We start from the raw sequence: 72,089 nt of genomic DNA, 5'->3' as shown, positions 1-72,089 counted from the left end.
TTAGGTTGCAGAGGCGGGGATGGGGGAGAGGTTCACTGCCACTATAAGGCCTGGGCCTGGACTGTGGGCGGCCTTGGCGAGGGCTCTGGAACCCTGAAGTACACAGCCCCCAGCCTGTTCCCCAGGCCCCCCCAGCACACCTGCTGGCCTGAGGCTGGAAGGCCTGGAGGGCCCCAGGGAGAAGGCTGCGATGTGCCTCTCACCTAACTGTCCGCTGCTGGAGGACAGCTACCCACCCGACCTTTGGCCTAACCTGGGCCTTCCACCTAAAGCGCTAGTGGTCTCATAGTAACGGTTGCCTGGTAATGGTAGTGGCAGCGGGCCTGCTAACGGCTCTGCACGGCACCTCTTCTATCACACTGTCGTGGTTGCCCAGTAACAGTCACGCGGTAAAGGCTGCCTGCCAATAGCTGCACGCCCACCCCGTCCCTATTGCATATAGAGATAGCAATCATCATTAACTATAAATAGATTCATCAATACTTATTGAACACAACCCATGTGCCAGGGATTCCTCTGATGATGGTATCAAGAATGGAAGACGTAGCTCTCCCACCATGGGAGAGCTATTTTTATGTTATGTTACATTATGCATATGTTATGCTTTTTTTTTTTTAATTGGGGTATAGTTGTCTTACAATGTTGTGTTAGTTTCTACTGTACGGCAAAGTGGAGTTCCCTACAATATACAGCAGGTTCTCATTAGTTATCTATTTTATGCATATTAGTGTATATATGTCAATCCCAAGCTCGCAGTTCATCCCACCCCCTCCCCTTTGTGTTATGCTTTTTACAAGATGCCTTGAAAACTGGTAGTTTGTGTGAGGAGTAACTGCAAAAGTGAGGAAAGCACCGAGGAAGGGTGGTGAATATAGAACTTGTCAGCCTCAAAAATAAAATAGCCAGTTATTTTACCAGCAAAATGGGTTTACTTGGGAATAGCAGAGAATTGCAATTCGTGACAGGCAAGCTATGATGAATTATAGGCAAATCCAAATAGACAAAGGGAAGGTCAGCTTTTATGAGGGTTTAGGAGGAACTTGGGGGGCGTTGTTTCAGATAAAAGTTCATTGGAGAGGAACAAGAATTTGAGGTTGTGGCAGTTTCTTTTTGGCTGCAAGTGGTGGCTAAAGCATTGTTGCTGAGGCAGGGAGGTGCTTAAAAGCCACAGATGAAATTTCCATGTGAAAAATGTCCTCCTTTGTACTAGAAGAAAAGTAGTATTCTTATCATCATGGATAAGAAGTTGAGACTGAGAGAATTTTACACAAAGAATTAATTGTATCCAAACAGACCTTGTTAAAATGATTTTTATTGTTGTTCTTCCTGCTGGTTATGCAGGCAGCCACGAGTGGTACATGCATGAGAGCTTTCCCTTCAGGGCTTCCTGACTCCATTTTAAATGAAGTTTTCTTTTATTTATTTTCACATTTCCCTATTTTGGTCAAGATCTTTCCTCGAAAGCATTGCTGATCAAGAGTCAGGTTGTCCATATTTAGTGTTTTTTGTCGCTTTGGTACCAGGAAGGACCCTTAGTGGTTGTCATGTTTCATGTCAGAGGGAAAGCGCATAGCAATTGGAAACCATTAAAGCCACATTTGAGTAACAAGGAGGGGCATGAGGAAGAACTCTCAGGGATTTCCCATCTAAAGTCTATATCCCATCTAGGCTGTAAGCATTAGAGATCATCTTGAAGCACTGAGCTAGCGTCACCCTGTTGGGTATGTCGTTTCTAAAGGTTTGACAGGCAACAGGTACAGAGCTTAAAAATAACTATGCAAAAACAGTAATTATGCAAAGCAGAGTTAAAAGTAATGTAAGTCCAGTTTGTACGATGTTAGCCAGATAAACAGATCAAAAGACCATAGAGTATCAGGGGAAATTTGTTGTGATCAGTGCGCTTGTTCCCTGATCATGTGTAATTGAATTTCTGCCTCTCCAGAGGTATTTATTCATGTGCAACAGGTGGTATTTTCTATCATACAAATACCTCCTTGTTTAGCAAGTAGATAATTAAGGGCCATGCCATTGTCTAAAACTACTATATCCAAAGAGTCACGTGGTCATTTTTGGCCTGCTACTGCTTTGGCCGTGGAATTGTCTTGCTCTCCTAGTGTTAGGGAGAAATTTCTGATCATGTGTTCATTGGCACTTATTCTGATCCTAAGGAGAAAGGCTCTTCCTGTGGAGGCAAACTTATAGTCATGTATGCCCCTGGGTAGTTCCTGTTTAAGGTGGCCATGGAGGCTTAATGGGGTAGACCGTGGGAGGCTTCAAAAGTCTTACTTTGTAGCTGATGTCAAGGAGACACTGGGTGAAATTAGCAGTAACACTTGTGACAAGTGAAAAAATTTGTTATAGGATGGACTAAATGGTCACCATTGTCAAGAATTGATTGAAATTTCTGGTGGCAAGCCCAACAATTAGGTAGTTTCACCCTTTTGTAATAGATGGAAAAATGCAGATTAGGGTGTTTCTTTCCAAGAAAAAAAGGGAGAGGATAAGATAAGAAGTAACTATGGGAAAAAGGTATACAGGTCTGGTCCTGACATCTTGAGAAAGCTGTCTCCTTCAGCTGTCTTCTGCTTCAATTCCTGCAGGTGAATTTGATTCAGAAATCTCCAGCGCTTGTATAGGACTAGATGTCGGGTGGAGCCTTCTTTACCTATAAGATGTGCACCTAAGGCTTGAGTCTCTAAAGTTTGGCTGCCATCTGGGTAAAGTGAGGAGGACCTGGTCTAGTCCCTTCTAAGGAAATTTAAGGGCAGTCTTTGTTCTTACTGATTCCAAATCAAAAGGGTGGGAGAAAATTGGAAACAGTTTAGAGATTTCTAGTCTGATATTTGAGGAAACCAGAAGAGTTTAGTATCCAGTCCAGTTTACAGGTGTATAACAGAGCCTTAAAGACAATTAATAGGATAAGAACCTAATATCTACAAAGATGCAAAACTAATTTCTCCCTCCATAATTATCCTCCTTTTTATCAAAGATGATCATAGTAAAACTAATTTGTTTACATTGAAATGGCCTGATTATTTACATTAATGCGGCAAGAATAATGATTGACCATATAAGCCCTTTTTAAGGTTACTTTGCTGGAAGTTTACAAGCAAGGTACTAGGCTGATTTTTCCCAGCACTTCCTTAAACTTGTTTGGTCATATCTGAGTCTTTGTATATCTCTCTCCAATATGACATTCTAGTCAAATTCTTGGTATTGTAGCCTGTATTTCCGATTGTGTCCTGTTACAAGGAGAACAGGTTCTTATTGAACTTATGCAAATGACTATACTGCCATAAAAATAATACTCAAATGAGAGTTTCCAAATTCTGGAGAGATAAGGCAGGGAGAAAAAGTAAATGCTTCACTTTTGTTTACAAGGTACATTTTATCAAATTGCTGTGAATCATAGATAGCCTAAGAGAAAAAGTTTCCTTAAATATGGAAAACTAAAATGTTAAAAAATTCAGCAATGTTTCAAATAAAAAAGTCATATTATAATTATTCTCCTCAGTTCATTTAGTCCCATACAATTACTTCTTGTTGGTCTCGATCTTTTTTTTTTTTAAGATTTATTTTTATTTATTTATTTACTTTGGTTGCAACACGCAGGATCTTCATTGTGGCATGTGGGATCTTTTAGTTGCGGCATGTGGGATCTAGTTCCCCAATCAGGGATCGAAATCGGGCCCCCTGCATTGGGAGCGCTGAGTCTTATCCACTGGACCACCAGGGAAGTCCCGGTCTTCATCTTTTGTTAGAAGTTTTGCAAAGACATCAGTTTCTTCATTAGAGTTCTGTAAATTCTTACGTAGTTCAGTGGTATGATCTGAAAAGTTATCAGAAACCTGTATTTTTCAGTACTTGTCAGAGTCCTTTCCATGAATCTCTTGCAGTTTCGCAGGAACACTTTTGTAATGTTGTTTTAATATAATTTTGAGGGTGAAACTAACCAGCATGGATTCCTACTGCTTATCAGGAAAATTCTGGCTGGTTTTCCTGTTTTTAAATTTAACATTGTATCATAAGCGTACTCTGCAATGTTACAAATAAGTTGGTCATTTCAAAACAAACCTGCAATGGATATATTTGTGTCTATTACTTGTTTATTCCTTGCATTATTTTTTTATGTGAAAATTACAAGAAATATGCACACTGGGTCAAAGAGTGTGAATTCTGTATGTCATTGTGCTTTCCTGAAAAGTAGTAACAATTTATACTGCTGTGCACAGTGTATGAAAGTGCTAATCTTATTACATCTTTATTTACGTGGTTGATATTATCAGTGACAAATATTTCTACTATCATCCTGGGTGGAAAACAGTACTTTCATGTTTTAATTTTCACTTCTCTGATTACTAGTGAGAATAACATTGTTCCCTTATTTTGTTTAAGGGAAATCCCCTATTTAGTTGGGATTTCCAACTGATTTTTCTGTTCACAAGGCAGGAAGGTAAAATAGGCATATATAAACTGTAGAATGTGCTTCTTAACAGGGTTACAAATACAAAATTGCTACATCTATTTGAGCAGAGTGGGAAAATTGATGAAGTTGTGATGCGGGGCAGGGGATTCAAGAGGTATAGATGCAATAAAGTTCTTCAGTCCTGAGTTTTTTTTTTTTTTTTTTTTTTATTCTTGGGGGGAAGGAAATGCAGAAGCATGCTGTACCTGCAAGTGCTCAATTCAGAGTAGCAGAATTACCAAGGAAAAATTCTTTCTCTTATAGGTTCTGCCTCAATGTTCCCACTTCTTTTCTTACATATTTTCTTTTGCCCATCCTAGGAAACTAATTCTTGGCAACATTCTAATGGTCACTTTCTGATTAGTACCTTTTAGAACTGACACGTTTTAGCCTGACATTTTCTTTCCTTCATTTCAAGGGTCTTAAGATCCAACCTTGTTTCTCCAAGATGATTTCTTGCCAGGGGGTGGCAGCCTGTTGCTTTCAAGAGAAGCAGGAAGAAGCTTTTGCGTGTAGAGGGCGGGGTGGAAGGGATATGGTGGGTAAGAGATAACTGGAATTTGGGGGCAGATAAAAGCTGTTGAATCTACTTGATAGTAGGATCGATTTGGCAGTTTGCTTGAACAGTTTTTAATGATGGCTGATTTATACAAACATATTGCATAAGCTTTAGGATTACTCTTGGGAAGTTTTGGGGGGCACCCTACAGAGAAAAATGTTTATTTGATTTTTTTTTTCTGCTTCCAAACTCTCACAAAGAGATTTGATTTCATCAGAAGATACAAGCACTTGGCCCTCCCTGCTACCACCCCAGGAGTCCACCACCCTGAGAGGATAAGTAGCAATGGGGTAATCTCAAACTCCTCTTGCTAAGGTTAAGGTTTGCATTATGCTTGTGACCATTTCATCCATGTGTTAAATAGTGGGTCTGAGAGAAAAAGGAGGATTTTTCCTTAATTCCTGGAGGAGAAGTAATTATGATCATTTTATTAAAAGTTTGGGTGAATTGGGGAAGCAGAACCCCCAGAGCTATAATGGTCCATACACTGGTTAGTGAGGTCTCTCAGTTTGTCTTTGCACCTCCAAGTAGCTTTGCCTAAGCCATTCTGCAGGGAGGTAAGGAGCCGGAGGGCACGGAAAGAGCAGCAAATGATGACTAACAAAACTGGGGTTCTCTCTCTCTTTTTTTTAAAGATTTATTTGATGTGGACAATTTTAAAAGTCTTTATTGAATTTGTTACAATATTGCTTCTTTTTTTTTAATGTTTTGGTTTTTTGGCTGAGAGGCATGTGGGATCTTAGCTCTCCGACCAGGGATCGAACCCATACCACCTGCACCGGAAGGTGAAGTCTTAACTACTGGACCACCGGGGAAGCCCCCAAACTGGGGTTCTTGATCACAATCCACCACCAGTTGGTTGAGGGACTAGATGGACACTTTCATGTCTCTGGGCACCAGACTTTCAACTACAACAAGGGAGGACTGTGCTGGACAGTCTCCAGGGCCAACTCCTGCTCTAACATTCTGTGAGGCTTCCATCTTTCCTGTCTTAAACTTCTTAGGCAATCCAATCCCATCTTTTAAAATTAATATTTCCTTAAAATGGGCTCTGGATACATAACGGGTTGTATATTTTCTTCACATTTCCCTCACTGGGGACAGTAGCATATGTCTTACTTCTCTGTGAGTATTTTGCTCCACAGGAAGGTTCTCCTGGTGAGAAAGTTAGTGAGCTCAGAAAGTATTCTTGTCAACTTTTTGTGCTTCCTTTAGTTGGCTGAGAGAGCCCTCTGAATTGCCTGTTCAGCTCCATTAGATCGCTAAAGAGCAGTTCATTCATTCATTCAATCATTCATTATTCATATTCTCACAGATATTCAGTGAGATCTACTGAGTTGCAGGTACTCTGCCAGCTTCAGTAGTGCTTCCCAAGGACTGTTTGAGAGTCTACTACCTTTCTCTTGCCTAAAAACAAATCTGTCTACATGGGTGGAAGATCCTCAGAGTCTCAGAACTTCTCTAGAGGCAGGAGTTGCAAGTGAGGGAATAGGCAGTCCCTCAATAGAACCTTCCCTACAGGCTCCCACCCTTATGATTTAAATCATAAGGCACGCTGCTCTGAAGGTGAGTGGGACAATCCTGGGCAAAGGGAGCCTTTTTCTAATTTGTACAAAAGCATCTTATGGAATGTGGTGGCTCTGCTTCCAGGGTCTAAACATCTGAGATTTTATTCCTTCCCTCCCCCTTCTTGGATTCTTTCTCATATTCAACTTTAGATCTCCACTCCCACAAATGAGAGATTTTGACCCATGATGGACCCTTCCTTTTTTTTTTTAATAAATAAATTTACTTATTTATTTTTGGCTGTGTTGGGTCTTCGTTGTTGCATGTGGGCTTTCTCTAGTTGCGGTGAGTGGGGGCTACTCTTCGTTGTGGTGGCTTCTCTTGTTGCGGAGCACTGGCTCTAGGTGCGCGAACTCAGTAGTTGTGGCGCATGGGCTCAGTAGTTGTGGCTCATGGGCTCTAGGTGCATGGACTCAGTAGTTGTGGTGCACGGGCTTAGTTGCTCTGCGGCATGTGGGATCTTCCCGGACCAGGGCTCAAACCCGTGTCCCCTGCATTGGCAGGCGGATTCTTAACCACTGCACCACGAGGGAAGCCCCGTGGACCCTTCCTCTTTTAACACTTTTCTTTGGTAAAAAATGCTCAAAAATGCATTTAAATTTTTATGAAGCACTTGGTTTATTATAATAATAAATCCTCTTTTGGTTTGTGAAAGATTTTTAGTAAACACAATGAGTTTATATAGAAATTAAGGTAGTTCTACATCTTTTAATTAGACAGACATATATGTAAAACGAAACAAATGTCTACTGGAATGGAAGAAGGATTGGGCTTGAAGGAGAGTTTCTCCTCAGTTATTTTCATAGGTTAATTTGCAGACTGTTGACTCACAGGGTCCTTTGTGGTAGCACCTCCTCCTTAGAAAGAGGGAAGGTCTGTTTTTTTTGCCTCCTTCTCCCCCTGATATTAGTGATGTCACAGGCAAGGAAAGCAGTGTGCATCTTTCTAGGGAGAATGGAAGAGCCCTGTCCATTTCCCTGATACAGGCTTTCTCAACCATGGCTGCACATTAGAATTGCCCGGGTGCTTCACAAAGATCTCATATTTGGACTCCACTGCAGAATAATAAATGGCAATTATAATCTCTGCGAGTGGAGTTTGGGCATCAGTGTTTCTTTAAAAGCTCCCCAGAACCCGTGCAGATAGATTGAAAACCAGTGGCCTGTGTTTTCCAAGAGTTTGACAATAGTACAGAGTAATTAAGGAGCACTGATGGGCCAAATTGAAGTTGTTCCGTTCTGTCTTTTGTCACAGAAACACATGCTTGTGGCCCTTTTGGTAAGGGACATAAACAAGGAGTTTCACTGACAGACACAGCACAGAGAGAACATAGATACATATACAACCCTAATGGGAGACTCACACATCACAGACAGAGGCATATGCACACACACACCCATGGTCCATGGTTAGAGACTATGGCTCCTGACACACATATACACATGTATCCTGGTACAGAAGGACAATCCTAGAACTTCATAAAAAAGAACACAGGTGCAGACACATACCCACACACATTCATAACATAGACTCTGGATACATATCCAGAGAAACATGCACACGAGAAGAGGTAGACATATAGTTTCATGGAGAGACAAACAGTTATACACAGAAAGAGACACACACACAAGAGTTCACGTGTATAGACGTAGCCAAGGATACACACAGAGACACAAAGAGACCTACATTCACAGAGATATGGAAGGCAACATAGAGGCCCATTTAGGCACCCTGAAGTGAAGACACACATGCTCATAAAAGCACTCTCAGGCAATGTTAGGACATTTTGTGTGTAAGATCTTGAAGCATAGAAGTGCCTTTGCCTAGATCTGTTTCCAAGTGGGCATGAAGCATGCAAATTGTGTAGCCTCAGAGGAGTGAACACACTAGCTTTCGATGGAAATAGATTCTGCTGAGAAGTTCTCCTTCGCAGGACCCTGCAATCTTGGGGAAGGAACAACAACAGCACAACAACAACGAGATGACCCCTGTGGGGTGCTGGCAGCTCTAGAGACTAGAACAAAAGATCCTGTAATAGCAATTCCTTACAGTGCACCAATTTCCCTCCCACCTTTGAACTCAAACTTATCACTTGCAGCAAACTTTACAGGTATAATGTCATTTGATCTTTAGAACAATTTAGTGGGCTAAGTTCTATTTTTTGCCTTCATTTTGTAGGTATGGAAACTCAGGCACAAAGAGGTTAGTTAAGTAACTTTCCCTGGGTCACTCAGCTGACAGGTTCAAGTTCATGTCTGACTTGAGGCTGTGCTCCTCCCCACTCCTGACACTGCTACCTATTCCACTGAGAGGTATTTGCAAGCTGACTGTTCTTACTCTTCAGCTGAGAAGACAGAGGGTCAGAGAGGCTAGGCACCTTAGCCAGGGCTCTTGAGGGATAAACTAAAGCTTTGAATCTGAGTGTCTGGTTCCTTGGTTTGAACCTGCCTTTACTACAGAGATGGACCTTTGGTTCATTCCTTAGGCTTTTTGTGAACTTGATGGTATGGAGTTGGTGATTCTGAGGGTAAGGACCCAGAACTATGAATGAACAACAATGGCCATGCCGCAACTTTACTAAGAGTCAGGATATTATTCTCCTAAAAGACAGAGGGGTTGGAAGCCTTTTCTGTTTCTCTCTACAACTCTGCCTCTCTGAGAACTGGGCATCTTCTCTTTGTACTACACGGACCACTGGAATTTAAAAGCTCTTGAATTTGAATTTGTCCTGGCAGAGTGTCCAGAATGTGACCTGGCATCCCATCCTTTGGGGACAGATGACGTTGACTTTGGGAGGATCTATTTTCTGTGCACGTGTGTCTCACTGGAATGACACTCACTGGATAGGCAGCACCTTGGTCATAGTGTCCCATTGTGGGATCCCCTCCAGACCTCTCCCTAGCACTCTGTCATGGAGAGGACTGTGCCTCGGGGTATGCATATGATGTCACCTGTCCACCAACAGTCAATCAATGGTTTATCAAGCATTTATCATATGCTTTTCTGTCATGGTTACAAAGTGGGTGTTCCTGTACTCAAGGGGTTTATGATTTAATTGAAGAGAAAATTAAACTGATCAACTGATTAGTTGATCAGTTAACAATTAAACCAGAGGATAGAGATTGGAAGTGGGATGATTGAATCTGACCAGGAGCTAACTCCCCTCACCCCCCCCCCCCCGCTGAACACACACATGTAATGATTTAAAAATGTATTTAAATGAGTTGGCAATATTTAAAGGTCAAAATATTTCACATAAAAAATTTGGATTCCTAAAAAACAAAAAACAACACTGTTGATAACTAAATGACCTAAAAACACAATTAAAAGTGAAGACTGTAAAACTGGATTTAAAAAGAAGATCCAGTTATAGTGACTTTATTGTAAGAAACACATAAATAAAAAGACACAGAGAGGTTTAATGAAAAGGACTAAAAGTGCATTTAAAGTATATATATATATATATATATATATATATATATTTTTTTTTTTTTTTTTTTTTTTTTTTTTTTTGCGGTACGCAGGCCTCTCACTGTTGTGGCCTCTCCCGTTGCGGAGCACAGGCTCCGGACACGCAGGCTCAGCGGCCGTGGCTCACGGGCCTAGTCGCTCCGCGGCATGTGGGATCTTCCCAGACCGGGGCACGAACCCGTGTTCCCTGCATCGGCAGGCGGACTCTCAACCACTGCGCCACCAGGGGAGCCCTAAAGTATATTTAATACAATGAATAATCATGAGAGAGCTAGAGTAGCTGTGCAATATCAGAAAAAAATAGTCTTCATAACAAGGAAGATTTGCACGTGTAAAGATGAAAATTTCATGATGAAAGGGTTAATTCATCAACAAAACATAGCAATCCTAAATGTGTAAGCACAACAACATAGTTTCAAAATGCATAAAGCAAAATCTGGCATTACTGAAAGGAGAAATAGATAAACCTATAATTATGATTGGATATTTCAAAACATTACTCTAAAATTTGATTTAATAATTGCCACAGAAAAACAGTAATGATGTAGAAGACTTGAATAGCACCATTAACCAGCTCGAGCTAATTGATGTTTATAGAACACAGCACTCAGTAAGAGCAGAAAACAATCCTTTCACATGGGATATTCAAGATGGACCACATACTGAGCCGTAAAACAATTTTCAGTAAATTATGAAGATTTAACTCACACAGAGTATGTCCTGTGACCACAACAGAAGTAAATTAGAAACCAATAACAGGAAGATATCTTGGAAATCCATGAAACTTGGAATTAAATAACATACTTCTAAATAATTAACAGATCCAAGAGGAAATCACAAGGGAAAATAGTTTTAACTGAAGCAGTGATTGTGGGAAATATATATATATATAATTTATAAGAATTATGTCACAGTGTTAACCTTCTGGCCCAGGGGATTAGATTACAGGGAAATTACAATGTATGCCTTGAAACTTCCCATAGTTTTCAGTTTTCCACAAAGACCTTTCATTATCTTAACATTCAGAGAAAATGATATTAATTAAAAAAACTGAGATTCAAAGATATTTTGTAACTTTCCCAGTCTCAAACAGCTGATCAAGGAGTTGGTCATTTCAGATTTGAATCCAACGGTGTCTTAGTTACAAAACGCACGTCCTTATCACTAGGTTGTGCTGTTTCCCTGTAATAATCTCTGGGCAAACCCTTGTCTTAGTTAAGCACACCCATAGTACACAGTTCTTTTTGTCTTGGAGCACTCCAATATGTTATCTCTTGTCCATCCACAATGAGCGGGGCAAGTGAAAGGAAACTGAGAGTAAAACTCTTCTGTCTTAGGACTAGTATTCATGTTCCATGTCTTCTGGACATTTGTGAACGTTTTAGTACTTCTGAATGTGTGAGCCTCAACTGATACTTATCAATAAAACCCATCCAAGTTAACATGCCTGTATTAGAAGAGTTCAGAGTGTGGATATATGAACTTCACTGAACCTTTCAGTAGAAACCACATTGCTGTGATGGCAGAGACCAAGAGGAAAGTTCTACCAAGTTTATTTGAGGAGGTCCTTGGAGTTGTCCTCGTTCTCACTCTTCGTATAACCTGGTTATTCACATATTTACTGGATTTAGTAAGATACTCTGGTATCTTCTGCTATTTGCTTAAGTTGGTTTTTGTTATTCCAGATCAAAAGAACCCAATATTCCTAATTAAGCTCACCCAGATATTAAATAGCTCTTGGGGATTTAAATACAGACTGGTTGAACTCCAGGACAAGCAACTGTTTATATTCATGTTCAAATGGAGTAGATGATAACTGCTGTCCAACAGTAAATTGTAATCTATGCACACTTGTTTTGAAGAATAAAATCGACATTTGTGTAACTTTTCCCTTATTCATGTTTGATTGATTTAAATGCTTTCTTTTTCCTAGATCACATTTAGCTTATTTTTAATGAAAAAAAAAAAGAAACATGTTACTTATGCAGGAATGTTTCCTTCTCCACTCCCCAAATGCACATTTCCTGGTTCAAAAATCTTTCTGGAGTTTTCTTGACAAGATTTCCAGTTTTCAGAAGTTTTCTAGTAAGATCAAAGTACAGATAACAGGACAAGAAGGCAATCTGCTGGTTCCTCACTCCTCCCTCATAAGGAACGGAGTTGGTTCTCAACACCCAAATAGTTCTGTGGTGTGGTGTTCAGAGGTGACTGACAAGAGTGGGCTTTTTTATACATTCCGGAATCTCATGTTACTCTGGAAATTCAAACAGCAGATCCCAGCTCGCCTGCAAACATCTGCTGTTCATTGATAGCACTGCCAGTCTCTTATTTCAGCTCTTCACTTGGTTATGAAAGCACCTGTGTAGCTGCCTTCCTGAAGTTGTTTGTTCTGAAATGGCATGCTAGAAGCATAGGCCAAATAGAGTAAGTTTGCTGAAAGCTACAAGTTAATTTGATGGTTTTCCTTTTCTTGAATGAACTTTCTGATGCCTTCACTTTCTCGCAGTCTGAAGCATGTCAGTTCATTACATTTGGGAAAATACATATTAATGTGTTCAGTAAGTAACTTGGGAAGAAATGTGTTTATCTCATTCCCCCAAAAGCTGATGGGCATGCATTTCCTAATCTGAATAATTTATGATCATACAGCTTGGATTGCTGGATTGCATTTGTCACAGGTACTTTTGCAGTGCTTCCTGGAGAAGTGATTCGTTTCAGTACATCCATACCTTTTGCCTTATTCAATTAGTAGCTCCTTGAATTATTTATTTCATAGTTTAATTTGCAATGGTGTCATCAGGGCGAGCTTCACGGGCATGCCACCTGTGCAGTTACTTAGAAGGGTCCCATGCTGCTTTAATACCCTGCAGTTGCTGTTTTGAAATTCCTAATATGTTTTGAAATTCTTAATACACTTTGAACCCTGATGCATCGGGCCCCACAGATAGGTATCCTGTCCTGGGTGTCATCAAGCTGCAGGGACATGGGGGTGGGCTAGTCAGAGTCGAGTAATGAAGTGAGCACAGAGCTTGGTAACTGGGTAGCTGTATGACCTGCAGCAACTTTGATCCTTGGTTTTCTCAATAGGAAACAAATAAATAAAATAACTACCCCTACTTGCTCCCAAATTCTTGTGATACTTAAAATGAAATGATACAGTGTAAGCTTTTGTGAATAATATGTATATATTAGTATTATCCATTCATTTACTTTTTCTGAAGTCAAGCTATGACTACGGAACAAGTTGATTAACATTTAAGGCCCAGGTGGCTGGGAAACACCTGTTATAGGGCGCATTATTTCTTCCCAGCATACCTGCCAGAAATTTTCCCTTATTAAAAGCTTTTAATATGTATATTCTTTAGTACTTGGGCCATGCAATGAATTATCGTTTTAGTTCAATTCTACTCCTTGGCCGTATAGTACATCACGTGACATCCTAAAAAATTATTAAATGCCAGACCGCAACTGAATAAGAATCTTAAGAGGAACGCAGGATCTTGCATTTGTTTTGTGTTGCTTGGTTTTGTTTTAGGTGGAAAGAACATCAACTTTGGTATCAGAAAGACTTGGCTCTGCCCATTTTGCTGTGAAAATAAGTGAGAACTTTCAGAATTGTTGTGAGGCTGCAAAATCACTCTTTAAAGTGACTAGTTCCATAGATCCTCAAAATGTGGCAACTATTATTATTTATTTTTATCTTTTATTGTGTACTCTTGTTTCATGAATGGTGTGTGTGTGTGTGTGTGTGTGTGTGTGTATCCACAACTGGATTGTAAAGTCTTTGAAGTCATAAACTGTGGTTTACTCTTCTTTTTAATCCCCTACAGCTTCTAGTATAGTGCTGAGCATTTAACAAATAAGTTCATAAAAGCTATTTTTGATTGATTCTTTTTGACAGAACTGAAATTAAAAATCAGCTCAGCTTTGTCAAATGCATTTATAAACACCAAAATTGCATTCTGGTAGACTAACCACAGATTTCAATAAGATCCTAAGAGCATTTGTACATCTGTGTCTAGGCTACAGAGACATTTTTTAATAATCAGTCTGTGAGGCCCATCAGTTTAGAAATTCCATTTGGAGAACTGATAAATTTGTCCTGAGTCATTCCAGGCTATCCTGGACTTCAAGAAGCAAGCTGTGCGTAAGTTTTGAGGATGGTGCCTGTATATCATTTCTGAAAGGACTAATGTATATGCCCTGTTTTACAAACTGGAGATACTGAGGGAGTATGGTAGAAAGTGTCAGGAGAGTGTGTCTGAGCACAGAGAACAGGACTGTGGGACACAGCTGGGGAACCAGAAGTCATTCAATAGTATCAGAATAACAAGGAATGTGGCTGGGGAGTGACAATGTCTAATGGTCAGCACTGAAGCTTACCTTTCTGGAAATCCCAGAGAAGAATGGTTTGGCCTTAGTTAAGGTTCACTGGATTTGGGGCAGAGAGTAAGGGGAAAGGATGAAAATACACAAGTGTTTTGTGCTCTAAGCCTGGACTTATCTTAGAAGTAGAGCAGAACTGAACCTATAGATGGGAGGCCAGTGGCCTCAGTGGTAGTGCACAAGACGTGTTCTTCAAGAGATGAAGAAAAAGGGAAGTCAGGCAGAGGGGCTGGACTCCTGTCCCCATTGAGCTTACTGCACTACTGGATGAGCTTCCCTGCTGTTATCTCCACTGAGATGGGAAGCAGGCAGAAGTCAGGGCAGACTGGAGGCTCATAGGCATGTTTTATGTCATTTTTAAAATAGTACACACAGTGTTTGTGCCAGATAGAGACCCTAGGGTAGCCTCATGATTTCTATGCCCTAATATTCATGTCCTGTGTACTCTCTTCCCCTCGAGCGTGAGCATGAATTGTGATTTGCTTCTAGCCAGTAGAACATGCCAAAGTGACAAGGGATTTTACAGATGTATTTAAGGATCCAAATCAGTTGATTTTTATTTAAGCAGAATGATTTATTCTGATCTATCCTGGGTGGGTCTGGAGGGAAAGCCCTTAAAAGAGAAACTGGGTCCTTCCCTAGGTGAGAGGCTGTCCTCATGGGTTTGACAAAGTAAGTGATCATGTTGGAGAAGCCCATGTGGCGAAGAGGTGGTCAATCTTGAAGATCTGAGGCAAGCTTCCAGCCAAAGCCAGTAAAAATCTGGCTTATACAGTTGCAAGGAAATGAATCTGAGTGAGCAGATTTTTCCCCAGTTAATCCTGCACCTGAGAATTCAGCCTTGCTGACGTCTCTCCTGAAGCCTTATGAGACTCTGAGCAGAAGACCCAAATAAGCCATGCTCAGACTCCTGACCCACCACCACCATGACATAATATGTGTGTGTTGTTTTAAGATACTAAAATTGTGGTAGTTTGTTATGCAAAGACAGAATACTAATGCAGTGTTTTAAATAAAAATGCAGTCAGGCAGGAATCACTACAGGTCTTTGTTTTTATTTTATTTTACTTTATTTTTTTCTAGCTTTATTGAGGTATAATTGACCAAGTAAAATTGTATATATTTAAGGTGTACGACATGATGATTTGATATACATGTACATTGTGAAATGATTACCACAATCAAGCTAATCACCAGCTTATCCATCAACTCTCAAAGTTACCTTTGTGTGTGTGTGTGTGTTTGTGTGTGTGTGTGTGATTAGAACACTTAAGATTTACTCTCTTAGGACATTTCAAGTATACAATACAGTACTATTAACTACAGTCATTGTACTGTATATTACATCCCCCAAACCTATTCATCTTAGAAGCGATAGTTTGTACCCTTTGGCCAACATCTCCCCATTTTCCCTGCTCTCTGCCCCCTGGAAACCACAGTTCTACTTTCAGTTTTATGAGTTCAACTATTTTAGATTCCACATATAAGTGAGATCATGTGTTATTTGTCTTTGTCTGGCTTATTTCACTTAGCACAATATCCTCCAGGTTCAACCATATTGTCACAAAGTGACATATATATATCACATTTTCTATATCCATCCATCCATCGTTAGACATTTATGTTGTTTCTATGTCTTGGCTATTGTAAATAATGATGCAAGGAACATGGGAGTACAGATATATATACCCAGAAGTGGGACTGCTGGGTCATATGGTATTTCTAGTTTTAATTTTTTGAGGAACCTCTATACTGTTTTCCATAATGGCTGTACCAATTTACATTCCCACCAACAATGTACAAGGATTTCCTTTTCTCTATAAATTAGCCAATACTTCTTGTCTCTTATCTTTTTGATAGTAGCCGTACTAACAGGTGTGAAGTAATATCTCATTGTGGTTTTGATTTTTATTTACCTGATTAGTGATATTGAGCACCTTTTCATATACAAATTGGCCATTTGTATGTCTTCTTTGGAAAAATGTCTATTCAGGTCTTTTGCTCATTTTTAAATTGAGTTTTTTGTTTTTTTTTTTTTGCTGGAGTTATATGAGTTCCTTATGTATCTTGGATACTAATGCCTTATCAAATATATAGTTTGCAAATATTTTCTCCCATTCTGTAGATTATCTTTTCATTTTGTTCATTATTTTCTTTGTTGTGCATAAGCTTTTTAGTTTAATGTAGTTCTGCTGTTTATTTTTACTTTGTTTCCTATGTTTTTGGTGTCATATCCAAAAAGTTGTTGCCAAGACCAATGTAAAGGTGCTTTTTCCCTATGTTTTCTTCTAGGAGTTTTATAGTTTTAGGTCTCATATGTAAGTCGTTGATCGATTTTCAAGTTAATTTTTGTGTATGGTGTGAAATAAAGGTCAAATTTCATTCTTTTGAATGTGGATATCTAGTTTCCCCAACACCATTTATTGATAAGACTATCCTTTCTCTATGTTATATTCTTGGTGCCCTTGCCAAATATTAGTTGACCATATAGGTGGATTTATTTCTGGCATCTCTATTCTGTTCCATTGGTTTTTGTGTCTGTTTTTATGCCAGTACTATACTGTTTTGATTACTATAGTTTTGTAATATAGCTTGAAATCAGGCAGTATAATGCCACCCACTCAAGATTGCTTAGTCTATTCAGGGTCTTTTATGGTTCCATATGAATTTTAGAATTTTTTTTTCTGTTTTTGTTAAAAGTACCATTGGAATTTTGATAGGGATTGCATTGAATCTGTAGATTGCTTTCAGTAGTATGGACATTTTAGCAATATTAATTATTCCAATTTATATACACAAGATATCATTCCATTTATTTGTATCTTTTAACATTTATTTCATCAAAGTCTTATAGTTTTCAGTGTACAGATTGTTTATCAACTTGGTTAAATTTATTCCTATTTTATTCTTTTTGAAACTATTGTAAATGGGATTGTTTTAATACAAGGACCTTGGGAGCTTCAGCCTTTCTCCTGCTGTTATTTACATGCCTGATAGGCACGTACATTTGCAAACTCTTAGTTGAAGCCTTTGGATGGCTACAGGGGTTTTCTGTTGTGTCTTTCAGACATTAGAATTGTTCTTCCTCATTTTGTTGCATATTCCATGACTCAGACTTTTTAATCTTTGAGATTACCTCTGCAGAGGTAATGGGAAGTCAGACCAAGAAGAAAGGAAAGGTTGAGTTTGTATTTCCAATCATTAGCTATAAGGCACCCAAGTAATTTTGACTTGTGTGTCTTAGGTATGCATGGAGTTTGGGGAGGCAGAGAGTTGTGTGAAGGCGTATAGTTGCAAGAGATCAAAGCAAAAGTGGTCCAGTGCTCAGGCAAGCAAAGCAGCCTGAATTTTCAGGGAATCCAAATCAGAGGTCAAGGAATGAAGGTTCCAAAATCTTGGCAGACAATAAATAAAACCTAGACACCCGTCATCTGAACTCCTTGTTCAATTCAATTTAGAAGAAAGGTCTGTCTTTGCCTGGAATGTCTTTCCACCAGAATAGTGGTGGTCCCAAGCATGAGACTGCTTGAGCCAGAGCTCTGATACGTGTTTGTTCCTGGCTGAGCAGGTCTGCTAACAGCTCATATTTAAACATATTTCTAGCTTAAGGAAGTCACCTCCTTTTCCTGCTTACAAGGCTCAGGAAAATTACCTTTGTCAAGTAAATAATAGAATAACTGGGTCTGATATGGACACAAACACAGAGAGTCACTGTGAAAGGGATGACCGCACAAGTGAATGTCTTCCTACTTACTGGAATTCAATGAGGCTGATTTCCATTAGTACCTTATTACCACATAATAATTTATCGTTTTCTGAATCCAACAACACATAAAAAGGATCATGCACCATGATCAAGTTGGATTCATTCCAGGGTCACGAAAATGGTTCTACATATGCAAGTCAATCAGTGTGATACACCACATCAACAAAAGAAAATACAAAAACCAAATGATCATCTCAATAGATGCAGAAAAAGCATTTGATAAAATTCAACATCTATTCATGATAAAAACTCTTACCAAAGTGGGTACAGAGGGAACATATCTCAACAGAATAAAAGCCATTTATGACAAACCCACAGCCAATATAATACTAAATGGTGAAAAGCTGAAACCCTTCCTGCTAAATTCTGGAACAAGACAAGGATGCCCACTCTCACCACTTCTATTTAACATAATATTGGAAATCTTGGCCATAGCAGTCAGACAAGATAAAGAAATAAAAGGTATACAAATCAGAAGTGAAGAGGTAAAATTGTCATTATATGCAGATGACATGATACTATATATAAAAAACCCTGAAGACTCCACACAAAACTACTAGAACTGATAAATGAATTCAGCAAGGTAGCAGGATGCAAGATTAATATAGAGAAACATGTTGCATTTCTTAACAGTGAACTATCAGAAAGTAAAAAAAAGTCCCATTTAAAATCACATCAAAAAAAAAAAAAACACCTAGGAATAAACCTAATCAAGGAGGTGTAAGACTTATACACCAAGAACTATAAATCATTGATAAAGGAAATTGAAGATGACTCAAATAAATAGAAATATATCCCATGCTCTTGGATTGGAAGAATTAATATAGTTAAAATGGCTATATTACCCAAAGAAATCTGAAGATTTAATGTGATCCCTATCAAATTATCCATAACATTTTTCACAGAGCCAGAACAAATAATCCTAAGATTTATATGGGACCACAAAGGACCCAGAATTGCCAAAGCAATCCTGAGGAAAAAGAACAAAGCCAGAAACATAAGCCTTCCAGACTTTAGACAATACTACAAAGCTACAGTAATCAAAACAGCATGGCATTGGCACAAAAAAACGACATATGGATCAATGGAACAGAATAGAGAATCTAGAAACAAACCCACACATGGTCAATTAATCTTTGACAAAGGAGGCAAGAATATACAATGGAGAAAAGACAGTCTCTTCAGCAAGTGGTGTTGGGAAAGCTAGACAGCTGCATGTTAATCAATGAAGTTGGACTACTTCCTCACATGATACACAAAAATAAACTCAAAATGGCTTAAAGACTTAAATATAAGACTTGACATTGTAAAACTCCTAGAAGAGAACATAGGCAAAACATTCTCTGACATAAATTGTAGCAATATTTTCTTAGGTCAGTCTCCCAAGGCAAAAGAAATAAAAGCAGAAATAAACAAATGGGACTGAAACTCAAAAACTTTTGTACAGCAAAGGAAACCAGAAACAAAATAAAAAGGAAGCTTATGGAATGGGAGAAAATATTTGCAAACAACGTGACTGACAAGGGATTAATTTCCAAAATATACAAACAGTTCATACAACTCAATATCAAAAAAACAAACAAACAATCAAGAAATGGGCAGAAAACCTAAATAGACATTTCTCCAGAGGTGACATACATATGGTCAACAGGCACATGGAAGGATGCTCAGCATTGCTAATTATTAGAGAAAGGCAAATCAAAACTACAATGAAGTACCACCTCACACCAGTCAGAATGGCCAACATCAAAAAGTCTACAAATAATAAATTCTGGAGAGGGTGTGGAGAAAAGGAACCATCCTACACTGTTGACAGGAATGTAAATTGGTGCAGCCACTCTAGAAAACAGTAATGGAGGTTCCTTAAAAAACTAAAAATAGAGTTACCATATGATCCAGCAATCCCATTCCTGGGCACATATCTGGAAAAGAAGAAAACTCTGATTTGAAAAGGTAATGCACCCCAGTGTTCATAGCAGCACTATTTACAATAGCCAAGACATGGCAGCAGCCTAAGTGTTCATCAACAGAGGAATGGATAAAGAAGATGCGGTACATGTATAAAATGGAATATTAACCATAAAAAAGAATGAAATAATGCTACTTGTAGCAATATGGATGGACCTAGAGATTATCATACTAAATATGTAAGTCAGACAGAGATAGATAAATATTATATGATATTACTTATATGTGGAATCTAAAAAATAGTGCAAATGAACTTATTTACAAAACAGAAACAGACTCACAGACAGAAAAAAACTTATGGTTACCAAGGGGGAAGGTAGGGAGAGGGATAAACTAGGAGTATGGGATTAACAGATACACACTACCATATATAAAATATGTGAACAACAAGGATTTACTGTATAGCACAGGGAACTATATTTAATATCTTATAATACCCTATAATGGAAAAGAATCAAAAAAAGAATATATATAACCAAATCACTTTGCTGTATACCTGAAACTAACACACTATTGTAAATCAACTATACTTCAATTAAAAATTAAAAAACCTATTTTCCAAATATATTTTGAATATTTAATTTTTATTTATTATGATTTTTATAGAAAAAATCCCAAGACTTTAACACATTGGCTCATCGTTTTGTGCATTTCTTTATCATTTTTGTTCAAATGCACCATAATTTTTGCATTATTATACTTTATAATAAAGTTTTTTCTACCAACTTTCTACTTATTATTTTGTCATTAATATCTCTCACAGAGAAGCATAGTCTATATGAAATAATCTTTAATCATAGCATTCAATTGCACACTTACTTAAAAAAGTAAATTTACTAGCATAATTTACTTAAAAAAGACTAAGTAAAATAAAGATCGTATCAGTGGTTTCCTATTGTTTGATATTATTAAGAGATTTCTTTTTTTGAATTATTTCTCCATTAATTATATTACTAGATCACTAGTTAAAAATGTGAAAAAGTCATATGTTTTAGGTTTTAATACAACTTCAATGATGTGAGCAAATTACATATTATTTCCCCCATTTATAGCTGAGAAGCAGGCTAAGAAAGTTAAGTGATTTTTCCAATTTAAAACAGTCATTAACTGGCAGAACCATTCTTATAACAAGTGATCTCTGATTCTTGATTTTTCCTTTTAAACAAGGGATATCAAAAGCCTTTGCTTGTTCAGCTTTGTTCTGTTGCGCATTTAAAATTTTCTTTATTATTTCCCCAATTCATAGTTTTTCCATATTTGGTTACAAGATTTTGGAGAAAGGGTTTTAAGGGAAGAGAGAAGAAAAATTTGGTGGATTTAATATATTTAGATGGCTATCATTATATGATAGTGAACTAAGATACTAATATTAATGACTTGCACTTATTAAATGCTTCTATATGCCAGGCACTGTGCTAAAGGCTATTAATCAGTTGTCATAATTAATCTTTTCTTCAAGCCCATGAGGTTTTTGGTATAGAAATTCCTGTTTACACATGAAGAAACTAAGGCCCAGAGAGGTTAAATACTTTTTTTTTTTTTTTGTGGTACGCAGGTCTCTCACTGTTGTGGCCTGTCCTGTTGTGGCGGAGCACAGGCTCCGGACCGGCAGGCTCAGGGGCCATGGCTCACGGGCCCAGCCGCTCCGCGGCATGGGGGATCTTCCCGGACCGGGGCACAAACCCGTGTCCCCTGCATCGGCAGGCGGACTTTCAACCACTGCGCCACCATGGAAGCCCCGAGAGGTTAAATACTTTTTGCCTACCAATGTGTAAGTTACCATCAATCAATTTGTGTTGTTTTGGTTTTATTTCTTACATAAATGAATTCACTGGTGAAGCTATCTAGGCTCAGATTTTCTTAGTGGAAAGGTTTAATTAAACATTTTTAAAATAATTACAGGGCTAGTAACAATTTCTATTTTGTCTTGTGTTTGTAATTTGTGTAGTCCAAAGACTTTTCCATATGATCTGTTGTCAAATTGATAAGAAAAAATTATTCATATTATTTGTAGTATCTGTAATTATGTCCCTCTTTCATTCCTGATATTGATAACATTTCTTTCCTCTTATTTTCTTTTTGACCAGTCTACCTAGAAATTTATCAATTTTACTGATCTTTTCAAAGTACCAGCTTTTGGTTTCATTGACTTTTCTTTGTTTATTTTTAATTTTATTGATTTCCACTCATATTTATTTCCTTCTTTTTACTTAGTTTTGACTTAATTTGCTCTTCTTTTTCTTAGTTTCTTGAGGTGCAATATTAGAGCATTGACTTTAGAATTTTCTTTTTTTCTAATATGAACATTGCATCTGTAAATTTCTTTCTAATCAGGTCATTAGTTGCATCCCACCACTTTTGATACTTTAGGTTTTCATTATCATTTCATTCCAAGTATTTTCTATTTCCTTTGTGATTTCTTCTTTGACCCAAGGGTTATTTAGAAGTATTGCTTTATTTTTGCTAATTATAGTTTAGTTCTGTTGTGATCAGATAATACCTGTCTTTCACACTTTTGGGGGCTTGAAATTACAAATAACTACTAACAAGTCCCATTTCACTCAGGGCACTTCATGTTTATGCTCTTTTAGCATCCCATCCACTCTCTCAAACATGTCCCCATTTGGATGCTAAAATGTAAGGCTCTACTGTACATAACCCACAAACTGTCAGCCCATTCTCCCCTACAATTCCAAAGAATCTAAAGCAAATAAGATGCTTGAGTTCTTCCAGAAAGAGATTTGGCTAGTAAGGGAAAGCCATTGAAACTTTGTAAGCCTTGGTTTCCTAATTTGAAAATAGGGGATAATAATTTACCCTGCCTCACCACATTTTCTGAGGAATAAAATAGAAAATGCTTTGAATATAGTAATTTCTTAATAAAAGGTGGCTAATATCAATATTTGAGTGCATTTTCTACCTAGAAACTATGCCAGCGCTTGCCTGCCCTACCTTATTTAATATTCCTGACATCATGGTAAGTCTAATTATCTCCATTTTACAGATGAGGAAACTGAAGATTAATAGAAATAGTACTTGTTCAAGGTCACATACTGAGTAAATAACAGAAATTAATTACATGGTCTGTCTGATTCCAAAACCTATTTTGTTTTATTTATTTATTTATTTATTTTTCCATTGTATGTTACATTGCATCTAAAATAAAACAAATGTCTGTATTATATTTAAAACTTAAATTATGCCTACTTTATAAACAGAAACTGGTAAATTATAGAAATCTGAATATCTGGGAGTAACAAGGTAAGAATGTGGCAGTTGAATAGATTTAACTCCATCTCCAAATGTGACATCACACGCGAGTGTGCGCGCGTGCACGCACACACACACACACACATTCAAGAAGACCGAACTTTCCAACAGATTTTATAGAGGAAGAGTCTAATATTCACTTCTCTTCCAATTGTCCTTCCTTTTAAGATGCCACAGAGATGCTGATGATTCTTGTATTTTGCTTTTGCCTTGACATTGACTGTCTAAGCCATTTGGGATAGTTTTCCCGCCTTTTTGCCACAGGCGGCTATGTCCATCTAGAAGCTGGACCATTCCTCTCCAAACATTTTAGACACCTGAGAGTAGGGATGGTGACTTGTCACTGTCATGTCTTTAGTACTTGGCATAGCACTGGAGAAGAAGGTGTTACATGCCATTTGAAAACGTGGTGCTCGGGGATTTCTGCTGACTCAGACGTCGTTAAACTTCTCTGATAATCCTTTCCTTCTTTTCTCCTTTACTTTCCAAAGAGCCCCACAAACATTTGGCTGATGCTAAGGATACCCTGCACTTTCTTTTCTGTAATATTTGCTAACTAACTCAAAGCGTTTATGAAACCTCCTTGGACAGTCTTTTCAATATTTGTTCACTCTAAATGCTATGGAGTACTTCCTTATTTCCAGCCTGAAGTTACTAGTGCCCCTCCCCCTTTTCTGGCTTTAATTCTAGCATTTACTTCTCTTTACATGATGTTGGTTTCATAGGAATATATATTTCAGAACTATTGTTCTTCCCTCTCCTACTTTTTCAAGACTGGAGGTATTAGGACCGCCTTCTCCCAAGCCTTCTGTGGAGTAGGTTTGGGTTGTAGCAGAAACTTAAGTTTATTTAGGAGAGAAACTAAAGTTTGCTTCTGGAGGGCTGGCTGAAATACATCCACACTGGGCAGTGTCCCTGTGGCTGCCAGGTCATTGGAATAGTATACCTGCTTACATGATCTGCTCTTTCATTCATGTAGAGGGCTTGTCATTGCTTTCCTCCTAGAGAAGTTTGTCACAGGAGGGAAATAATAACAGAGAATGGAAAGAAAGAATCAAGTTACTTAGCAGTGCCCCCCCTGCCCCCCATAAACACACTTTTACTTTACAAGATAAACTTACATTTAACTTGTATAAATATGAAGATTTCACCCTAAAACTATACTCACTCCATCAACCTATTCCCATTCTCCTTGCAGTTCCCCATCAGGACTTTTTCTGCATGGGCATTTTCTGACTCTCCTCACCCTTGCCTATAGGTAAGTGTGGAGGAGAATATTTACGCTGATAAGATGATAACTTTGTGAAGATGATTTGTCACCAAGGGCTTCATAACATCTCATCATGACTGTGAAGATTTACTGACTATTATCTGAGTCTCTGCTGTAGTTTCTGCCCATAAAATAAATTCATGCTATTATTAGCTGAATAAAATGGTGCATATGTAATGATCTTGAAAGGTCTTGAAGATGAACAGCCTTTGAAAAAAGGGAAAAAGTCATTTTGAGTTAATATGGAGTATTAAGTACATCATTGCTGAATATACCAAAAGAAAATTATTTTAGTCAAAGACAGACATTGAAGACAGCTTGTTTAAAAAGGCAGGTCACGTCGTGTACTGCAAGTTCCTGCTAACAAGGTTAGAGTTAATAGATTATTGATCCATTTAATGTTTAGTAGCAGGCTAATTTTTTTCATCAGCTATGACGATTGGGAATTTGTTTTAGAATCCAATTCAATAAAAATCTTTCATTTGATATTACTTTCTAATGTCAAGTAGCATATGCCTTTGAGGCACTAAACCCTGTTTATTGCTACAGTCACCCTTGGGCATTCATATTCCTGCCATTGTGAGCACTTTTCTTTCTGAGGTTTACTTTGCTTTGTCCCTCAAGAGACTGGTAAACCCTTTCTGGTGTAGAAAGTCTTGGGCTTACAGGCCCCAAGATAAGGGTGGAATCTGATCATATCATCCAGTGCTAACACCTGCTCCACTCCACTGAAGTTCCTATTATGTGGGATTTTATTCAATATTGCTATGAGGAACTTGAAATAATGTGTTGCTAGTTATCTCCCTGGTGTCCAAGAAGTAATGAAATAATGTGTTGCTAGTTATCTCCCTGGTGTCCAAGAAGTAATGAAATAATGTGTTGCTAGTTATCTCCCTGGTGTCCAGGAAGTTCTAGTCTTTATATAATAACAAAAGGAAAATTGTGATAGCACTGAAGTCCCATACTCCCTGAGTTTTGAAGAAGATGCTAGACTTAAGAACAGATATCAAACTCCAAATTACACGTGGGGTGTGTGTGTGTGTTTACTTTTCCAGGCTTTAGTGAAATTGGAGCTGTGTGATATTTTCTGATTTATTTAACAAAGAACTGAAAATCTTTTTTAGTAAACACAGTAAAGATGTGTAGTCTGCTTCACCTCCTATGGAGATTCAACACATTTGTGAAGCAGCAAAGAGCAGAGATTGAGAGTCTAAACCCTGCAGCCAGGAGGTCTGGGTTCAAATTCCCTTTACCAAGGGGAAACCTTGTAAAAAGACGCCAGATAACTTTGGTTCTGTGCTCTTTTCTGAAAAAAAAAAAAAAAAAAGATATTAATAGCACTTTCTTCATGGAGTTTTTAGAGAATTAAATGAGGTAAAACATGTAAAATGTTTAAAACAGTGTCTGGATAAACAGTGTTTTGATAAATGCCTGGCTTTGCTTCTAGAACTACGTTTTTATTGTTTCCAGCAGGACATTTACTTTTTAACAATTAATAAACTTTATTTTTAGAGAAGATTTAGTTTCATAGCAATATGCAGTAGAAAGTACAGAGAGTTCCCATATACCCCCTGTCCCCGCTGGCACCACGGTGGTACACCTGTTACAATCCATGAACTTATGTTGGCATATTATTATCACCCAGAGACAATTACTTCTTTTAAACATATCCTCTTTGACTGAAATGATTTTACCTTTTTTGCGTTCCAAACTTACTGTTTTCTTGCCTGAATTCAGTGAGCATTGGGAACAGGTGATTGTTACCCTTAGAATGTAGCAGAAAAGAATGAAGACACAGTTACAAGTGGAGACTGTCCTTCTAGTTTCTATGATAGGTAGGTGTGCATTTTTTAATATTCATTCAGTATGTAGATATTCATCCATTCAGCTAACATTTTCTTTAGGTTCAGGGGATATAATAATGAATGATACAATGTTTAAATTCAGAGTTTATACTCTAGTTTGAGAGATAGTGACTGATTTGTTACCATTCACAAGAGGCTTTGGGGACAAATGAGGCCACACTAATGTTTAATGTTGAAATCACAATGATGGCAAATACACACTTTCTTGCTAGCTTTCAGCCCTCACTCCCTGGTCCTAAAACCTCTTCAGTTAATTTTAGAAGTCCAAATGAGGTCTATCACATGTGTATCTACATATTTCTGCATTTCTAACTACACTCTCCACTGAACCACAGCACCATTCCAGACAATGCTTTCTTGTTTTATCTAAACAATTTACGCTCAGAATATAGGATACATTGTTTGTAAATAAGGATACCCATAATGGGTGCCGTCTAACCTGTTTATGACAAAGACTCCTAACACTTCTGCCCAGATCTCACTACTTTCAAATTTGTTTCTGTTTTCCTTAAGTGTCTGATGGAGTACTGAGGAGGGCAGGGTCTATTTATCTTATACAGAGGGTGGTGGTCCCTGGAGGTTTGAGAAAGCAAGAGTGTAAAATCAACAGGCTTCCATGGAATCAAGGGAACCCAGCTGATCTTCCCTGGAGATGGCAACACCAAGTGTTAAATAACATAAAAATGTCAAGGAAAATGCCTTGACCATTGCTGGCCCTGTTGCATTCCTGCTGGAAGACGTTGTTATCAGGCCTCTATGATTTTTTCATAGTGCCATCTGAGTTTTATTTTCCCCGTGACTTAATTGCCATGCAGTAGTAGAACAATTAGGATATGATTTATGACACTGAATATGGACTGATTAATTTGACATCTGGAATTCATGGTGCAGAACATCGATGTCTATTTCCTGCTCAAGGAGCAGTAGTCTTCGCTACAGATGAGACTGAAGGGGAAAGGTACGTATCTCTGCAATTTGAGGTACCTTCATCCCCCTTGAAACAGCCCATGCAATTCACTTCCATGTTCTTCAGGCTCCTCTTTTTCTCAGGCTCTCTGTGGGATAAAGCTTATTTACCAAATGCCAGATGAGCTGGGGCTTAAAAAGCACATGATGTAACCTCAGCTCCCCCCTTTTTATCACCGAGGTCCTGTGAGCAACTCTCCCTCATGCCTGGTGGTTGCAAAATACTGTTTTCATTTACATCTTTAATGGAAGGTGAATGGGTAGGCCGGCTAGTCATTAGGAAATAGGCTTTCAAACTGAAAATAAAAGAGGGGGATTATCAGAACTGTGCATTTTTCTGAGTATCCATTTCAGACTAGTCTGGATAAAGCACTGCAGACATTACTGTCTGGAACAATTTCATATTATCTCTAGGGCTGAATCAGGTGACCTGTCTGTAATGGGAGCTTTTTTTCCTATGCAGTCACTTAAAAAATCCTATTGTGATGGAAATGGCCTGGCCAAATCTGCTTCAATTGCATCCAGACTTCAAAAGTCATTTCATAACTGCTTTTAATATAGCTATTTAAAGGTATAACCTCCAGATGAATTTCTCCATCTATCTCCCTTATAGAAATAGCAATTTTTAATAAGAAAGAGATAATTATTTCAATATATCTCTTATCACTTGGCATTTTGAAATTATACCTACCTTGGGTTTTTCAAGTACATTGTGCATGTTTCCATAATTACAAATACACTCCTGTCTCTTTTCTTCCTGCTAAGAAAAAAATCTTTTGGAAAGGGCTTATTGATGGCTTACAATCAAATGTGCAAATAATGTGCTTAGATAACATTAGAACATCTCTGATAGGGTGAAAATTTATTTCCTTTTCAATATGTATGATGAAAAACTTCAAAAGCACATGTACTTAATGATTTCACCATGAAGAATGGAATTCCACACTGATGTAATTCTAAAATTCAGTATTGCTTGTACATTGCATAGGAAGGATGGACAGAAGAGCAGTAGCTTAGGAGAGGGCCTGGGCTCAGTAAGACATGAGCGATTAGACTATCAGCTCTTTCGAAATCTCTTTTAGAGTTTGCAGAGACCAAGATCCTGCATCTCTCCTAGAATTAATATATATTATTTCTTTAAAATAGTGAGTCTGAAAATATCACTCAACAGCTACCTCCATTGAAGTGTCTGTGGGACTCTTGATTCTGGATAGAGCCATATCCCTTTGACCATCTGGGTCACCATGTCAAGTTTTAATGGTCTTAGAAATGTGTTGAGCCAGGTAATGAGGTCTCTGGAGTCCTAGAAGCAATAAGTCTGGTTCTGGCTCTTTCTCAACTGGACATGATCTTCCATGTTGGCAGCATCCAAACTAGCCCTGGTATCGTGTAGGGCAGCACATAGTACCATGTAGAGTACCATGTAGAGAGTCCTCCCTTTTGCAGAAGTGAGGGCTATTATTGTACAGAATAATGAGAACAGGGCAAAATAGCACTGGGTTCCATCTCTTTGATGAAAGCAGTAGAGGAGTCCAGGGAATATTTAGCAAATCCTCATCACATTTACTCTTGAAACTGTAGTTTGATTGTCTCTACTGCTTTTCTTAGATGGGAGAGTTTTGTTACACTACGCAATATTGTTGCTAATGAACATTTTAGATGAATAATGCTAAGTAAGAAAAGGTCCTACCCTCTCTTAAGAAATCCTTTAAGGCCCAGGCTCATACTTTGGTAATTAAACCTTATATCAAGTATGCATAATAGTGACAATTTCTTCATTACATTTGCAATGACTCTGTGAATTATCTGTTGATACCCAGGGGTTGGATTATTCTAGTTAATTATTGTGATTTTATGCTAACATAATACCTTGGGAATCCCAAGGAATTATGTTAGGATGGTGAAAACTTCATCCCCATCAGTAATTATGAATCTCTTGTTAAGTGAGAAGGCAGTCTGAGATAAATTACCCTGGGTAATTTTAATCAAGAGCTTAATTTTAATGATCACCTGCTGCACAAATAAAATACAAGAAGCAATGAAACCACCATTATCAAGGTAAGTCATATGTGTCTCCGAGGGATGTTATTTGTAGCAATGTTCATTAAGTATTTCTGTAAACTCTGAATGGACTAACAGGATGGTAGAACAAAACCACAATGATAGCATAAATATGTAACTAAGTAATAGAAAGTATCTTATCTTGCACTTGATGATTGCTTTGGGAGTGTCCTTTAGTTTAACAGCTACATGTCTTGTTCTACAACCAGGTTGAATATTTCTCTGAGACAGTGTCCACACTGTCCTAACAATTTGAATTTCTCCATGAATGACCAGAACCTAATACAAGTTCAAAACCAGCTCTTCTCTAACTAGACATTTAAGGGAACAAACAGATAAGAGTAGCTTGGACAAGTGAGAAGAGTCAGAAGGGAATGAAATGTGAAAAGATAATGATGACTTATTGGTACATCCTTTCCCAAAAAACTGATTTTGGCTTTCTGTGTTAATATAGAAGAGCATAGGCTGCCAAGTCTTAGGACAAAGAAAATAATGCATTTCAAAAAACTGTATCCATGTATTTTTCTCCTTACTTAGTTTTTCTGAGTGTCTGTTGTGCTGAGTTTCATGGCAAAGTTACAGGATGCAGGATCAATAAGACTTCTCTGTCAAATAAGGTCCTTCACCTGAGGCAACTCAGTCTTAGCAGATTGGCCCCTCCCCTGATGTAGAATTTCCTAGGTCTCCAAAGGCTTCTCAGAGTTGAGGAATTTGCCTGACATACAGCAAACTTCAGGGTGTTTCTCTGCAGGGAGCAGTGACTTTACCAAGTGAACATGGTGCTACCAAACTCAGGTTCTGCTGCTTGCCCACGGGAAAGCCATTACTCTAGAGAAGAGTGCTGGTAGGAATGGAAAGCTTGCATTATTCAAGAGGTTGGCAACCTGGTGAGAAGGCAGACTCATGTCCCAGAACCAACTCCAAAGATTCTGCTGGCCATGAGAGTTTTTAAAGGGAAAAAGGGGAAATAATCTCAGTTAATCATCGAGGTAGGGTGTAGGATTCTTCGCCATCTCCCACTGCGTGCAGGCTTGTCAGCTTCTTGTGATCTTTCTTTAGATGCTATTCTCATTCACACAATTTGCTTGTGAGAAGGGTAAGGGGGGGGGGAAAGATATATTCATCTGTTAATTACTTATTCTTCATTTCTACTTCTTTAATCCAAGAAAAGAATCAACAGGTTAGGCGAGGCATTCTGTGATCAAAAGATTTGAAAAGTGTGTTTAGGCAGGACTTTAGTTAAAATATAGCTTTGCTAAAGTGACAAGACAAAAGGGCCCCCTGCAAAGAGCTGCTTCCTGCAAAGGTCTGTTTCCTGCAAAAAAAAAAAAAAAAAAAAAAGCTGCCTGCAAAGAGCTGCTTACAATTCCCCACTGTCAGACATTATTTCATGTCTATGGAATTATGGGTGAAAATAACTTCTTCATGTTGTTACAGGTCACCCTATTCTTAGGGTGGGAGATGTCGACGTGGGTCTGTAGCATCTTTTTGCTGACAATTTTAGTTGCTCGCTTACATACATGGGCAAGCAAGTTACAGTTAGTTTTCCTCACAGAGAGACAGATTATTGTGAGCAATAGTGTTAATCCCCTTCTCTTGAGGCTAGTTCTTAGAATTGTGCTAGCCATAGATTCAGTACTGCTCAAGATGGAGCAGCTTATGTGGTGGCTACAGTCTGTTCATCATGCAGTTAGCTTTTTCCCTCTGGTGGCGGTTATAGTATCTGTAAAACAGCTCAGGAATGTGCATCAAACACTGAAAGATTCTGTGACTCTATTGTCCTATTTGTTAACTGCTTGAACCTGCTCTTTTGTAACTCAGGGAGGCCTGGGAGACTTCAGCTTTTCTATTACAAACAAGAGGCAGGGGACATGGAGGGGCCTTTGTACTTGGGAGGGGGCTCAGGGTTCTGCTCAGTTTCAGTAGGGTTCTACCATTTCCTCAGTAGCTCTGTTGCGTCAGACTAAAAACAGAGTTAGAGATCTGCTGGATGAGGCTGCCCAGGGCTTTGTGTAGGAGACATAAAAATGAATATGATGTGGCATCTGATTTCAAGGAGCTTATAGATATCCTATCAGATAGGTATTCATTCTCACATGAATCAGAATTTCACAAGGCAATAAGCACAGGAGAATAACGATTCTGAATGTTAGTCTTTAGACCCATGTTTCAAAGTGGGGCACTTTGTAAACCCATTCAAGATGATGAAATTTTGTATCCTGGCTCTGCAATTCACCAGCTGTATGATAATAGTCATTTAAACCTCTCTAAACTTTGCTATTCTCATCTGTAGAATGAGAAAAATGATAGTATACCCTTACAGGGTTATTGTGAGATGATGAGATTAAATATGTCAAGTGCTTATCACATTGTCTGATAAGATGGGTATTGAATAAATGATAGCTATTATTTTTAACCTTTAATGACCTTATTCTGTAGCCCATGTGCTTTCAAGTGCTACCAAGTGCTACACTTTGGTATCCCAATGGTACCCCAGGGTAATTAGATTGTTGGTTTTAGTCCAAAAAATGACTTATTATTGCAACTTACTAGTAAGTTTATTGTATTGCTAAATTAAGAATATATTAAAACAAACTGTGATTTCCCTCAGCTTTGCTAAAGTACTTGAGCTATAGAATAGGTGCTTAAGGTCATTAAGGGTTAAAAAATTCATAGGCATAATGCTTATTAAGCAAAGCTAATTTCGTTTAAAAGTAGCAAAGCATTTGCTTCATACCTGGAACTCAGCAAATTAACTCTCATTCTGTATGAAAAGGAATCCTAGGTTTGAAAGGAAATTCAGGTCTTGAATTAGGGTGAGAAGACGGAAAATGTGAGGAAATAATTTTGTGTCTAAATGGCATAGAGGGGACTTCCCTGGCAGTCCAGTGGTTAAGACTCCACGCTCCCAGTGCAGGGGGCACGGGTTCAATCCCTGGTCGGGGAACTAAGGTCCCACATGCCACACAGCGTGCCCCCCCATGCCCCCCAAAAGGCATAGATGACATAGAAAGGGATAAGTTCTTGTATCCTAGACCCTGGCCCTTTAAGAAACCTCTGGCGGCATCTGTCATGGGGAAGCTTTTTTACCCCTTGTTACCTATGTGTTTATAATGACTTAAATACTTTCTGAAAGTCATCATTGCTAATGAGAAACAAACATCAAAATCTGAATCACTATGTGTTTTTCAAATGTGAAATTTTCTCTCCCCTCACTGTTGAAAACCCACCACTCCTCTTACCTATTCAAATTCTATGCATCCCTGAAGACTTTCCTTGGCCTCTGTTCTGTCTTCCAGGATCACCCAAGTCCCAGCCAGTTCCCAAAGCAGTACTCGATTGATTGCTTGATTCTGTGCTATTCCATGGTGTTTGCTTATTCTCTCATGAGTGAAAATTCATCTTCCTCAGAGAATTTCAAACTCTTCAAAAGCAGAGGCAGTGATGCCTCCAGATGGCTTGATTAGGTATCTATGAAAAAGTCAAGTATCCTTGGCACTGTTCAGGGAATCCTTTTCTGGCTTCCCTTTTCACCAGTGGGTACACTATAATACTGAGGCTGGATTATTGGTTTTACGTAGGCCTAGGGGCCATGGCCTGACTGGGCTGAACCATTTGACAAATGAATTCAAGACTTTAACCTCATTAGTGTCCCATGGTAATTAAATGAGCTAACTAGCCCCAGATTTAAGATAGCAAAGATAGAGTTAATTGGATGAAACAGCAAGGAAAATACAATTGCTGTTTCATTTTATAGTTGGGAATGGGGATAGTAGAGAGCAGGGGATGGAACAGGCTTACTTGTGAGTGGGAGCCATGTGGCATGCCCTGTCAAGAATTTATTTGCTTTGGGCCTGAAGCAGTGCCTGAGAGAGAACCCTAAGGAAAGAATGGTCTGGGGATGAAGAAAGCTTCCATTGTTGGAGGTGAGTGACAATTCTATATACAGGTGGAATTCATTACTTACCTTTTCTCTTGAGCCAGCCCCTGAAGGAGTTATTTATATGATTAGCATAGCACACTGGAGTAAAACAGAAATAAACTCTGCAAGGGCTTTGTGCATAGGAACATGCTTTGGGTGTCCCTATGACAAAGCATCCCCTAAGGGGACATAGGAATCCTTCTATGTATCACAGTAATAGCTTACCACATTGTCACTTGGCTCTAGGGCCTCTGCTAAGGAGGAAATAGAAAACCTGGTGTTTCCTAGTGGACACTCAGCTAGAAGAGAAACATCTGAAGGGCCTAGAGAAAAATGACGGACCTCTTCAGCTTTTCTGTTCATAGTTACCCTTTGAAATACATCTGTAACTGCTAGCTAGGATGTATTGTCTGTCACCCCCGTCACCCCCTGTCATCTTTTTGTGGGAGCACTCAAGATACCTGCAAAAACTAAGCGCATTATCATTCACTTATAATTCTCTCCAATTACTATAAAAACAAAAGACTTAAGTTTTAGACAAATAACCAAAAAGAGTTAGCAAGGGAAACGTAAACAGAATGTGAATAATAAATGTTTTTTTTTTCTGTTCAATTCTTTCTCATTCATTCACTCTAACTTCTTGTTTTTAAAGATATTTATGAAATAAGAGGCAATGCTGTTCCTTCTCTCAGGAATATATATTTTACAGTTAAAATGGAGGATTGAGTTTTCCTGAGGCCATCTGCAGTTTACTCTAGTGGGACTTAGCCAGCTCTAAGAGAAGTGGGATTCTTAAAATATCATGAGCTTATACCTTTAGATGAACCATGTGTTGTTCCCTTATAGGAAGCTGCCTCTGGTGGAAGGGAGGAATTTCTTTTGTTGTAAATAGAATGAAAAGAGAGGCTGATACTTGAAATGTTTGAATGAGGGCTAAACATTGTTTCTGAATAGGGAATTATCCATTATAAGGCTGAAAATTTAAAAAGTCAAACGGGAAAATAATTCAGGAATAAAAATGAAGACCTTGCATGTCAGTTAAAGAGTAAGGAGACTTGTGCTTTCTGAGTATGGTGTTTTCTCCCTGCTCTATCAAAAGAAATTCAGACCTGTGACTTAGTGATAGGGAGATAATTGGGAAATGGGGCACTTGCTGAATTTACATGATGAAGAGGGGGAAATCACCCCCAGTAAATAAGTGGATATGCTGGTTGGGCTGAATTCCGAGCAATGTGAGTTGGGAGGGTGTGGGTGGGTGGAAGGAGCTCAGTAAGGGGCAGTCACAGAGCAAAAAATGAGATTCTTTAGGCACTAAATGGTTTCTAGTGACCTTCAGGGAAGACTGTCAAAGAAAAACCAGAGCTGAGCAGTAGTTAAAGTAAAAACAGATTTTATTCAGGATGACTGCAATAGGAGAAATGAGACCTCAGTATAGAACTGGCTCAAGTCCAAATATAGCATGGGCAAGTGGGAATTTATAGCCACGGAGCAAAGTGACGGTCAGTAAATGGAAAATTACTAAAAGGAAACATCAGGGGGAAGGAGAATTCTGGCTAAAATGACCTAATAGCATTCTTGCTGAAGACAGACCAGGGTGATCAGATATCGCCTGGGGAATGCTGGAGGATGATGAACCTAATTAGATATCAAGAGTGATCAGAAAAGACAAACCAAGATGGCGGAGTAGAAGGACGTGCTCTCACTCCCTCTTGTGAGAACGCCAGAGTCACGGCTAGCTGCTGGACAATCATTGACAGGAGGACGCTGGAGCCCACCAGAAAGGGTACCCCACATCCAAAGACAAAGGAGAAGCCACAATGAGATGGTAGGAGGGACACAATCACAGTAAAGTCAAATCCCATAACTGCTGGGTGGGTGACTCACAGACTGGAGAACACTTATACCACAGAAGTCCACCCACTGGAGTGAAGGTTCTAAGCCCCACATCAGGCTTCCCAACCTGGAGGTCCGGCAATGGGAGGAGGAATTTCTAGAGAATCAGACTTTGAAGCCTAATGGGATTTGAGTGCAGAACTTCGACAGGACTGGGGGAAGCAGACTCCACTCTTGGAGGGCACACACAAAGTAGTATGCACATCGGGACCCAGGGGAAGGAGCAGTGACCCCAGGGGAGACTGAGCCAGACCTACCTGCTAGTGTTGGAGCATCTCCTGCAGAGGCGGGGGTTGGCTGTGGCTCACCATGGGGTGAGGACACTGGCGGCGGAGGTTCTGGGGGTGCTCCTTGGCGTGAGCCCTCCCGGAGTCTGTCATTGGCCCCACCAAAGAGCCCAGGTAGGCTCCATTGTTGGGTTGCCTCAGGCCAAAAACCAACAGGGAGGGAACCCAGCCCCACCCATCAACAGTCAAGCGGATTGAAGTTTTACTGAGTTCGGCCCACCAGAGCAACATTCAGCTCTACCCACCACCAGTCCCTCCCATTAGGAAAATTACACAAGCCTCTGAGATAGCCTCATCCATCAGAGGGCAGACAGCAGAAGCAAGAAGAACTACAATCCTGCAGCCTGTGGAAAAAAAACCACATTCACAGAAAGATAGACAAGATGAAAAGGCAGAGGGCTATGTACTAGATGAAGGAACAAGATAAAACTCCAGGGCTTCCCTGGTGGCACAGTGGTTGAGAGTCTGCCTGCCGATGCAGGGGACACGGGTTCGTGCCCCGGTCCGGGAAGATCCCACATGCCGTGGAGTGGCTGGGCCCATGAGCCATGGCCGCTGAGCCTGCGCATCCGGAGCCTGTGCTCCGAGGCCACAACAGTGAGAGACCTGCGTACTGCAAAAAAAAAAAAAAAAAAAGATAAAACTCCAGAAAAACAACTAAATGAAGTGGAGATAGGCAACCTTCCAGAAAAAGAATTCAGAATAATGATAGTGAAGATGATCCAGGACTTTGGAAAAAGAATGGAGGCAAAGATCGAGAAGATGCAAGAAATGTTTAAAAAAGACCTAGAAGAATTAAAGAACAAACAAACAGAGATGAACAATACAATAACTGAAATGAAAACTACACTAGAAGGAATCAATAGCAGAATAACTGAGGCAGAAGAACGGATAAGTGACCTGGATGACAGAATGGTGGAATTCACTGCTGCAGAAAAGAATAAAGAAAAAAGGATGAAGAGAACTGAAGACAGCCTAAGAGGCCTCTGGGACAACATTAAATGCAACAACATTCGCATTATAGGGGTCCCAGAAGGAGAAGAGAGAGAGAAAGGACCAGAGAAAATATTTGAAGAGATTATAGTTGAAAACTTCCCTAACATGGGAAAGGAAATAGTCACCCAAGTCCAGGAAGCACAGAGAGTCCCACACAGGATAAACCCAAGGAGAAACACGCCGAGACACATAGTAATCAAATTGGCAAAAATTAAAGACAAAGAAAAGTTATTGAAAGCAGCAAGGGAAAATCGACAAATAACATACAAGGGAACTCCCATAAGGTTAACAGCTGATTTCTCAGCAGAAACTCTACAAGCCAGAAGGGAGTGGCATAATATACTTAGAGTGATGAAAGGGAAGAACCTACAACCAAGATTACTCTACCCAGCAAGGATCTCATTCATATTCGATGGAGAAATCAAAATCTTTACAGACAAGAAAAGCTAAGAGAATTCAGCACTACCAAACCAGCTCTACAACAAATGCTAAAGGAACTTCTCTAAGTGGGAAAGACAAGAGAAGAAAAGGACCTACAAAAGCAAACCCAAAACAATTAAGAAACACTCCCAAACTCATTCTATGAGGCCACCGTCACCCTGATACCAAAACCAGACAAAGATACTAGAAACAAAGAAAATTAGAGACCAATATCACTGATGAATATAGATGCAAAAGTCCTCAACAAAATACTAGCAAACAGAATCCAACAACACATTAAAAGGATCATACACCATGATCAAGTGGGATTTATTCCAGGGATGCAAGGATTCTTCAATATATGCTAATCAATCAATGTGATACACCGTATTAACAAATTGAAGAATAAAAACCATAAGATCATCATCTGAGTGGATGCAGAAAAAGCTTTTGATAAAATTCAACACCAATTTATGTTAAAAACTCTCCAGAAAGTGGGCATAGAGGGAACCTACCTCAACATAATAAAGGCCATATATGACAAACCCACGGCAAACATCATTGTCAATGGTGAAAAACTGAAAGCATTTCCTTCAAGATCAGGAATAAGACAAGGATGTCCACTCTCACCACTATTATTCAACATAGTTTTGGAAGTCCTAGCCATTGCAATCAGAGAAGAAAAAGAAATAAAAGGAATACAAATCGGAAAAGAAGAAGTAAAATTGTCACTGTTTGCAGATGACATGATACTATATATAGAGAATCCTAAAAATGCCACCAGAAAACTACTAGAGCTAATCAATGAATTCAGTAAAGTTGCAGGATACAAAATTAGTGCACAGAAATCTACTGCATTCCTATACACTAATGATGAAAAATCTGAAAGAGAAATTAAGGAAACACTCCCATTTACCACTGCAACAAAAGGAATAAAATACCTAGGAATAAACCTACCTAGGGAGACAAAAGACCTTTATGCAGAAAACTATAAGACACTGATGAAAGAAATTAAAGACGATACCAACAGATGGAGAGATATACCATGTTCTTTGATTGGAAGAATCAATATTGTGAAAATGACTCTACTACCCAAAGCAATCTACAGATTCAATGCAATCCCTATCAAAATACCAATGGCATTTTTTTACAGAACTAGAACAAAAAACGTTAAAATTTGTTTGGAGACACAAAAGACCCCGAATAGCCAAAGCAGTCTTGAGGAAAAAAAAATGGAGCTGGAGGAATAAGACTCCCTGACTTCAGGCTATACTAGAAAGCTACAGTAATCAAGACAATATGGTACTGGCACAAAAACAGAAACATAGATCAATGGAACAGGATAGAAAGCCCAGAGGTAAACCCACGCACCTATGGTTAACTAATCTATGACAAAGGAGGCAAGGATATACAATGGAGAAAAGACAGTGTCTTCAATAAGTGGTGCTGGGAAAACGGGACAGCTACATGTAAAAGAATGAAATTAGAACACTCCCTAACACCAAACACAAAAATAAACTCAAAATTGATTAGAGACCTAAATGTAAGACCGGACACTATAAAACTCTTAGAGGAAAACATAGGAAGAACACTCTTTGACATAAATCACAGCAAGATCTTTTTTGATCCACCTCCTACAGTAATGGAAATAAAAACAAAAATAAGCATATTGGACCTAATGAAACTTCAAACCTTTTGCACAGCAAAGGAAACCATAAACAAGACAAAAGGATAACCCTCAGAATGGGAGAAAATATTTGCAATCGAATCAATGGACAAAGGATTAATCTCCAAAATATATAAACAGCTCATGCAGCTCAATATTAAAAAAAAACAACCCAACCCAAAAATAGGCAGAAGACCTAAATAGACATTTCTCCAAAGAAGACATACAGATGGCCAAGATGCACATGAAAAGCTGCTCAACATCACTAATTATTAGAGAAATGCAAATCAAAACTACAATGAGGTACCACCTCATACCAGTTAGAATGGGCATCATCAGAAATTGTACAAACAACAAATACTGGAGAGGGTGTGGAGAAAAGGGAACGCTCTTGCACTGTTGGTGGGAATGTAAATTGATACAGCCACTATGGAGAACAGTATGGAGGTTCCTTAAAGAACTAAAAATAGAATTACCATATGACCCAGCAATCCCATTACTGGGCATATACCCAGAGAAAACCATAATTCAAAAAGACACATGCACCCCAATGTTCATTGCAGCAGTATTTACAATAGCCAGGTCATGGAAGCAACCTAAATGCCCATCGACAGCAGAAAGAAGATGTGGTACATATATACAATGGAATATTACTCAGCCATAAAAGGGAACAAAATTGGGTCATTTGTTGAGACGTGGATGGATCTAGAGTCTGTCATACAGAGCGAAGTAAATCAGAAAGAGAAAAACAAATATCGTATATTAACGCATGTATGTGGAACCTAGAAAAATGGTACAGATGAACTGGTTTTCAGGGCAGAAGTTGAGACTCAGATGTAGAGAACAAACATATGGACACCAAGGGGGGAAGCTGCAGGGGTTGGGGATAGTGGTGTGATGAATTGGGCAATTGGGATTGACATGTGTACACTGATGTGTATAAAATTGATGACTAATAAGAACTTACTGTATAAAAAAGTAAATAAAATAAAATCCAAAAATTCAAAAAACGAAAAACAAACAGACAAAAACTAATACTAAACTTTCTTTGGGTTTTTTGTATGGAAATATGTTAATATGAATGTTTCAGACATTACATGAAATTCCTAAAAATCTTATATGTTCTGGTATAATGTTATAAGTCTTAATTCTAGTTATTATTTTAAAATGTATGTCTCAGAAATAACTAAATTTCCTTGTCAATTGCATTATTATGAACTTTCATCAAATCTTAAAAAAAAAAGAGTGATCAGATAGAGAGGATTAGGGATTCTTACTAACTAACTTGGCAGGGTTATTGCTAAAACTGAATTTTATGAGGAAGTGTACAGATGGGTTGGGAGATGGTTCGGGAGGCTGATTAAAGTTTGGTCAAGCAAAGAACCTTTGTCAAAGCTTCATATAAGTGAGTACCTGCGTATAGGTGGCTGGGCTAGGAGAATGGTCCTGGGTGTCACCATCTTCATTGTTGGAGTTGAAAGATTGAGTTAAAAGGGTGTGAAGAACTTAAGTACTGGTTTGTCATGACCAAAATTTGTTATTGCTGATATTTAACCAGGAGGAGGGTTGAGGGATTTCTTTAGCCGAATACTCCATAGAGAACTTCTGCTTCTCTCCTTTAAACATACCTCACCAGGAGCTACCACCTCACAAATGCTTCTTAAATATTTTCTGAGGATCTCTAAGAACAAGAGCAGGGTTGGTGCTGGAGACTGAGAAGAGTTGCCCTGTGGCGGCAGAGATGGATTGCTCTTTGGCATAAAAGTTGTGCTTGACAACCGTGCATTCTTCAATATGCTGCTTCCAAATTGGTTCATGAAATCTAGGTGCTAGTCTGACACTATGGTTTAAAAATCCTGCAATCCATTAGTATGTGTACTTGACACAGCATATTCTCTGTGTTCCTTGAATAACCATGTGCAAGTTGAATCATATTTTAAAGTTTTCTAATGAGTCTCACTTTTAAAAAGCCTTATGATCATTATATTTGAATAATCTGAATATTGGTTAGCTTTAGCTAAAGGAAGAAACATGATATTATATGGAAATAATCATAACCACAATTATTATATTGTCAATAATAAGAGTTAATGTAGCAAGCATCTATACGTCATTGTGCTGGATAATAAAGTCACATTCATTTTCTCACTATATTATTTGGGGTTCCAGGATAATATACTTGTGTAGGTACTGCATCAAACAAGTGTCACCTTGTAAAGAGATTTTATTTTGTCACTAAACCGTCCCCTAAGTTAGTTGAAAATTGTAGGTCCTAAGATATAAATAGCCTCATGATACCTTGTTATGAGGCAGTAATTTGAATTTTGGTGCAGGTGTTGAGTTTGAAAAATGTGTGTGTGTTCAGCTTCTTGCAATATAATTTGGAGGAATGGCTGGGTTAATTGTGTGTAGGTAAATAGACTTTGCATGCTAGCCACTCTTGAGAGTCAAGACTGTATCAAGCTATTCCCATAGGAGAGAAGGCTTCTTGGCCTTTTATATAGGGCACTTTGAGGATGGGGACATGCCTTCTGGTCTGTTTTGATGTCACAAACCTATACATGAATTGTTGACCCTCTTTGATCACATGAGGCTGACCAAGCTGCCTTTGATTCCCAGAAGCTTGGAACCTCTCTCTTTTGTCTGCCATCCCTCATGCTCAGCAACTTGCCAAAGTAACATCTTTCTCTGAGGTCCATTGCATTTCTAAGTACATTTTAGAATCAGCTCATCAATTTTTTAAAAAAGCAAATTTTTTTGTTGTTGCAGTTGCTTTGCTTTTATAGATCAATTTGAAATTTGGGAAGCATTGATAACATAATGATATCATGTCTTGAAATTCATGAACTTAGAATCTCACTCTATCTAGATATTTTAAAATTTCTCTAAGCAATAATTCATAGTACTTTTTTTGTGCCATGGTCTTTCACATCTTTTGTTAGATTGATTGCTATATATATTAATAATTTTTGATACTGTTGTAAATCATATTGCTTTTCTAATTTTATTTTCAAATTTTTTTTGCAGTGTGATTTCAGAGACAACACCATGCTGATAGCTGTTTGACTCTGAGCCTAGCCAGAGTGAAGAGACCTTTTTAACATGCCAAACATTCACTTGGGACTCAATAAAAAGCACAAACAGTAAAGTAATCGATTATGGAATATTCATCTTGTATCTAGCACCTTTCTAAATTCACTTACTAATTTCAGATTTTCTATATCCAACATCATGTTATCTGTGGAAAAGACTATGTCACTTCTTTCCTTCTAATTATTATGCTCTTCATTTCTTTATCTTGCTTTATTGTGCAGGCTAGAAGTTCCAGTAAAATATTGAATGGCAGTGATTATAGTGGACATCTTTGTCTTATTCCTGACATTAGGGGAAAATGATAACAATAGTTTACCTTTAAGTATGATGTTAATTATAGGTCTGTTGTAGATACTTTTATCAGGTTAAATATTTCTACCTTTTTCTAGTGTGCTGAAAGCTTTTATCATAAATATATAATAAAACTTATCAAATTCTCTTTCAACAATAAATGTTCTTGTTCATCTCTTGTAATATTTCTTACCTTAGAGTCTAGGTTACTGATATTAATGGAGGCAGAATATTTTATGTAGCGTTTATATGGTATAATTTATTCTATCATTTTACTTTCAACCTATCTGTGTCTTTATATTAAAGTGTATTTCTTATAGATAGTAAAGTTGGATCTGATTGATACTAGTCTGACAATCTCTGTCTTTAAATTGGATTGTTCACTTAACATATTTGGAGTTAATTGCAGCATCTTGCTATTTGTTTTTTATTGGTCTTTTTAATATATATATAATATATATATTATATATATGATATATGATATATATAATATGTATTTTATATATATATATATATTTTTTTTTTTTTTTGCGGTACGCGGGCCTCTCACTGTTGTGGCCTCTCCCGTTGCGGAGCACAGGCTCCGGACGTGCAGGCTCAGCGGCCATGGCTCACGGGCCCAGCCGCTCCGCGGCATGTGGGATCTTCCTGGACCGGGGCACGAACCCGTGTCCCCTGCATCGGCAGGCGGACTCTCAACCACTGCGCCACCAGGGAAGCCCTATATATATATTCTTTAGGGCACCACAACAGTCCCCATTCCATAAAATTTAAATCATAAAGAAAATGTACCTGCAGGCAATAGGAAGAACTGGCGCTATGACAGAAGCTGTTCATTAAGATTATGCCCAATTGTGAAAGCAGTAATTTTCTAAAAAATATGAAATTTCAAAATGAGAGAAACAATTTGCTTTCAAAGATCTCTCTGATATCATTGCAAAACGCTTAGTATGTGTTTTCGTTGTGGTTTCAGAATAGGAACATTTCCTGCTCTATTTACAAAGAGAAAAAAGATTTTCTATAATGAAAATTGGCCCCCATATGGGACTAATGCTGATGAGTTACTAGCCTAAAACTATACCAGTCATAATCCCTGAAGTTTAACTTTCCAATTCTCCAGGATTTTCAAAGAATAAATTAATTTTATCCGAAGACAAAAGTGTTACTTTTTAATAAAACTGAGCCAGATGACTGTGTCAGTGAAAAATGAGGAATTTACATAGAGCCCTTCTCTGTTTGAATAGAACCACTGAATTGAATAGTGCTAACTCCCAGACCTGAAAGGTGATGTGAATGAGAGAAAACATTTTTGACTGAAGAAGTATGTGGCTGCTAAACTATAAAATATTGAGTGAATTTGAGTTAGCAAGAGAACGAACTGTGTTCTTAGAATGATTGTCCTTGCAGCTGCTGATGAACTGTGGACATGTGTTATACCAAACAGTCCAGGAATTTGGCAGCATTATATAATAATTTATTTACCAGAATGTCACTAAGGCCATGGAACATATAATGCAACCAATTGGTTTTTCCTGTGTTGGTCCTCTTGGGGAGTGGTTCTGTAGTAGGTACATGACTCAAACCAGTAGAATTAGGATTAGGCCTGAGATTTGTGCTAAAAAATGGGAATGTAGTGTTTTTAGCAATCAGAATAGACTGGACTCTGCCGCAGAAGAAAATACTCCCTGGCAGCTTAATTCCTTGCTCATATCCAGTCTAATTCAGGATGGGCAGCCCTCTGCTATATTGTAGATCTTCTGTATGAAACATGGGGCCTCTAACAGGATGCAGGCCTTTTTGTATTTTACGAACACCCTTCAAACAAGATGATTTATTGAGCACTTTTGCAGGATTTTGCCAGTTACCAACACCCCCGCCAGCTGCAGCATCTTTTTTGACGAGTTCAGTCTGTTCTCTCTTATTGCAGCAAACTCTCAGTCCTGATATTTTCATACAGATTAGTCTTGTCATATCAACTAGATTGCACATTAGTTGAAATAGAGTCCTGTATCCCCCTGGTCATAAGTACAGTTTAGAGGACATAATAGTTTTTCAAGTAAGATTTCTTGGTTTTTTGATTCGTCAGTTCTCAGAGGTATCTGACATTGCAGCTCTTTTCACTTTATGTACTCAGACATTTTATACAAAGGGGAAAACAAAAATCTTGAATTGTGTCTATAAATCCTGCTATTCTTTTCATCTTTGTTACTAGCCAGTAAAGGAGCAAGGGGCTGAGATGTAATGTTTCAAGTCATGGACCTTCTTTGACCCCACAATCAATCTCTCCCTAGGTATCTTCAGAGTTGAACATTTGTAACTGATGGATGCTTCCCATCTTGCCTGTTTACATTACTGCTGGTAACAAAGTTGTGTTGAATATTTTATAATTTTCTACATTTCCACTCGCTGACACCGTCAGTGACACTGTCCGCTCATTTGACACCGTTGTAGGTTGAGTGCTGGTGTGCCTAAATGAGTAACAGAATGGTTTATTGTTCTAGCGCCATCTCTTGTTCTAGCACCATCATCTAAGGTCTAGGCTTTTGGGAGATATCACACTGTTACCTGGTACATAATCTGCTAATTAAGGAGCATCAGTTAGCAAATGAATAGAAATGAGCTATCATGTAAAAACCAATTTTGGTCTACTTAGCATACCTCCTAGAACCATCTTTCAGCAAGAAATTTCTAATCTATATTAAATTTGCATTTAAAAAATGGAAATGGAGGCCAATGGATCAATATAAACAAGAGAAGAACTGAGTCAAAATCATTTTCACTTTTTAACCTGAAATGTGCTCTCAGATTCAGTATGTTATTGGTATTCACTTCATCTTCAAGGAATTTTATCATTAGACATCTTGATAGCATGAGAAAAGTGTCAAAGGCCAATATTTTTCCTGCTGAGTCATCTAGGTACCTCTTTGGAGGCCTTTGTATTACATTCTGGGCAAAGAAAAACCTGGTTCTGAGAAGCTATTATGTGGAACTGGGGTCTGTTTTGCTTGGCACGAATGATGTCCTAAAGTGGCAGTCAACAAAGTGGTCAAATGGAGCAGGCTTGCCTTTCCAAAGAAAAATACATGAGGAGCAGCCTATGAGGTACGGCTACTGAGAAGCAGGTCTCTTTAAAAGGTCGAGATTTCTAGGTGAGTGAAAACTTGTCTGCTAAAAAGCCTCTGAGTAATGGTTCTCCTTAAACTCACCCTAGATTTTATCTTTTTATTTTACCCAAATAAAAAATGAATTTACCCAACTGAGACATATGGAATCACATCTTAAAGTTCTCAGGGTTTCCCAAGTCCTTTGTCCTTTGTCTGAGCCCAGCATTCCTGTTCTGCAGCCAGTCTGTTGCTTTCCTTCACTAAGGCCCTATTTGCTGCAGCCCTGTTGCTGCCAGGAGTCCTTGTCAGCACTGCTTCTTGGCAGGTCTTCCTGGGAGCTAGTGGTACTCTGATAAATTTGAGAATGCAGATACCTGACACAATCCATTAGTTTTGGAGTCACACATTCTCCTGGCTTGGCCAGTACTGTCTGAGTCATCTGCCTCTAAAGTCAAGGTGAAGAGGAACTCAGGCATGAGGGTCAGAAAATGAGGAGGGAGGAAAGGAGGAAGATGAAGAAGAGGAAAAGGACATCCTCTATAGTTGAAAAGCAGAGCAGAGAGTTGAAGATTTTAAGACTAGAAGAGGTTAGAATTTAGGTGTAAAGAAGTGTCAAGAAATCCAGACTTACCATGCTACTTAGTACAAAGGACAGTTCTGGCCCAGGAAAGCATGATGATTTTGATGATGATGGTGATGGTAACAATAATTGACATTTATTAAGTGGTCATTGTAGTCAAGGCGTACTTTTAAACTGCTTTGCATAAATTTCTAATCTGCATCTTATAACAAACTTACAAAGTATATGCTATTAACGTGTCACATGTAATGAAGCTGAGGCTCAGGAATGAGAAATAGCTTGCCTAGGGCAGCACAGGTAGTGGGCACAGAGCTGAGATTCTGACTTAATTCTAACTGATCCATGGTATGTGTCTTTCTTTTTTCAATTATTTTAAATATTCTAGTAGATACTGTATGTATACTGCTCAGATACCCTCGATCACTTTTACCTGCTCTGGGCGCGTAGCTACTAATTTCTGTGTGCCTCTCCTAAGAACTCACTTCCACAACTTTCTTTTGAGGACTGTCCTTGGGCTACTGGAGGCTCTTTGACCAGAGCAGGAAGTGTTTAGTAATTTACAGCCCCCTGTATGACCCCCAACCAGTGACTGACTGGTGTAGCGGCCTGAAAACCTAACAACTTTGCATCAGGTTGGGACAGACAATTGTGATAAACTACAGAGGAGTTGATCTCCAGAGCTCCTTATTGGATCAGGCAGAGAATGGGACTTCACCTGATATCATACGTTTGTTTGGCCTCATCCCCCTATGCATCTTGCAACTCCCACTCATTTACTGGTTTCTCCTGGTGGCATTTATTAATAAATCACTGGGACACTAATCTTTGTCTCAGTATCTGTTTCTGGGGAATCTGAATTAAGACAAATATAGTTTGCTCTTGCTCCAAATTTGACCTTGGAAAAAAGTAATTTTAATAATGGGGTTTATATAATAATAATGTCTACATCTAATGAAGAAACCTTAGAAATTGTCTCAGTATTTAAAAATTTTTTAAATTTATTACAATTGACATACAATATTAGTTTCAGGTGTACAACATAGTGATTTGACATTTATATACATTACAAATTGATGACAATGATAAGTCTAGTGATCATCTGTCACCGTAAAAAGTTATGACAACATTATTGACTAAATTCTCTACTCAGTACATTACATCCCCATGACTATTTATTTTATAACTAAAAGATTGTATCTCTTAATCCCCTTCACCTATTTTGCCCAAACACTTACCCCCTTCCCCTCTGGTGACCACCGGTTTGTTCTCTGTATCTATGAGTTTGTTTCTCTTCTCTCTTATTTGTTCATTTGTTTTGTATTTTTAGATTTCACATGTAAATGAAATTATACAATATTTGTCTTTCTCTGTATGACTTATTTCACTTAGCATAATCCCCTCTAAGTACATCCATGCTGTTGCAAATGGCAAGATTTCGTTTGTTTGTTTTTTTTAACTTAATTTATTTATTTTTGGCTGCATTGGGTCTTTGCTGCTGCACGTGGGCTTTTTCTAGTTGCGGCAAGTGGGGGCTGCTCTTCGTTGTGGTGCGCAGGCTTCTCATTTCGGTGGCTTCTCTTGTTGCAGAGCACGGGCTCTAGGCACGCGGGCTTCAGTAGTTGTGGCACCCGGGCTTCAGTAGCTGTGGCTCACGGGCTCTAGGGCTCAGGCTCAGTAGCTGTGGCGCACGGGCCCAATTGCTCTGCGGCATGTGGGATCTTCCCGGACCAGGGCCTCGAACCCGTGTCTCCTGCATTGGCGGGCGGATTCTTAACCACTGCGCCACCAGGGAAGCCCAAGATTTCATTATTTTAATAGTTATATTCCATTATATATATCACATCTTATTTATCCATTCACCTATCAATGAGCACTTAGGTTGCTTTCATATCTTGGCTATTATAAATAATGCTGCAATGAAAAGTTAGAGTGCATATATCTTTTCAAATTAGTGCCTTCATTTTCTCTGGATAAATACCTAGAAATAGAGTTGCTGGATCATATGATAGTTCTATTTTAAATTTTTTGAAGAACCTCCATACTTTTTCCAAAGTGGCTGCACCAATTTACATTCTCTACCAACAGTGCACGAGGGTCTTTTCACCATATCCTCACCAACACTTGTTATCTCCTGTCTTTTTGGTGATGGCCATTTTGACAGGCATGAGGTAATATCTCACCGTGGTTTTGATATGTATGTCCCTGATGATTTGTGATGTTGAGCATGTTTTCATTGTCTGTTGGCCATCTGTAGGTTTTCCTTGGAAAAATGTCTATTCAGGTCCTCTGTCCATTTTTTAATTAGATAGTTTGGTTTTTGATATTGAGTTGGATGAGTTCTTCATATATTCTGGATATTTACCCCTTACCTGATGTATGATTTGTGAATATCTTTTCCTATTCAGTAGGTTGCCTTTTTATTTTGCTAATAGTTTTCTTTGCTATGAAAAAGCTTTTTAGTTTGATGCAGTCCCATTTGTTTATTTTTGCTTTTGTTGCCCTTGCCTGAGGAGACAGGTCCAAAGAAATGTTGCTCAGACTGATGTCAAAGAATGTACTGTCTCTTTTTATTGTCTGATTGCTGTGGCTAGGACTTCCAGTACTATTTTGAATAAAAGTGGCAATAGTGGTTATCCTTGCCTTGTTCCTGATCTTAGAAGAAGTGCTTTCAGCTTACCACCATTGAGTATGTTGTTGGCTGTAGGTTTGTCATATGTGACCTTTATTATGTTGAGGTGTGTTCCCTCTGTACCAACTTTGTTGAGAGTTTTTATGATGAGTGGATGTTGAATTTTGTCAAACACTTTTTCTGTTTTTATTGAGATGACCATGTGACTTTTATCCTTCATTTTGTTAATTTGGTGTATGATGTTGATTCATTTGCAGATATCAAAGCATCCTTGCATCCTACTTGATCATGGTGTATAATCCTCTTAATGTATAATTGAATTTGGTTTGCTAATATTTTGTTGAGGATATTTTCATCTATGTTCATTGGTGATATTGGCCTGTAATTTTTTTTGTGTGGTGTCTTTTTCTGGTTTTGGTATCAGTGTGATGCTGGCTTCATGGAATAAGTTCAGAAACATTCTTTCCTCTTCAATTTTTGGGAATAGTTTGAGAAGTGCAGGTGTTAACTCTTCTTTAAATGTTTGCTAGAATTCATTTGTGAATCCATCCGGTCTTAGACTTTGTTTATTGGAAGGTTTTTGATTACTGATCCAATTACTGATTACTGGTAATCAGTCTGTCCAGATTTTCTACTTCTTTTTAATATCGATTAACACCCCAGTTACCCCTGATTCATTCATTCATAATTCATTCATTTATTCATCGGTCAGGCATATATATCTATCAAGCACGTGACATCTTTCCAGATGCTCACAAATGCCCTTCATGTAGAGGGGAAAAGAGCAACCTCCACTGCATGTGCTAACTGAATATACCTGCTGAGAGAAGGGAAAACAGGTAAAGAAGATTTAGTGAAATGAACTTCTTTAAGCCCCTGTGAAACCTTTCTATTATGCCCAGTCTAATTTTTCCCAGGATCTGCATCCAGAGTTCAGAGCTCTTTTTCATAGCTGAATTTGTATATAAGTTATAGAGTCTGGGGCTGGGAGTGGTGGTGGCAGGATTCAGGGTAGAAACTGACATCAGTGAAGGTTTGTTACATGTGTTACATATAATAGGTACACTGGCCTCTGTAATCCTTATGAGGTGATCATGGGATGGAGGGAAAATCAGAGAAGCAAAATATTGTGGGATGAAACTAAGAAGGTTAAATGTGGGAATGAGATTTAATCTGTGTTGGAATACCTCCATGAGATAGAATTCTTGGAGTAAAGTGCATGATGAGCCCAAGATTTCGAACTTAGGTCTCTTCAAGCCCATAAACATTCCTCCTATCCAGTTATTATTATTTTTTTACTAATTTTTTACTTTGTTTACCTCACTTGTCCCATTTTCTCCTTATACAAGAATTGTGTATTATCTGCATATTCTATCTTCTCTCTCTCTCATTCATACAGTACAGTCTCTCTCATTCAGTAACCCTTGGCTGTTTTCCAGAGTCAGAGATGTAGTACCTATTTTAGCTTTAATATGCTGTACTTTTTTCCTAATGACATTCTCAATCTTCTAATCCAGAATATGAACATATGCAGTATTTCATGAGGAATATAAAAATGAAATTCCAGACAATGGCATCACTATGTTGATTTAAATATAGTATCAAATATGGTTTTGAGATATATATATATATATATATATATATATATATATTTAAAGGGACCAATGTATAAAAGAGAAACTGAAATTTTGTGTCTGTGTAAGACAGCAAATGTTTTAACTTTTGTAGAAATATTGAATTTAGAAATACTACACAAAATATCTGGCATGAATCCTGGCACCCAGGGCAGAAAGAAAGTTAGTATAGAAGACCCTTCAGCTGAGAAGACTCACAAATTCAGATCCCCTGAACTGAGTCAAATAGATTTGCTGTTTTTTTTCTGGTAGAAAATCTGGGTTAGTAGTAATTTTTGTTTTTTCTTTTTCTCCCTTTTTATTTCAGTGGCTAAAATAAGACTAACTTTTGCAAATAGGTGTAGACTGTCAAAAACATGTTAAATCAAGCTGCATCTGTTATGAAATAGCAATTGCCATGGTTCTGTTTGTTCTGTGATTGTGTAGAAAATCATAAACTCAATAGCATAACTATAAATATGAATAAAGGCTATGGATGCCCTCTCATGGAGAAACCATACCAAAGTACATGCTCCACATTGAATTGAATATAAATCACATACTATACAATTTATCTACTTAAAGTATGAAATTCAGTGCTTTTTGGTATATTCATAGGATTGTGTAACCATCACAAAAATGTAAGTTTAGACATTTTTGTCCCCTTTAAAATAAACATTGTACCCATTAGCAATCAATCCCCATTCTCCTCTACCAACAGCCTCCCAGGCCCTAAGCAGTCACTGATATAATTTGTGGCTCTAAAATATGCCTATTCAAGTTTCATATAAATGGAATCACAGAAAATGTCTTCTGTTATTGGCTTCTTTCACTTTCATTTAGCATAATGTTTTCAGGGTTCATCAATGTTGTAGCATATATCAGTATTCCATTCCTTTTTATTGCCAAATAGTATTATATTACATGGTTATGCCATATTTTGTTTATCTATTCATCAATTGATGGACATTTGGATTTTTCTACTCTTTGGAAATTATGAATAATGCTGCTGTGAACATTCATGTACAGGTTTTTGTGTGGACAAGTTTTCATTTCTTATGAGTATATACATAGGAGTAGAGTTGCTGGGCCATATGTAACTCTACGTTTAACATTTTGAGGAACTGTCAAACTGTTTTCCAAAATGGCTGTACCATTTAGCATTTCCACAAGTAATGCAGGAAAGTACTAATTTCTCTGTATCCTCACCAGCACTTGCTATTGTCTCTCTTTTTTATTATAGTTTCCTAGTGGTTGTAAACTGGTATTGTGTTGTGGTTTTGATTTGTATTTCTCTAATGATTAATGATGTTTAATTTCTTTTCATTTACTTACTAGCCATTTGTATATGTTCTTTGGAGAAATATCTATTTAAATTCCTTGCTCACTTTTTAAATGGATTCCGTACCTCCTTATTATTGAATTGTGAGAGTTGTTTATAGATTCTGGAAAAAAGTCTCTATCAGGTATATAATTTGAAAATATTTTCTTCTATTCCATGGATTATACTTTCACTTTGTTGATGATAGATTTCAGTATAAAATATTTAACTTTTGATGTAATCCAATATATTTTTCTTTTGTTGTTTATGCTATTTGTATTGTATCTAAGAAATTATTACCCAAACAAGGTCAAGAAAATTTATGTCTGCTTTCTCCTAAGTGTTTTTCAGTTTTATCATTTAGGCCTCAGAACTATTATGAGCTCATTTTTTAATATGTTTTGAGATAGAGGTCCACCTTTGTTCTTTTAATGGGGCTACCAGTTGTACCAGTACCATTTGTTGAAAAGACTATTCATTCCCCATTGAATTGTTTTGGCAGCCTTGTAAAAAAAATCAGTTGACCATAAATGCATGGGTTTACATCTGGACTTTAAATTCTATTCCATTGATCTATCTGTCTATTTTATGTCGGTATTACACTATCTTGATTACTGTAGTTTTGTAGTAGGTTTTGAAATCAAGAAATGTGAGTCATCCAACTTTATTCTTTTTTCAAGATTGATTTGGCTCTTCTGTATTTTTTTTTGTATTTGTGTATGAATGTTTTGATCAGCTTGTCAATTTTTGTAAACTTGGCAGCTGAAATTTTGATAGGAATTGTGTTGAATCTATAGATCAGTTTGGGGAGTATTGACATTTTAACGATACTTTCTTCCAATTCATGAACATGGAATGTCTTTCCTTTTATTTAAACCTTTCTAAATTACTTTCAACAATGTTTTGTAGTGTTTAGTGTACAAGTCTTGCACTTCTTTTGTTGAATTTGTACCTGAGTATTTTATTCTTTTTGATACTATTGTAAATGGAATTGTTTTCTTAAATTCATTTTCAAAATGTTCATTGCCAGTGTGTAGAAATACAACAGATATTTATATATTGATTTTGTATCCTGAAACCTTTCTGGACCTATTAGTTTATTAGTATTACTTAGCTTATATTATTAATTATTTTACTATTATTGGTATTAATTTTTAGTTGATTTAAACATATATGTTTATACATATATACATATATGATCATATCATATGCAAACAGGGATAGTTTTACTTCTGTCTTCTTGTCACTTTTTATTGCCTAATTTCCCTGGTAGAACCTCTAACACAATATTAAATAAAAATAGTAAAAGTTGACATCCTTGGTTAGTTCTTGATCATAGGGAGAAAGTATTAAGTCATTAACCATTAAATACTATAGTCATTGTTTTACACAGGTGTTCCTTTGCCATGTTGAAGAAGTTCCTTTATATTCCTAGTTCACTGAATATTATTGTGAAATGGGGTTAGATATTATAAAAAATTTTTTGCATCAATTAATAATGGTCATGTAGTTTTTGTCATTTATACTATCAATAAGGTGTATTACATTATTTGATTTATACATGTTAAGCCAACTATGCATTACTGGGATAAATCCCATTTAGTCATGGCGGATAATCCTTTTCTTTTTTTTATATAGCCTACCTATAGCACAAAATTAATTTATTCTATTAGATAGTTGGGCTTTTTTGTAATTCTTCAATTTTATTTTATTTATTTTTTATACAGCAAGTCCTTATTAGTCATCAATTTTATACACATCAGTTTATACATGTCATTCCCAATTGCCCAATTCATCACACCACCACCACCACCTGCTGCTTTCACCCCTAGGTGTCCATACGTTTGTTCTCTGCATCTGTGTCTCAATTTCTGCCCTGCAAACAGGTACATCTGTACCATTTTTCTAGGTTCCACATACATGCGTTAATATACGATATTTATTTTTCTTTCTGACTTACTTCACTCTGTATGACAGTCTCTAGATCCATCCATGTCTCAACAAATGACCCAATTTCGTTCCATTTTATGGGTGAGTAATATTCCATTGTATATATGTACCACATCTTCTTTATCCATTCGTCTGTTGATGGGCATTTAGATTGCTTCCATGACCTGGCTATTGTAAATAGTGCTGCAATGAACATTGGGGTGCATGTGTCTTTTTTAATTATGGTTTTCTCTGGGAATATGCCCAGTAGTGGTATTGATGGGTCATATGGTAATTCTACTTTTAGTTCTTTAAGGAACCTCCATACTGTTCTCCATAGTGGCTGTATCAATTTACATTCCCACCAATAGTGCAAGAGGGTTCCCTTTTCTCCACACACTCTCCAGCATTTGTTGTTTGTAGATTTTCTGATGATGCCCATTCTAACTGGTGTAAGATGATACCTCATTGTAGTTTTAATTTGCATTCCTCTAATAATTAGTGATGCTGAGCAGCTTTACATGTGCTTCTTGGCCATCTGTGTGTCTTCTTTGGAGAAATGTCTATTTAGGTCTTCTGCCCATTTTGGGGTTGGGTTGTTTGTTTTTTAAATATTGAGCTGCATGACCTGTTTATATATTTTGGAGATTAATCCTTTGTCCATTGATTCGATTGCAAATATTTTCTCCCATTCTGAGGGTTGTCTTTTCGTCTTGTTTATGGTTTCCTTTGCTGTGCAAAAGCTTTTAAATTTCATTAGGTCCCATTTGTTTTTTTTTGTTTTTTTTTATTTCCATTACTCTAGGAGGTGGATCAAAAAAGACCTTGCTGTAATTTATGTCAAAGATGTTCTTCCTATGTTTTCCTCTAAGAGTTTTATAGTGTCCAGTCTTACATTTAGGTCTCGAATCCATTTTGAGTTTATTTTTGTGTATGGTGTTAAGGAATGTTCTAATTTCATTCTTTTACATGTAGCTGTCCCGTTTTCCCAGCACCACTTATTGAAGACACTGTCTTTTCTCCATTGTATATCCTTGCCTCCTTTGTCATAGATTAGTTGACCATAGGTGCGTGAGTTTACCTCTGGGCTTTCTATCTTGTTCCATTGATCTATGTTTCTGTTTTTGTGCCAGTATCATATTGTCTTGATTACTGTAGCTTTGTAGTATAGTCTGAAGTAAGGGAGTCTGATTCCTCCAGCTCCGTTTTATTCCCTCAAGACTGCTTTGACTATTTGGGGTCTTTTGTGTCTCCATACAAATTTTAAGATTTTTTGTTCTAGTTCCGTAAAATTTGCCATTGGTAATTTGATAGGGATTGCAATGAATCTGTAGATTGCTTTGGGTAGTATAGTCATTTTCATAATATTGATTCTTCCAATCCAAGAACATGGTATATCTCTCCATCTGTTGGTATCATTTTTAATTTCTTTCATCAGTGTGTTATAGTTTTCTGCCTACAGGTCTTTTGTCTCCCTAGGTAGGTTTATTCCTAGATATTTTATTCTTTTTGTTGCAATGGTAAATGGGGGTGTTTCCTTAATTTCTCTTTCAGATTTTTCATCATTAGTGTATAGGAATGCAGTAGATTTCTGTGCATTAATTTTGTATCCTGCAACTTTACCAAATTCATTGATTAGCTCTAGTAGTTTTCTGGTGGCATCTTTAGGCTTCTCTATGTATAGTATCATGTCATCTATAAACAGTGACAGTTTTACTTCTTCTTTTCCAATTTGTATTCCTTTTACTTCTTTTTCTTCTCTGATTGCCATGGCTAGGGCTTCCAAAATTATGCTGAATAATAGTGGTGAGAGTGGACATCCTTGTCTTTTTCCTGATCTTAGAGGAAATGCTTTCAGGTTTTCACCATTGAGAATGATGTTTGCTGTGGGTTTGTCGTATATGACCTTTACTATGTTGAGGTAGGTTCCCTCTGTGCCCACTTTCTGGAGCGTTTTCATCATTAATGGGTGTTGAATTTTGTCAAAAGCTTCTTCTGCATCTATCAAGATGATCATATTGTTTTTATTCTTCAGTTTGTTAACATGGTTTATCACACTGATTGATTTGCATATATTGAAGAATCCTTGCATCCCTGGGATAAATGCCACTTGATCATGGTGTATGATCTTTTTAATGTGCTGGTGGATTCTGTTTGCTAGTATTTTGTTGAGGATTTTTGCATCTATATTCATCAGTGATATTGGTGTGTAATTTTCTTTTTTTGTAGTATATTTGTCTGGTTTTGGTATCAGGGTGATGGTGGCCTCATAGAATGAGTTTGGGAATGCTCCTTCCTCTGCAATTTTTTGGAAGAGTTTGAGAAGGATGGGTGTTAGCTCTTCTCTAAATGTTTTATAGAATTCACATGTGCAACCATCTGGTCCTGGACTTTTGTTTGTTGGAAGATTTTAAATCACAGTTTCAATTTCATTACTTGTGATTGGTTTGTTCATATTTTCTATTTCTTCCTTGTTCAGGCTTGGAAGGTTATACCTTTCTAAGGATTTGTCCATTTCTTCCAGGTTGTCCATTTTATTGGCAGAGTTCCTTGTAGTAGTCTCTTGGGATGCTTTGTATTTCTGCGGTGTCTGTTGTAACTTCTCCTTTTTCATTTCTAATTTTATTGCTTTGAGTCCTCTCCCTCTTTTTCTTGATGAGTCTGGCTAATGGTTTATCAGTTTTGTTTATCTTCTCAAAGAACCAGCTTTTAGTTTTATTGATCTTTGCTATCGTCTTCTTTGTTTCTGTTTCATTTATTTCTGGTCTGATATTTATGATTTCTTTCCTTGTGCTAACTTTGGGGTTTTTTTGTTCTTCTTTCTCTAGTTCCTTTAGGTGTAAGGTTAGATTGTTTATTTGAGATTTTTCTTGTTTCTTGAGGTAGGCTTGTATAGGTATAAACTTCCCTCTTAGAACTGCTTTTGATACATCCCATAGGTTTTGGATCGTCGTGTTTTCATTATCATTTGTCTCTATGTATTTTTTGATTTCCTCTTTGATTTTTTCAGTGATCTCTTGGTTATTTAGTAATGTACTGTTTAGCTACCATGTGTTTGTGTTTTTTATGTTTTTTTCCCTGTAATTCATTTCTAATCTCATAGCGTTGTGATCGGAAAAGATGCTTGATATGATTTCAATTTTCTTAAATTTACTGAGGTCTGATTTGTGACCCAGATGTGATCTATCTTGGAGAATGTTCCATGCGCACTTGAGAAGAATGTGTAATCTGCTGTTTTGGGGTGGAATATCCTATAAATATCAATTAAATCTATCTGGTCTATTGTGTCATTTAAAGTTTCTGTTTCCTTATTTATTTTCATTTTGTATGATCTGTCTATTGGTGTAAGTGAGGTGTTAAAAGTCCCCCACTATTATTGTGTTACTGTTGATTTCCTCTTTTATAGTTGTTAGTGGTTGCCTTATGTATTGAGATGCTCCTATGTTGGGTGCATATATATTTATAAGTGCTATATCTTCTTCTAGGATTGATTCCTTGATCATTATGTAGTTCCCTTCCTTGTCTCTTGTAACATGCTTTATTTTAAAGTCTATTTTATCTAATATGAGTATTGCTACTCCAGCTTTCTTTTGATTTCCACTTGCACGGAATATCTTTTTCCATCCCCTCACTTTCAGTCTGTATGTGTCCCTAAGGCTGAAGTGGGTCTCTTGTAGAAAGCATATATATGGGTCTTGTTTTTTTATCCATTCAGCAAGCCTGTGTCTTTTGGTTGGAGTATTTAATCCATTCACATTTAAGGTAATTATCGATATGTATGTTCCTATGACTATTTTCTTAATTTTGTTGAGTTTGTTTTTGTACGTCCTTTTCTTCTCTTGTGTTTCCCAGTTAGAGAAGTTCCTTTAGCATTTGTTGTAGAGCTGGGTTGGTGATGCTGAATTCTCTTAGCTCTTGCTTGTCTGTAAAGCTTTTGATTTCTCCATCAAATCTAAATGAGATCCTTGCAGGGTAGAGTAATCTTGGTTGTAGGTTCTTCCCTTTTATCACTCTAAGTATATCATGCCACTCCCTCTGGCTTGTAGAGTTTCTGCTGAGAAATCAGCTGTTAACCTTATGGGAGTTCCCTTGTATGTTATTTGTCGTTTTTCCCTTGCTGCTTTCAATAATTTTTCTTTGTCTTTACTTTTTGGCAATTTGATTACTATGTGTCTCGGCATGTTTCTCCTTGGGTTTATCCTGTATGGGACTCTCTGTGCTTCCTGGACTTGGGTGACTATTTCCTTTCCCATGTTAGGGAAGTTTTCTACTATAACCTCTTCAAATATTTTCTCTGGTCCTTTCTCTCTCTCTTCTCCTTCTGGGACCCGTATAACGTGAATGTTGTTGAATTTAATGTTGTGCCAGAGGTCTCTTAGGCTGTCTTCATTTCTTTTCATTCTTTTTTTCTTTATTCTGTTTCACAGTAGTGAATTCCACCATTCTGTCTTCCAGGTCACTTATCCGTTCTTCTGCCTCAGTTATTCTGCTATTGATTCCTTCTAGTGCAGTTTTCATTTCAGTTATTGTATTGTTCATCTCTGTTCTTTAATTCTTCATCTTTGTTAAACATTTCTTGCATCTTCTCAATCTTTGCCTCCATTCTTTTTCTGAGGTCCTGGATCATCTTCACTATCATTATTCTGAATTATTTTTCTGGAAGCTTGCCTATCTCCACTTCATTTAGTTGTTTTTCTGGGGTTTTATCTTGTTCCTTCATCTGGTACCTAGCCCTCTGCCTTTTCATCTTGTCTAGCTTTCTGTGAATGTGGTTTTTATTCCACAGGCTGCAGGACTGTTGTTCTTCTTGCTTCTGCTGTCTGCCCTCTGTTGTATGAGGCTATCTGAGAGGCTTATGCAAGTTTTCTGATCGATAATCCTTTTTATATCTTGCTAGATTTGGTTTTCTAGTACTTTGCTGAGAATTTTTGATTCTGTGTTTGTAGGGTATATTGGTTTGTATTTTTTTTCTTCTTGTGGTTTTTTTTTCTGGTGTTGGTATGAAGATAATTCTGGCTTCTTAGAATGAGTTGGGAAGTGTTTCTTCCTTTTTTCTTTTTTTGGGAACAATTTGTGAAGTACTGGCATCAATTTTTCTATGAACATCTGATATAATTCATCAGTGAAGTCATCTAGGCTTGGACTTTCTTTGTGATAAGTTCTTAAATTACTAAGTTGATCTCTTTGCTTTTATAGGTCAATTCAGATTGTCTAAATCTTCTTGAGTCAGATTCAGTAATTTGTGTCAAGAATTCATCAGTTTTATCCAAGTTACCTAATTTATTAGCATACTGTTGTTCATAGTATTCCCTTATTATATATTTTACTTCTGTGTACTAGGTTGTGATGTCCTCTCTTGATTCCTGAATTCTGTAGTTTGACCCCTCTCTCTCTGTCTCTCTCTCTCCAGTCTACCTGAAAGGTTTGTCAATTTTGTTGATGTCTTCAATGAACCAGTTTTTGGTTTTGTTGATTTTTCTCTGTCATTTTTCTACTCTCTATTTTGTTTGTTTCTCTTCTAGTTTTCATTATTTCCTTCCTTTTGCATTTTTTGGGTTTAGTCTACTTTGAATCAGGGATGGTTTAGATCTCCTTTCCCCTCAACTTGACTTCTTTCTTTGAGCTTCCTCTGATGAATTCCGTGAGATCAAGTCTGTAAGAGAGAAGTGTGTTGGACTGGGCATCAGATTCCAGCATTGACAGATATTTCCAATTAACTTTGCCACAGTGGGATTTCATTATTCAATATGTTCTTGTATATTTTTAAAAATATAATATTAAGATTAATGGCTGAATGGGATTGCTAAACTCAAAAATGTTTGAGAATAATGAAGGATAAAAAGAAATCAATTTATAGAGATATTGTTCACTGTGCTAAGAAATGAGAGTCACGTAATAAATGATTTCATGGGTCCTTCTTTCAACATTTGCTTGTTGAGAGTTTGATAAAGTGTCAGGCACTGAGTTGGGTGCTATAGGAGCTAGGAAGAAGAATGAGATTAAATGCCATTTAGATCAAGAGAAAGGACACATTATAATAATCACGATAACAATGAGTGCATGTTAAGAAGGTGATGTACAATATTCAGAAAGAAGGAAAGCTGTAGCTGCCTGGAGAATTCAGGAAGCTTTTTTCTTGTAAATACATCTTGAAGAATGACTGGGGACTTCCCTGGTGGCACTGTGGTTAAGAATCCACCTGCCAATGCAGGGGACACCGGTTTGATCCCTGGTCGGGGAAGATCCCATATGCTTCAGAGCAAGTAGCCCCCGCTCACCGCAACTAGAGAAAGACTGTGCAAAGCAGCAAAGACCCAACACAGCCAAAAATAAATTTAAATAAATAAATATAAAAACAGAATTTATAAAAAAAAAAAGACTGGGAATTTAGAGAAAGAGATTTGAAATTTCAGGCAGAGGCAATAACATTTCCAAGGATGCATAATGAACTTTCATCAGTTGAGAACTTGGAGTACCTTTTGGGAACAAGTTATGGTATCTGGTATAGTTTGTTATAATTTGGCTATCTTAAGAATACATCATCAGAGGAAGAATTCTGCAGATGGTTGTGATCAAGAAGTAAGCTCTCAAATTGGAGTTCAGTTTCCTGGTACAGAGACCTCATTGCTGGCTCTCTAGATATGTTCTTTATTACGTTTATTCAGCTTCCTATCTGATTTGCTCCTTCAATTTAGAGGCTTTTTCCCATTCCTTCCCAGGTTTAATTCTGGTATTTATTTCCTGTTTTGGCTTTAATCTTCTCTCCTTCTGGAGTAGAAGTTTCTCAGGTGCAAAACAACTAACTGAGGCCTGAGTCCAGCACCCAGTGTACCAACATTGCACCCCTAAGGACAGCTCAATGAGAGTCAATTTAAAGTATGATCAGTGAAGCTGAGAAGGTAGGTATGTGTGATTTGGGGAAGGATTGGGGGAAAGAGTATACTGGATTTTTCCGCAAATTTTAAAATATCTATTTGTTCTAATGTTTTGAAATTGTGTTCTTTAGAGAACCAGGGATCCTTAGAGATATCTCTAGGTTCACTACCTGGGAAATGGGGAGGTTGAGTGAGTGCGGTTTTACTGCCCTCTTTTCTATTGCCTTCTTCTTTCTCTCTTCCTGCATTCATTTATATGGCTTGAGATTTGCATAATATTTTGGTTTTATACACTGAAGGTCTACATAATATTTGATTTTAAAAAATTTAAAAGATCCCTGCCGGAGAAAGAGGTAAAATTATAACCGTCAGCAATGAAGATCCCTAAGTATTTTTGAAGGAAACAAATGGTTTAATTTGGGTTTTAGAAGATAATACTGGTGACAGGATGGAGGATACCCTGGAGGACAACGAAAGAACTAGATGTGGGGGGGGGAGGGGGAGGTTGTTGAAAGTGTCTGCGCAGGGAGGACACAGACCTGAACTAAGGCTTTAGAAGTTAGAATGGAGAGTAATGTGACACAGTCAAGAAGCACTTGAGAGGTAGTACAGATAGGATTTTGTAACAGATTGATTCGATTTAGGGCCAGCAATAGAAGGCTGTCACTTTTAGCTTTGGCTGTCATAACTGGGAAGTCCAACGGGTGGACTTGTCTTCAGGTGCAGCTATTTCAGATAATGCCCTTAGGTTCTTATCTTTCTTCATCTCTTGAATTTTCATCCTTCTAAGCTGGTTTCCTTCTTGAGAAGTCTTCCTACTATGCAGTGTGATGATCCCTCGAATATATAGGCTTACAAGTTTATTATTTCAGTGGAAGAGTACAACTGTTTTGCCATCCAGAATCCATGTCAGTCCAAATAAGGGGCTCTTATTGACCCTGCTTGGGTCCTGTGCCCACCAGTACCAATTACTGAATCAGAAAGGTTTATATTTCCCGTTAACTTTGGATGTTTTTGAAGGGTGTTTACACTTTTACGTTGCTAGTTACCTTAAGACACTGGTGGGATGTAATGGCTCTATTTTATACTCCCCACTTTCCCTCATTTTCACATAGTCCCTGTAAGGATAGAGAATGATGTAACTAAGTGCCAGTGGAGAGCTCTTGAATTTAGGCAGTACTGAACATTTCTAAGTTTCAGAGGAAAATTAGAATCTATTCTCCTTTGGGCATTTCTACATGAGAGCTGAAGTGATGACCAGACCTGTATTGGGCTGTGGGTGAGGGGAGGGACAGGGTGGAACCCCACAAAGGGGTTGGCCTCATGGTTGCCTTCTTACTCCTTGCAGCCTTCAGTCTCACCAAAACAGGCTCTTATCTGGACAGATAGGAGACATGGAGTTTGTACTAGTGGTTAAATCGTGGGCAGCCACAGACTAATGAGAACGGAGAGAAGAAAGGAAGGAAATCACAATAGTCAGGAGAGAAGGAAAGAACTTGTCTGTACTTTTCTTCAAGAGGTTTTCCATATTTTAGGATATTATAGGTCAGGACTTCCACAGTGGGCTTTCACTCTTCTAAGGCACTTTCCAAAAATGGGTGTGAGGTAGAAAGATGGGAGTGAGCAATGGTGGGCCCTGAGTATAGATACTAGATCACAGAAAAAGATTCAATATAGACAAGGAAATACGCAAACAGCAAATAAAAATAAAGAAATGATTTTGTAGAATATTTTAAAAAATCCTTCAGTTTATATCTGTGCTGGTCTTTTGAGACCATCTAGTCCAATGGATCCAAGTCCTGGCTGTCCTTTAGAGTCATCTATGGAACTTGATAAAGATACAGAAGCCTGGATCCTTTCTGGACCTACTGAATTGGAATTTTTGGAGTTGGGTATTAGACATTTGCCATTTTACAAACACTGCTCAAGACATTCTGTGTCTCAGGCTGTTGGAATCTACCTTGCATGCAGCCCAGGCTCCCCTGAAACTGTACCAGCCTACAGGTTGAGTTGGGTTAAAACCACACATATCACTGTCTCTCATCCCTGCTTCTCCTATAAGACTTAAGTTTGCTGAAAGTTCCCTAAAATATTTTGGTGTCCCTAGGGGGAGTCTTATATGAGCTTATGAACAGGTCTGGGCAGATGCCATGTAATGTTCACTGAGCCCTGATGCTCCAGCAATCACTACTACGGCTTCCTCAGAAGGATCCAGTTGTGCCCCAGTGCTCAAAATCTCCCTCTGGGCATCTTCCCTGGTACCTTGGATCCTCAGAGCTTTGTGGATGGCCTATACTGGGCCATTGTGAGTCCTCTTCCAGGAGTTCTCTTTCTAGCCCATCTTTCCAAGACCTATAAAATAACTGTGGTTCTCATCAGCGGACCAAGGCACTTATCAAAGAAGAAACTGAGTATCAGAGAGCTTGTGGGACTGGCACAAATGAGCCAGGGTGTGAGGAACACAGCTGAATCAGCACCAAGGGGCTCAGGTCCAGCTCTAAGCCCCATCCACAGCATGGTTGCTTAGATCTGTAATGAGCTTGCTTTGCTTCCATGTCATGTGTCTCTCTGGTCCAGGCTGGTTAAAAATTTGGAAACTTGGATAAAAGATGCAAAATATCAAATGCTCGGATTATCAGAGTGAAAATTATGCATCTTCCAGAGAAAGAAATTATGCTTCATTCAGGTGTGAACTAAGTCTTATTTTAGCCCCAGAGATATTGCTCATTTTCCAGATGTCAGGGACAATTCAAGTTAGGACAAAGAAAGAATTTGGTTTATTCTAGATATGGATAAGGAGCACACATGGGCAGCAGCAAGAGAGGAGAGGTTACTGCAGAGTTTAATGCTTGAAAACTTGCTGATCACTTTCCAGGAGAAACCTGTCAGACCAGGGCCACATAGGCAGATAACATATTCGCTTACCTTTGTTGTTCTGAGAGCTAGTAGAAAAATCAAACGGAGTGTACAGGACACAGCATGAAGTTTTGACCTCGTTCCAAGTCAAGGAAACTGGAATTACATTACCTATTTTTTAAAGTTTACTCTGGATGTTATATGTCGAGCTGGGAGACCATAGTACTCATCGCTGTGAGAGCTCCCTGCCACCATGGACCTCTGGAACCCAGGGTGTTCATGTGTATATCTAGGTATTTGGGGTAGAGAGTCTATTTAATGAAAGCACTCACCCCAGCTCCTGGAAAGAAGTGGACTCTAATAGTGTTGTAGCATTAAAGGATCAGCAGTTGGTGGCTTTGGTTTTTTAAATTTGATTTAATCCCTCACATAATAAGGCAACACCATGCCAAAGGCATTGAGCTTCCACTGTCCCGTCAGGCGTGGTTGCAAGGGGTAGTCGAGGTGACCACCGTCAGCAACATACTCCCGAAGTGGCTTACTTAAATGATTGTGGCTAGGAAGAGAGGTTGGAGGACTGTGACATAACCACTCTACTCAGGTCTCACATGGCTTCCTCCTTTCCTCCACCAGGCTCACATTTATAAATATGCATCCTTTATCCATGAGGGCTGCTTTGACTTCTGAAGATCAGCAGAGACACTCATACACATTTCCTTTTATTTACTATGAACAAAATAGCATTCCCAGAGGAAATGGGACATGCAGTAACAGAGACCCTTTCGGGACAAATAGAATTGGGGCTACGTTTAGAGTAATGTAGCTAAAGCTCCAACCTCTTCTCCCTTCAATAAAAGAGGGAGCCACATTTGAATTTTTGCCGTGTTATCTACTAGCTCATGATCTGAGAGATAGCAAGATGTAAAAATAGAAGTGAAGGGCTACATCTTTTGGAATAAAGAAACCCTAGAGAGAAAGCAAGTGATTTAAAGAGAACCAACACTGGAAAATCACAAAAGCATGCTGGGGCTAGAGATTTATGGATTTAGAACAAGAGAGCAATGAATATGTGAGTGGTTTTATGTTTTGAACTCTTCGAGATGCACATGTAATAAATTTCCAACCTCTTTTTGGTGTCATGCAAATCCAAGGGCTTCTTGACAGAGTGGACAAAAAAGTGATAGGAAAGAAACAAAGAGAGCAAAAGAGGATAAGTGATGCTGGACACATTTTTATGCACAAGAGGATGACTTTTCCTGGGTAATGTTGATTACCAGATAGAGACGACTTGATGTCATAATAATGTCACAGAGCCTCAGAAGCTAGTAACCATGGGACATCCTGATGATGGTGATTGAAATCTGGTAAGTTGTGTTTCACGTTGCCTTTCAGACACAACTTATCCCAGGCTACGTGGACATGTTAATGTTCACAAGGGACATGATTATTGGAATAGTTTGTGGACTGTCATGTGTGGAGAGAGTGGGCTGGCTTAACTCATATCTAAAAGCCCTGTCCAATGATTTTTACAATTAGGTATTATTATGGCAATATATTTTAAAAATATAGTATTTTCTCAATATTACAATTAATATATACAGCCCTCTCCAAGTGAAATCAGAGGAGTTTTTATGCAGAGACACTTTTATAGATCCTGTAAGTCACACCATCATATAGGTAGTAAATGTTTATATTTTTATAGAAATATTGATCGATATACTGCCATCATTTTTATATTCACAGTCCCTTCTTATTCCATCATCCTCCAAACAAATTTCTTACTTCTTTCCCTCGATGGTATGATTTTTGCTCCTTTGGCCATTTGAAAAGACTGTTTAATTTTTTTTCAGTGTTATCAAATAGATTAATACTCCTAGGTTGGTGACTGAAGTTTCTTTGATTGTGCAGTCTTACACTTTTTGTGTGGTGAGGAATTTTAAAACACTTTTATTTTCTGAATGGGCTTTTTTCATGGGGATCACAGAGTAATAGGAATAAAGAAAGATGAATTAGAAAGCAAGTGCATATGCCCATTGGATGGAGGTGTGAGATGAAGAGCTCCAGGAACATCAGGAGGCTGGTTACGAGCCAGAGTGAGAGTCTCAGGTGGAGACTGCATTAGTCAAACAGCACAACCACTGCGCCACCAGGGAAGCCCAAGACCTTAATTCTTATGATGTATATCTAAGAGATTACTATTATTGAGCTAACTTCTTAGAGTTGGAGCGCCTCAGTGCCTTTTGGCCTTTACAGGGTGAAGACTTTCTGCGGGGAGCAGACAGCAATGTTTCAGTCTTTGAGAGCCTCTGCTTGCCATCAGCTGTGAGTGCCCACACAATAAACCGAGCATCCTCCAGGTGGACCCTGGCTTTGAAATTTAGAGCTGTGTGCAATAGTGAGAGAGCTAGGGATTTTTAAAAATCAGCAGTTTTGAAACAGGGAGAAAAACGTTCATAAAGATAACTCTATTAAAGACATGAAAATGTCTCTTGTTTAAGGTTGAAAAACTTACAGCATGCCAGAACACTATAATATTACAAATGACTGTCAGTAGTCATCCTTTTTCTTTTTTTGTCATGTTTATGCCTGGAGATAAATTATTTGATCATTTTTCTTTTAATGGTCTTAAATAAATGGACAAGCTTTGAGAGCCACGATACCTGCAGATGTAAAATTTAAAAAAGAGAGGTAAGTTTAGGGTCTAGAGATTTTTTTCTTTTTTCCCATGCATACTACATCATCTAAGTCAATCTGGCAGAAAAGAGATTTATCGTTGAGGATGGAAATCTGTCAAGAAGGTAATTATGCCCATGAATCCATCTTGGAGGAAGAAAGGCACAAAGGAGGAGAAATTTCCAAAGGGAAGCCCCTCTTCAGGGTGCATACTTGTGAGTCAGGAGAGTTTTGGGGTCAGGTTTATCCAGTACACACTTAATTGGGCTGACAGAGATACCTTCTTCAGAGATAATCGGGTGTAAATCTTTGGGTGGTGGGAGAAGGATTATGGATCGTATTTGCTATTCTCCTTTCCTTTTCTGAGATTCTTATCATCGATCACCTCCAATAACTAGATCATTGAGTCTCAGAATCTCCAGGTGATTCTGATGGATGGTCTTTGAACCATATTTTGAGGACACTGAAATCAAATCACATCATTTTAACCCCCCCCCCCACTTCCTCCTTAATCTCAGAGCAGCAGTTAGAATTTAATTTGCCCATCTAGGAAAACTCTATGCTCAGCAGAGTGGCTTCTGCTAGGTGACTTGGAGAGGTGTCACTTTCCTTTACAGAGGGAATGATTTGGGACTGTCACTAAGTCTGTTATTAGAGGTTGGAAACCGTGAGAATATTTGGGGAAGTCTCTGTAACCCCAAGAGTATAGGGATAGGTCCTTTCTTATTGGTCTGAGAGCTCAACCAAACCAAAGTAGAGACAAGGTCCTCTGTCCCTGTGGGGCACAGGAGAAAGGAGCTGAGGGAGCAAATGGCAGGGGGCCTAGAACCAGAGCTCAGAAAGGCCAATTGCAGCATAGTATCAATTATTATTGGGCTCTCATTAGAGCTGCACAGCTTTGGATAAGCCCAAGAGCTGTTTGAAAGAGACTGCTCTTCCATGTATTTCTAGGTCTTACAATTTTTTTTTTTTTTTTTTTTTTTGCGGTGCGCGGGCCTCTCACTGTTGTGGTCTCTCCTGTTGCGGAGCACAGGCTCCGGACGCGCAGCCTCAGTGGCCATGGTTCACGGGTCCAGCCGCTCTGCGGCATGTGGGATCTTCCCGGACCGGGGCACGAACCCATGTCCCCTGCATCGGCAGGCGGACTCTCAACCACTGCGCTACCAGGGAAGCCCCCAACCTATTGTCTTTAACGTGTCTCTTTCTGCCTATTTCATTTAAGGTATGGTGGAAAAAGCATTTGGTACAGGTGCTGGATCTGGCTCTGCTAATTACCAGCTAAGACCTCAGGTAATTTATTTTCCTTCTTAACCTCAATTTCTTTGTTTGTAAAATGGACATAATAGTGCCAGCCTGACCTTTCTGTGTGTTACTCAAAAGAATTTTAGGTCCTACTGTATAGCACAGGGAACTCTGCTCAATGTTATGTGGCAGCGTGGATGGGAGGGGAGTCTGGGAGAGAATGGATACATGTATATGTATGGCTGAGTTGCTTTGCTGTGCCCCTGAAACTATCACAACATTTGTTAATTGGCTGTACTCCAATATAAAGTAAAAAATTAAGAAAAGGGAATAAGGAGAAATAAAAGCTGGACAAGTGAATGAAATAGGGCAGGGGCATGTTACTCACACACACACACAAAAGAATCTTAGGTCCATGTCAAATATGTGGGAATGATTTTGGACCAGTGAACTCTTGGTGCTCCTATGCATGTAATGGGATGGTCATTCAACAAAGAACCCAGGTTTTCTGACACAAGTTCCCTGGACTCTATTAAACTTGCACTGGTAGATTGATATAAGGGTACATTAACACACACCAGGTGTGTGGGCTTTAGATTCAGACAATCCTGGTTCTTAGCACAATTGCCATATGGCCTTGAACAAATAATTTTACCACTGTGAGCCTCAGTTTCTTCACCTGTAAGAGGGTAATGTAGACTAATGATATCACTCCCCAAAGCTGTTAGGAAATTTTAGATAGGATAGAACAATGAACACCATGCTTGACACATAGTATGTACCCCAAACTGTAGTTATTATACCAGTACTGCTATCACTAGGACAATTTCTGAACTAAAATTGTTACAAAAAAGTCTTTGCATAGAACACTCAGGTGATGCCAATCTTTCAGGCAGTTCCTGATCCTTCTCTGCTTTAGTTTCTTCCCAGGCTATGGGATTAAATATAGTCATCAAAGTCCAGATAAGATTTCCCCCTGGGGGCACTTTCTCTGCAATGAGTCAGACTGAGCACAGGTGATTGTGGTGGCATTGGATGGAAGCCTGGATGAGTAAGCGTGAATCTGATCACAGAATAACTTAGAAAGCCTGACCAACAGAGTTATAGCCTGGCTGAGCTCTGCCAAAACATGGCCCATCTCTTTTTCTTCAAACAATAGCTTATCATAAATGATAAAATTAAAGAACACCTCCAAAATCTGCCACTTTAATAAAGTGGCATGTGGTATCTGAACTGGCTAATGGTGTCAAGGCCTCTCATTTGGGGCAAGCTAATTTCTTCTGAGCATAAAAGACCATTCAAAATGAAAAGAACATCTTTTCCTGCCTGGTTCATGCAGAAAATGGTACCACAATTAATCAAAGCAGTCAGATGATGACATTTTAAGTGCTAACCTGCCCAGAAAAGATTCCCAGGGAAGCCTCTGCAAAAAGAAATACAGGTGGCTATCAAAGCTTGTGTCTCGACTCCTTGTTGGAAACCACATCTTTCTACTCTCTTCAGACTGAATGTCTGGTTAAGCATGAACAGGGAAGGGTGGAGTTGTTTACCTGAAGCTGACAGACCTGGGGAGAGGTAAAGTATTATTTATTTAAGAAACCTGGGACAAGACCTGGGATTGTAAGGCTTTATATGTCATCTCCGACGGGATGGAGATTTCTTGTTGGCCAGTTCTCCTGACGAATACAATTTTGGGAATCACTTAAAGAAATGGATTTTAGATCACTGAGAAACCATTAGAAATTGTACCCGGCACACTCAATATCTCCCTTAGATTTTTCTTTGCATTAAATCAAAAGAAAATTTTTTCTATAAATATATTATTACTCTTGAAACTACTATGCGGCTAGAATCTTAATTTAGTGATTTATAGTAATACTACAATTAATAAGATTTTACGTATCAGTGTACATTGTTCTGTTAGTTCCCCACAAGCAGACCTCTAAGTTGGTGTTGTGTTTTTATTTTTGTTTTTGTTTTTTTTGCGGTACGCGGGCCTCTCACTGCTGCGGCCTCTCCCATTGCAGAGCACAGGCTCCGGACGCGCAGGCTCAGCGGCCATGGCTCACGGGCCCAGCCGCTCCGCGGCATGTGGGATCTTCCCGGACCGGGGCACGAGCCCGAGTCCCCAGCATCGGCAGGCGGACTCTCAACCACTGCGCCACCAGGTAAGCCCGGTTTTGTGTTTTAATAGTGAGGTCTACAGACCTACTGCAGTAGGTTCTGCAGATTGGGGATGGGACAGGGTAGTGCATGCATGTTTTAAATACAGATCATGGGTCTCTCTCAGAATCCACTGTGTTTGGACTGGGAAACCACATTTTTAGCAAGCTTTTCAAATGATTGTTGTGCGCCACTTGTGATGACAGGGTATTGCTGATGATTCTGGCCCTGGAAAGAGCTCATTTGGTATAGTTCCTGGCTTTTCTCCACCGTTTTACTGACTGCAGCCCAAGAGAGGTGGAGTAATATTTCTGATTGGTAAATTTGTAAAGAATAATCTGGGCTTGATTGGCTTAGCTCGATTATCTTATCTCTAGAGAGGTAACTGCCTGCTGAAAGGAGCCTCTTTACTCCTTCCTGCCATGTGGGCAGGTAACTACCCCACCTCATTCACTCTGGTTAGAGAAACAACTTTTTTTTGAAACAGACTCTTGTTTTCATTTTTGTTTTCTTTTTCAATGATAAAGTACAAGCTGACATATTTTTTGCTTTCCTCTGTCCATTCTTCCTACCTACATATTCTTTCTGCCTACTGTCTATCAAATCTTCTGGACTTCTCAAGGTCAATTGTTTTTTTCTAGCAGATATAAATATGTGTGGTAAGCATGAAGAATGCTTGCTTTTGCTACTAAACCTTACTTTCCAACGAATATTAATTCGTTTATTCCCATTAAGGATGTGGCCATGTGCATCAACCTCCAGGCGACTCATTAAAACTCTCCTGCCACTTTTTTCTTTGCCCACTTCCCTTTGGCCAGTCATTCATTCTTTCTCTCACCCAGCTACCAACATCTGTTACTTGCAACTTGATTGAAAGGTAATTTCATTCTGCCATAAATAAGTAGTAGTTTGCATTGTTTTCTACTCTTACTCAATTGTAAGCTCCTTAAGGAGGAGGCAACATGTTATTTTCTATTTTGTACAACTCTAGATTCTATCACGATGCTAAGCACAGAATGCATGCTAGATAAATGTTTATGTTAAACTGAACTGCATTGAAATTATTTTTTAATTATGTAGGTAGTACTTACTGTTGTAAAAAATAGGAAAATTTTGATGTATGTAAAAAATAGGAAAATTTTGAAGTAGGTAAATGAAAAGAATTTGTAATACATCCACCAAAAGCCACCAGTTTTAATCTTTAAAAAAATATCTTTATTAACCTAACTTACAGTAAAAGAATATGCAATAACTTACATACAGTAAAAAGATTATGTGCAGAGTTCAATAAATTTATACAATTTTGCAACAATCACCGCAATTCGGTTTTAGGACATATCCATCATCCCCAAAAGTTCCTTTCTACTTATTTGAATCATATTGCAATAAATACATTTAAGATACATAGCTGGCTATCAAATTCTATGTAGAATTTTACACTTAAAGAAATAAAAATAACTAATTTCATTAAGATAATGACTATATTTTGGCTGGTAAAAAAATTCTAATATAAAGTATTTCCTCCATGGAATTAGGAACATTAGATGTAAACATTTGAATCTCTGTTTTACAACCTACTAATGATGTGCTCCAAATTACCATATGGATTCTAATTTTATTTCAATATAAACTATAATCTTGGAAACATATTTGTGTATTATTCTGAAGTAAAAACAATCTTTAATACTGATTACCATAGTCAGCATAACTGAATTTTGACTTATTACATATCATGTGATTGTTTTACAAACATTTTCCAACTTTTCCCCAAATAGCATGAGTGATTATTGTCACCTTTAAGTAATTACTTATGGTAATTAAGTCATGGTTTTTGTGCTTATATAAGCTTTTGTAAATTTGAAGGGTGATTTCAGAGAATGTGGCTGTGTATTGGGAATGGGGCTGGTATGTACAGTTTTGAGTAGTTTGTGTGATCCTTCTGGAGAGATGCTTGGGACTGAGATCAGTCTGTGTTGATCAGCCAAGCTCTACATATAGGGCTGCATCTACCCAGGACCCTCCTCTAAATCAGGGAAAGGCACGCTCTCCTCACCAAGCCACGTACTTATCTGTTGAGGGCACTTTTGCCTAGTTAGTTCAAAGACTCCCTGTAGGCCAGCTGGGGCTTTGATTGGGGTCTTAGAACAACTGGAGTCTTTGCTTGCTCTTTAAATACTGCTTTCTGGAAGCAGCAACACTCAACTGTGGAGACTAGCTTGTAGAGGAGGCCAGGCAAACAGAGCCGTCAGTTTGGGGAGGTTGGAAGGATTTCAACTCCGTAGTCAAAATTCTTCACAATTGACCTGTCCATCCTTATATCTCACTGCCATTCTTCTGGGTTCTTCCCTCCTGTCACCCCACACCTACTGCCATCTTCATGCTGAGTTTTCTCACTCTACTTCCATCATCTTCTCTTCTGTCCATACAAATACTCCTCATCCTTTAAGGTTTGGCTCATCATATTCTTATGATTGGAACCTTCTCTTATCACTCCAATCCTTAACTATCCATTGTGTATTATTTTGCTAATTAATTATCCTGCCTTTCCCTTCTTTGAACACATAGGACTTTTTGTCACTATATGATATGGTAGCTAAGTGCTCATGCTGAGGTTGACTGGGTTTGAAGCCTCGCTGTTACTTAAGCAACAGAGAGGTCTTCTAATATTTCTGAATCACTCTGTGCCTCAGTTTTCTTGTGTGTAAAATAGAAATAATAATAATAATGCCTATACCTCTTTGGGTTATTATGAAGCTCAACCAGATGATACTGTTTTTGGAGAAGTTCCTAGCAAGTGGTTACTTTTATCTTTTACGTGAATTACTTTGTTTTGCCAAATGTATTACAGACTCTTTGAGAGCAGCAATTGTATCTTATATTTTGTTGTTTTCTCAGAGGCAGAAACTAAATGAGTGTTGTTTCT

Source organism: Delphinapterus leucas, chromosome 16, assembly GCF_059928025.1.
Source record: "Delphinapterus leucas isolate spDelLeu-1000000601 "Yukka" chromosome 16, BTC_Dleu_Yukka2, whole genome shotgun sequence".
In the NCBI taxonomy this organism is placed as follows: domain Eukaryota; kingdom Metazoa; phylum Chordata; class Mammalia; order Artiodactyla; family Monodontidae; genus Delphinapterus; species Delphinapterus leucas.
Note: the sequence above shows the minus strand (reverse complement) of the source record.